The following is a 64,788-nucleotide window of genomic DNA, read 5'->3' on the forward strand; positions in this document are numbered from 1 at the left end:
CGGGCTCGAGCCCTGGTCTGGGAAGATCCCACATGCCGCGGAGCGACTAGCACCGTGAGCCACAACTACTGAGCCTGCGTGTCTGGAGCCTGTGCTCCGCAACAACAGAGGCCGCGATAGTGAGAGGCCCGCGCACCGCGATGAGGAGTGGCCCCCACTTGCCGCAACTAGAGAAAGCCCTCGCACAGAAACGAAGACCCAACACAGCCATAAGTAAATAAATAAATAAAATTTTTTTAAAAAAGTTTATTTTTAAAAAGTTGTATGTGATTTCACCAAAATAACACTTAAAAACAAACAAAAACAAAAACAAAGTAATCCAGATGGGAGGAAGTGGGAACCTGGGAGGAGATGAAACAAGACTGAGTTGATAACTGGTATTCATGTTATACAATCTACTTTTTTTTTTGTTGTGGAAAAATATACATCATATAAAATTTACCATTTGAAGTATTCTGAAGTGTACAGTTTAGTGGCATGAAGTACATTTTGCTACTATTTTTGGTTGAAAATTCTCCAAAATCAGTAGTTGTGGCCCAGGGGCTCAGTTGGGATCTTAGTGGGATCTTAGTTCCCTGACCAGGGATCAAACCCTCATCCCCTGCATTGTAAGGAGGACTCTTTACCACTGGACCACTAGGGAAGTCCCCAATTTTTTTTCCCACTATTTATTTATTTGGCTGTGCCGGGTTTTAGTTGTGGCATCAGGGATCTAGTTCCCTGACCAGGGATCCAACCCGGGCCCCCTGCACTGGGAGCGCAGGGTCTCACCCACTGGACCACCAGGGAAATCCCATGAATGTGCTAATTTTAAGAAAGTATTTTTGTAACAATAAGAAAAAGCTAGAAATTGCCTCTTTGTTTCCTTCCTTCCTCCCTCCCTCCCTCCTTTCTTTCTTTCTCTCTTTCCTTTCTCTTTCTTTCTTTCCCTCTCTCTCTTTCTCTTTCTCTCTCTCTTTCCTTCCTTCCTTCCTTCCTTCTCCTTCCTTTCTTTTAAAAATTTTCTGAAGAATAATTCTTACCCGAAGCGGCCCCCTGGTGGCGAATCAGAGAGCAGCTCACGCGCGTTCCTTTCCGCTGTCACGGGCACCCGGGAGGGAAGGAAAGTGCCCCTGGCTGCTGAGCGCCCCCTGTGCGCGACTCCTGAGGGCCGAGGGGCCCCCCAGAAGTGGCCTCGAGGGCTTGTCCTAGAAGATGAAGGATTCAAAGGAGGAGGCAAAGGGAGATGTGGAGGTGATGAGTAGCAACTTTCCTCTTACTCCCTCCTCCCCGCCCCCCACTTCCTCCTCCTTTCAGGCCATCTCTTTTACTTACCAGCAATTCATCCGTTCATCAATGAACTGAGCGCCTACTGTGTGCAAGGCCCCTTTTTAAGCACCGGGGACAAAGGCCTTGCCCTAATGGAGCTGGCACAATGGCTGTGTGAGAGAGACACAGTAAACAAATAAAGAAAATATATAGCATGTTTCATGGTGATAAGTACTAAAAAGAAAAATAAATCGAAGAAGGGAGATACGGAATGGGGGGATGCTGGCAATTTTAACTAGAGTGGTCAGGAACCGTCTCACTGGGTGTGTGAGTAGTGAGTGAAGGAGGTGAAGAGGTCAGTCAGGCAGATATCAGGAGGAAAGGCATTCTAGGAGGAGGGAACAGCCAGTGCAAAGGCCCTGAGGTTCCTGAGTCAGGAATGTTCCTGATGAGTTTGAAGAACACTAAGAAGTTCAGGTTGGTGGTGGGGGGCTGGGGGCGGAATCAGACAGAGAAAAAAATACGCAAATGTGGCAACAGGTTAGCATTTGGGGAATTGCTGTAAGGAAGACACACACACACATCTAGGTGTGTATATATAGAGAGAGGTATAGATATAGATACACATTTTTTTTCTGAACCTTTTTTGAGCCGGTTACAGACATGACTCTTATTCCTAAATAATTCAATTTATATTTCCTGAGAAAAAGGGCCTTCTCCTACGGAGGGTTTCTCTACCTTATTGACACCAAGGCTGGATAATTCTCTGCTGTGGAGGGCTGTCCTACACTGTAGGATTTTTAGCTTCCCTGGCCTCCACCTACTAGGTGTCAGTAGCACACACACCCTGGCTGTGACGGCCAAAAATGTCTTCAGACATTACGTAATGTCCCCTGGATGACAGACAGTGCCTCTCACCCCACCAGTGGAGAACCACTGCTTATATAACTACAGTATAATGATCACAATCAGGAAATTTAATACTGATCTAATCTTGCTACCTGAACTACAGATATTCAAATGTTATCAAAGGTTCAATAATGTCTATCTTAGTAATTTTTATTTTCTGGTCTCTGGTCCAATCCAGGATCACACATTGCAGACAGATGTCATGCCTGGAATGTCCTTTCTCCTTTCCTTGTCTTTCATGACATTGACTTTTTAAAAAAACTTTATTGAAGTATAGTTGATTTACAATGCTGTGTTAATTTCTGCTGCGCGGCAAAGTGATTCAGTGTTATATATATATATATATATATATATATATATATATATATATATATATATATATATATATTCTTTTTCATATTCTTTTCCATTGTGGTTTATCACAGAATATTGAATATAGTTCCCTGTGCTATACAGTAGGACCTTGTTGTTATCCATCCCGTATAAAATAGTTTGCATCTGCTAATCCCAAACTCCCAATCCTTCCTTCCCCCACCTCCCTCCCCCTTGGCGACCACAAGTCTGTTCTCTATGTCTGTGAGTCTGTTTCTGTTTCGTGGATAGGTTCGTTTGTGTGGTATTTTAGATTCCACATATAAGTGATACCATATGGTACTTGTCTTTCCCTTTGTGACTTACTGTGCTTACTTAGTATGATAAACTCTGGGTCCATCCATGCTGTTGCAAATGGCGTTATTTAATTATTTTTTATGGCTGAGTAGTATTCCATTATATTTATATATACCACATCTTCTTTATCCATTCATCTGTTGATGGACACTTATGTTGTTTCCATGTCTTGGCTATTGTAAATAGTGCTGCTATGAACATTGGGGTGAATGTATCTTTTTGAATTAGAGTTTTGTCTGGATATATGCCCAGTAGTGGGATTGTTGGATCATATGGTAGCTCTATTTTTAGTTTTTTGAGGATCCTCCATACTGTTCTCCATAGTGGCTGTATCAATTTACATTCCCACCAACAGCGTAGGAGGGTTCCCTTTCCTCCACACCCTCTCCAGCATTTGTTATTTGTAGACTTTTTGACATTGACATTTTTGAAGGTCATAGGCCAGTCGTTTTGTAGAATGTCCCTGTCTGGGACATTGCATTTGTCTGATTTTCCTCATGATTAGATTCAGGTTAAGCATCTTTGGAAGAAATACCACAGAAGTGATGGTGCGTCCTTCTCTATGCAGTATATTAGGATTTGATTTGTCCATTTGCCCCATTCCTGGTCATTTTAACTATGATCACTTGATGAAGGCATTATCTGTCTGTTTCTCCTCTGTGAAGTAACAGCTTTTTCCTCTGTCATGAATGTGTATTTTATGGGCGGTTACACTGAAACTGCACAAATATCCTGTTTCCTCATGAAACTTTCACTGATCTCATCCATTGAGGATTCTGGCCTGAATCAATTGTCCTGATTTTAATAATTGGTTTTTTCATATCTATTTTATTTATTTATTTATTTGGTTGTGCCGGGTCTTAGTTGTGGCATGCGAACTCTGTTGCACCATGCATGTGGCATATAGTTCCCTGACCGGGATCGAACCCAGGTCCCCTACATTGGGAGCGCAGAGTCTTAATCTCTGTGCCACCAGAGAAGTCCCTTAAGAGTTGCTTTAAATAAATACTGAACAGGCTGAAAAGGTTGCTTCTAACATATGTGTGAAGTGGGAAGAGTAACAATGAAATGCACATCCATGTAAATTTCAACCAGGCTCAGAAAGAGATACATCGGCATATGTGAAAACCCAGCACGTTCCTGCCTGGGGATAAATATGAATTGTTCAAAGCTGGGGACGGGTGTGGGGGGCAGGAGGGCAGCAGGGAGGCCTGGGATGGTGGGGTCTTTGAGTAACTAGATGGGGAGACAGGGATAAATTCCAGAACTACTCAGGTGGTGAAACTAATAGGATGTGGACGGACCAGTTAGATTTTGAGCCTGGGGAGGAGGGTGGAGGGCGAAGCGGGGGACTGGGCAGAAGGAGATGCTGCCCTTTGAGACCCTCAACTGGGGCTGATGAGTCCTCAGGGGTGGGGATGTGAGTTTTGAGGGGCAGACACAGACTCCCTGGGACAGCTGGGCATTCCAGACCAGGGCGGGGGCTGCTTCGGAGTTTCCAATAGGCCCTTGAACTGGCGAAGGAGCTGAAGGTGGCTCCCAAGAGGCTCACGTGCGTCATGGAGTGGCCAGGAGACTAGCTCTCCTCTCCTCTGGCTCAAGCCTTAGCCTGGTATAGGGTGGAACAGAGAAGGGTCACATGTTCTACCATCAATGGTCTTAGGAATCTGGAGAAAAAAAAAGATTATTTAAGAGATCTAATCCTCTTTTGAGACCCAGAACTCATTGTTCAGTATGAGTTTTCATACGGATAAAAGGAACATGATACCTAAAACAGATTCAAGTGACGGGGGTGTATTGATAAACATAAAGATTGCTTCCGGCACTACAGAGTTGATAATTTGAAAGCTTAAGATATGAGGGAAATTATCAGATACATTGATTTAGTGCTCTATTTTTATTTATTTTTTATTTTTTATTTTTTATTTTTTTGCGGTACACGGGCCTCTCACTGTTGTGGCTTCTCCCATTGCGGAGCGCAGGCTCAGCGGCCATGGCTCACGGGCCCAGCCATTCCGCGGCATGTGGGATCTTCCCGGACCGGGGCACGAACCCGTGTCGCCTCCATCGGCAGGCAGACTCTCAACCACTGCGCCACCAGGGAAGCCCCTAGTGCTCTATTTTTAATGTTGATATGAAATAACGATGGCTTTTTAAATTTTTTATTTATTTTGTTTATTTTTTTGGCTGCGTCAGGTCTTAATTGCGGCTCGCGGGGTCTTCATTGAGGCGTGCGGGAACTTTCTTTGCAGCGAAGGGCTCTTTTTGTTGTGGCACGTGGGCTTCTCTCTGGTTGTGGTGCATGGGCTTCTTCCCTAGTTGTGGTGAGCCGGCCCCAGGGCTCTGTAATTTGCTGCACACGGACTCTCTCTTTGAGGTGCGCGAGCTCGGTAGTTGTGGCCTGGAGGCTTAGTTGCCCCGCGGCATGTGGGATCTTAGTTCCCTGACCAGGGATCGAACCGGAGTCCCTGCATTGTAAGGTGGATTCTTTACCACTGGACCACCAGGGAAGTCCCTGAAATGGCTTTTTCTTTAAGGCCATTTTCTTTACCTTCAGAACACAGTGTCTGGACTTTAAAAAGTTATTGGCATATCCCAAAGATCTGTACTGTTCTAGGGTGTGATAGCTTAGAAGTGAGTATAATTTGAACATAATGCATGTTTAGAGTGTCAAATTCAGAACCAGGCAGATCCATCTCCTGACCCTAACCGTGGTCCTAAAGTAACTTGCTTGAGGAAATTGGATCCCAAAGATTACAGGTGGGGAATTTTGAAGTATGTCCATATTTCATTGGAGATCAAAGAAGCCCAACTAAAAGAATTGTGGACCAACTGACATGACAACTGTGGACTGAGCAAAACTTCTTTTTGAAAGGCCTGTCTTATCTTGAAGATTATGACTTTGGAGGCACTAAGGTGATTGGCAGTGGAAAGAATCAGAACATGTGAAATTCCTTAAAAATTTATTGACAAATAATTTTGCCTATGTTACACATTAAAAAAAAACCTTTACACTTTGTGCAAAAAAAAAAAAAAAAGGGAGAGAGAGAGAGAGATCAAAGATAATACATCTTTCCCCTTCACCCACCCAATCAAAGTGCCTTCTCCCTGTTACATACTTCCACACTAGCTGGAGAGGCTGGGACATTCTTCCAATGCTGCTCGGATATCCTTGGTCCACATGGAGTCCCAATTCACCTTTCGTTCCTTTCATTCAGCAAACAAGTATTTATAGAGCACCTTCTGTGTGCCAAGCATTGTTTGAAGCTCTGGGGACCAGGCAGTGTAGAAGACAGACTGAAAAGTTCTTGCTCATATGGGGCTGACATACCAGTGTGGAAGAGATAGACATGTATAAGAAGGTAATAAGTGCTAGGGAAAAAATTAGTGCAGGCCAAAGAGGTGTCTTGAGTGGAGAAAGCATGGGAAGGCGGCCAGAGGAGCCTCACTGTGACATTTGAACAGAGATCAAAAGAGGTGAGGCAGAAGCTGTGTGGACATCTATGGGAAGAGCGTTCCAGGAAGATGGAGCAGCAGGTGCAAAGGTCCTGAGGCAGAACTATTCCTAGTGGAGCAGAAGGAGTGAGCAGGAGAGTGAGTGGGAGGAGAAAGGAAGTCAAGAGGTGACAGAAGCAGGTCATGCAGGGCATTGTGGGCCACTCTAAGGATTTTAGTTCTTACATTCTGTGAGATGGGAGCCATGAGAGGGTTTGTACAGAGGAGGGATAATGCCTTTGCCCCCAGACTGGTCCCTCCATCTTTCGACCTGGTTATAGTTCCACCCAGGCTGAAGCCCTGTCTTTCTCACCTCCCAAGTCTCACCTCCATCTGGCTCCCCTTCCACCTCCAGCTCCATCTCTCTCTCACATCCCCATTTTTATCTCGTTCAGTGTTTCTAGGAAAGGTAGGACACAACAAATGAACACAAATACACAATACCAATAGCATTCCAATATGGTGAAAGCAGCCAATTAGGAAAAGATAAGAAACAGAGCTTCTGTCTACAAAAGCAGCCATCTTTGGTACTTCCCTGGTGGTCCAGTGGGAAGACTCCACACTCCCAATGCAGGGGGCCTGGGTTCGATCCCTGGTTGGGGAACTAGGTCCCACATGCATGCCACAACTAAGATTCCACATGCCACAACTAAAGACTCCATGTGCCGCAACTAAGACTCAGCGCAGCCTAAATAAATAAGTAAATAAACATTAAAAAGAAAAAAAGCAGCCATCTTTCTCCCCCAAAGAGAATAACCTTAAGGAGGAGGGTGTGGTCTGTTTCAAGAAAACTCTAAAACTTTACTAGGAGGTTAAAATAAGACTTGGATTAATTAACAGATATGTCATGTTTATGGATGAAATGACTGAATCTTATTTTATAATGTCAATTATATCTAAATTAATATACAGGTTTTGTTTTGTTTTGTGGTTGCATTGGGTTTTAGTTGCAGCACGTGTTGAGGCACGTGGGCTTCTCTCTAGTTGTGGCATGTGAGCTTTGTCTCTCTAGTTGTGGCGCGCAGGCTCCAGAGCACGTGGGCTCTGTATTTTGCGGCAGGCAGGCTCTCTCATTGAGGCGCGGGAGCTCAGTAGATGAGGCACGCAGCTTGCCCCTCGGCTGTGGGATCTTAGTTCCCCAACCAGGGATTGAACCCGCGTCCCCTGTATTGGAAGGCGGATTCTTAACCACTGGACAACCAGGGAAGTCTCTCTCATCAGACTTTTGAGAGCAATGCTTTATGCAAGAAGAAAATGGAGTGACATGTTTAAAGATATTCTAGCAAAGAAAATGGGAGCCAAGGATTTTATATCCAGCAAAATTGACTTTCACATATAAAGGATATAGACTGTTATCAACATGTTAGAGCTAAGGGAAGATGGTTTCCATGAGGTCTTGAGGATTCCAGTTCAGATAAACAAATGTCTAGAGAGACATGTGTTTATGACTGCAAAGAGTGTGAAATATAACATTACTTGTAAACCTAAGACCGAAGGGCACTAAACAAAGAAGGGTGATGTATGTAATGGATAACTGTTCTCTCAGTGTAGATGCAGTACAAATATATCTATATGATGGCAAAAGGGGAGAGTATATGCAAGAGATACTTTAAAACAGTTTTAGTAACATACTGATGGTAGTATTTGCATTGTTTTTTTGAGACCACCGTGTGAGCAGTGTTCATTAAAGCAAATGAATGATTCTGAGACATTCTAATTCTGTTTTCATCTGTGTTCTTAAGAACCAGGATTTTTATGGAAGAAAGAAGAAACAGATAGTATTAGTATCCTATTGCTGCTGTAACATATTACCACAAATTTAGTGGCTCAAAACATTAATTGATTATCTTACAGTCCTGGAGTTCAAAAGTCCAACATGGGTCTCACCAGGCTAAAAATCCAGGTGTCCTCAGGGTTGCATTCCTTCTGGAGTCTCTTGTGGGGGAGTCCATATCCCTGACTTTTCCAGCTTCTAGAGGCCTGCAATCCTCAGCTGCTGGCCCCCCTTCCAGCAATCACAACACTCTCATCTCTGCTTCTGTCTTCACATCTCCTTCTCTGACTCTGATCCTCCTGCCAACAATTATAAGGGCTTTTACGATGACACTGGGCCCACTGGAGAATCCAGGACAATCTCCCCATCTCAAGATCCTTAACATAATCACATCTGCAAGTCCCTTTTGCTAGGTAAGGTACCATTTTCATAGGTGGCAGAGATTAGTATATGGACATCTTTGGGGGGATGTTATTCTACCAACCAGAAAGAGGTTGAGTAAAAATCATGTAGTCCTGAAATTGAACTGGAAATATGAGAATGAATTCATAAAGTATTGTACATAATAGAATATGGACATATATATCATATGTATATGCATAAATGTACATTATAATATATTACATACATATTATAATATATTATATACAGATTATATCATGATATATAATTATGTGTTATAGGACAACATATTATATGTTCTCTCTATATTATATATATAGATATTATATAATATATATATTCCCCTCCTTTTAGCTCTTTTGACCAAGAAAGTCTAGACACATGGCCAACCCAATAGCAAATGAGCACTTCTAACACCCAAACGAATATAATTTCCCACCAAAAAAAGCCCCCAGAGTTTCTGGCAGATGCCAGGTCTGGGACAGGAAATGTCCAGGATGTGCCTGGAACATCTGGTCATAGGAGACAGCAAGAAAACTATCAGAGTTGCTCCAAAAAGTTCCGACCAGTAGAGGCTCCCACTGGCCAGGTGGGCCCACCAGTAAGGATAATGGATTGGAACACAACGTATTTAAATCCATAAGCTCATAACTACTTAAAGAAAGAGCCAGCCTATAATTATTAGAGAAATGTAAATCAAAACTACAATGAGGTGTCACCTCACACTGGTCAGAATGACCATCATCAAAAAGTCTAGAAATAGGGTTTCCCTGGTGGCTCAGTGGTTAAGAATCCGCCTGCCAATGCAGGGGACATGACTTTGAGCCCTGGTCCAGGAAGGTCCCACATGCCGCAGAGCAACCCTGCGCCACAGTTACTGAGCCTGGGCTCTAGAGCCTGAGAGTCACAACTACTGAAGCCCGTGCGCCTAGAGCCCATGCTCGGCAACAAGAGAAGCCATTGCCCACCGCAACGAAGAGTAGTCCCCCACTCACCGCAACTAGAGAAAGCCTGTGCGCAGCAATGAAGACAAAATGCAGCCAAAAAAAAAATCTACAAATAATAAACTCTGGAGAGGGCGTGAGGAAAAGGGAACCCTCCTACACTGCTGGTGGGAATGTAAATTGGTGCAGCCGCTATGGAGAACAGTATACAGTATGGAGGTTCCTAAAAAAACTAAAAATAGGTTTAGCTTGTGATCCAGCAGTCCTGGGAATATATCTGGAAAAGACGAAAACTCTAATTCAAAAAAAATACATGTGGGACTTCCCTGGTGGTCCAATGGTTAAGAATCTGTCTTGCAATGCAGGGGACACCCATTCGATCCCTGGTGGGGAACTAAGATCCCACCTGCCATGGGGCAACTAAGCCCGCACGCCACAACAACAGAACCTGCACACCGCAACTACTGAGCCTGCGCACCACAGGAAAGATCCCACATGCCACAACTAAGACCCAATGAAGCCAAAAAATAAAAAATAAATAAATATTAAAAGGAAAAAACCCCAAAAGATCCATGCACCCCTATGTTCATAGGAGTACTATTTACAGTAGCCAAGACATGGAAGCAAACTAAATGTCCATCAACAGATGAATGGATAAAGATGTGGTACATATATGCAATGGAATATTACTCAGCCATAAAAAAGAATGATATATTGCCATTTGCAGCAACATGGATGGACCTAGAGATTATCATACTAAGTGAAATAAATCAGACAGAGAAATACAAATATCATATGATATCATATGTGGAATCTAAAAAATAATACAAATGAACTTATTTACAAAACAGAAACAGACTCACAGACATAGAAAACAAACTTTTGGTTACCAAGGGGAAGGGGGGAGTAAATTAGGAGTTTGAGGTTAACAGATACACACTGCTATACATAAGATAAACAACAGGGACTTACTGTATAGCACAGGGAACTATATTCAGTGTCTTGTAAAAACCTGTAATGAAAAAGAATCTGGGGAATTCCCTGCTGGTCCAGTTGTTAGGACTCTGCACTTTCATTGCCGAAGATGTGGGTTCAATCCCTGGTCAGGGAACTGAGGTCCCACAAACCTTGCAGAGTGGTAAAAAAAAAAAAAAGACTGAGAAAGAATATATATATACTCTTCGTTGTGGTGCGTGTGGGTTTCTTATTTCAGTGGCTTGGCTTCTCTTGTTGCGGAGCACCGGCTCTAGGTGCCTGGGCTTCAGTAGTTGTGGCTTGCCGTCTCTAGAGAGCAGGCTCAGTAGTTGTGGCGCTCAGGCTTAGTTCTCCGCGGCATGTGGGATCTTCTAGGACCAGGGGTCGAACCCATGTCCCCTGCACTGGCAGGCAGATTCTTAACTACTGCTCCACCAGGGAAGTCCCAAGAATATATATATATCTGAATCACTGTGCTGTCCACCAGAAGCTAACACAATATTGTAAATCAACTATGCTTCAATCAAAAAAAAAAAAGAAAAAAGAAAAAAAGAACCAGCCTAATTTATCACTTTCAGAGGATTATGGGGAATTAATTCACTATTTAGGGAAGTGGTCTCTAAAGGGAAAGAATCAAGCACTCCTACATGAACGTGCCACTAGGTAACCAAATGGAACATAAGGGGAAACATCTGCAAGGGAAGAATTTTAGCTAATAAACAAGGAAGAAATTCGAGGAGGAGGACATCGCTATTTTGCATTCACCACCAAGTTAGTTCTCAATGGCTGCTGGCCTCATGCAAGGAGAGACAAAGAGTGTGATCCTGATGGTGAAGGGACGAACAGCACCCACAATCGGGCCAAAGGCATCAAACCCTAGTCTAATCCCAGTTCTGGAAACAACTGCAAATTTGCCTGGAAGATGAAGGACAGAGAACCATGCCAGCGTGCACCACGAGGATGGGATCAGCACCACCCAGACCGTGGGAAACAGCCTGAGTTGTGCAATCGATTTATTGCAAGGCAGGGAAGGGATAGAGGGGAACCCATGAATTAAGAGACTTAAAAGATATATTATTTTTTTTTGCATGTGCAAGACTAAACCACAGTGTCTAGAGATTCAAACTTCCATGATAAACTATTCAGAAATGCCAGGCAGTGATTATCACACAAGTCACAACAGTGGTTACTTTGCGGAGCGAGGAGGCACTGTGATTGGGATACAGCCTGTTGGAGGGGCTTCTGGGGTCGCTGGTGACATGCTCCCCTCCCGCCAACATCATGATTTAGTCAAAGTTCACCATATCTTCCTTTGCATGTGCATTTTCTCCTGTCTGGAGTACCTTTCCTTAAGTGTCATCCCTACAGGCTGTCTCCCCAGATCCTCTACGACAATGATGTGTCCCCTTTTCTCTTCCCATAGACTCCAGCTCCCATCCCTGTTACCCCCTTACCATAAACCATAGCTTGAAAATCTGTCTCCTCCTCTCAGCTTTGAGGCCCAGGATAGCAGGGATTATGTTCCCCTCAAGGACCTGCACAGTGCCTGGAACACCGTAGGTGCTCAATAAATGCTAACTTAATAGGGGAAAAATCTGTAGATTCACTTTTGATCATATTTTCCAAATGGGTTAAAGAGTTCAATGTAATTTCAAATCATCCTTTAAACAAATATTTTTTAAAAATTTTATTGAGGTAGTACTTCCCTGGTAACACAGTGGTTAAGAATCCGCCTGCCAATGCAGGGGACACGGGTTCGAGCCCTGATTCCGGAAGATCCCACATGCCATGGAGCAACAAAGCCCGTGCGCCACAACTACTGAGCCTGCGCTCTAGAGCCCGCGTGCCGCAACGACTAAAGCCCGCACGCCTAGAGCCTGTGCTCCGCAACAAGAGAAGCCACCGCAGTGAGAAGCCGGCACACCGCAATGAAGAGTAGCCCCCACTCGCCGCAACTAGAGAAAGCTCGCGTGCAGCAACAAAGACCCAACACAGCCAAAAATAAATACTAAATTTATAAAAAACAAAACAACTTATTGAGGTATAGTTGATTTACAATGCTGTGTTAATTTCTGCTGCACGGCAAAGTGATTCAGATATATATATATATATATATATATATTCTTTTTCAGATTCTTTTCCATTATGGTTTATCACAGGTTATTGAAATAGTTCCCTGTGCTATATAGTACGACCTTGTTGTTTACCCATTCTATATATAATAGTTTGCATCTGCTAATCCCAAACTCCCAATCCTTCCCTCCCCCACCCCTCCTCCCCCTTGGCAACCACAAGTCTATTCTCTATGTCTGTGAGTCTGTTTCTTCAACAAACATTTATTAAGTATCTACTGTGTGCTTGGGGCACTGGATGAAACAGTGGCCCAAATCAATCAGTTCCCTGTCCTTATGGGGAGACAGATGGCAAACAAAGAAACAAATAAATAATAGATTTTTTTCAGATATTGAAAGTATGTAGATATTAGATTCATAAAACAGAGTGACTGGAAAGATAGTGACTGGAGAAGGTCCACATTAGGCCTTTAGGGGACTGGAACACACAGGTTGAGCCCCCAAAGGTAGGAGAAGGTGGCCAAGTGAACAGGTGTAGGGAAGAACAGTTCAGGAAGATTGAGCAGCATGCGCAAAGGCGCTGCGGTGGGAAAGATCCAGGGTCCAGGTCCCTCACCCAGACACTGGAACAGGAGCGTCAGTCTTTCCAGCTTCCACCCAAGGTATCTTCCAAATACACAAATCCCACCGGGTAACTGTCCTGCTTAGAGTGTTCCCGAGGCTCCCTGTCCCCTGTGGATCATATCCAAGCCCTTTAGCGCTGAGCTGGGCACCACTCGGACAGCTCTCCCCACTACGGACCCGAACGCCCGCAAGGGCAGTCATTCCAGGCCCCACCCTAAGCCGCTCCCCACACTCTCAGCGCCGGGACAGTGCGGTCCACCCCGCCTCACCATTGGACAGTTTCGGAGAGCATGGAACGCTGGTTGGCTGACTTGGCCGTCAGTTAGGGTCAAGGCCTTGATAACCGGTCCCCGAGCTTCGAGGGGGCGGGCTCGGGTGCGGGCGCGGCTGCGGCTTCAGGTAAAGCGCCAGCTTTCGGGGCACCGATGGGGTCCTGGGGGGATCAGGGTACGCAGCGGGACGGGGCGCTGCGCTTCTGGCCCCTTTGAGGGCTCAGCGCGCTGCGACGGGGCGGGCGCTGTGTCCTCTGGCTGGGACCCCTCCCACACTGGGAGCCCCGGGTGGGCGGCGAACAGAGTCGGGGGGCTCTGGATTCTTGAGGTCTCCTACTTCCCGTCCTTCAGGAGCGAAGTGTGGGGGGGTTGTTCGCCCCCTGGCGCCGCAACCGACTTCGGGATGCTTTCACAGAGTCGCTCCTGGACAGCTTGGGGACCCGGGTCCATCCCCTCGCGCTGGACCTGAGTGCGTGTGTGTGTGTGTGTGTGTGTGTGTGTGTGTGGCGGGGGGTGATTCGGAAACGGTGTTTGGGGGAGGGACGGATGGCCCCCGGGCCGGCAGACAATGGACAACGGATGGAACCGCCCGGCAGCGTTTCCTGTAGGAAACTGCTCTGTCTCCGTGAGGCCGTCCTGAGGGGACAGGGGGGTGGGGGGTGCTGACCTCAGTACCTCCCCCTCCCCCCATCATCAGCCTCCACTCCCACTTCAGGGGTCTGAGAGTCCCGCCCCAAAGTTAGGGCGTGCCACCACCCAGAGCCTCAGTCCGGGAAGACGCCCCCTCCCCAAGACCGGGATCTGCACTGCCCGCCTCGTACCCCACCCCTCAGGTTTTGTGAGCACAACTCTGAGTCCCAAAATAGTCCCTGGGGCGGGAGTGGGGGCGTGTGGCGTCGGCTCTGACGGCCTAATAAGGGGGTCTCAGGCAGAGGATCCGGATCTAAGCTTGCCAGCTCGGGCAGGGAGCGAAGGAGAGGGGAGGGCAGTTGCACGCCTCCACTCCGGTGAGGCTGCAGCCCCTGGAGCCGCCACGGTCTGGGCCTGCTCTTCCCATCGGGGACACACGCAGGGGACAGGCAGGAGTGCAGGCTGGGAGGGCCGACCCCCTCTGCCTCTTTGCCCCTCCTGGGGAGGGGAGGGCTGTTTATAGAAAGCCGTCTAGTGGAGGGGTCAATGCAGAAACCCTGGCAAAGCTTCTGGATTCAAATCCTGTTTCTGCCCATGTCCGACTTTGGCTGGGTCACTTAATCACTGTGTCTCAGTTTCTCCATCTGCACAATGGGGGAAAGAATAACCTACCTCAAAGGGTTTACCTAGGATTTTTTTTTAGGTTAACTCCCATAAATTGCTTAGAATAGAGGCTAGCCCATCGTAAATGGCAAAAGTCATTGGCATATTTTTATTTACCATTCTTGGGGCATCCACCCATTTTTCAGGTCAGTCTCTGGGTCTGGCTGCTCCAGCTGGTTTGGGTCTTAGGAATGACTCACAGCTGTTTTTTTGAATTCCCAGGGTCTCAGATTTGGGTGTAACCAGGTCCCTGGGGGGGGGCGCTGACCCCACGGAGTCACACAGCCAGCTGTGTGTGAGGCAAGGCCAGACCCCTAAGCCCCAGCCCAGGTTTTTTCCATGACCCAGCTCTTCCCTGGCAGTTTCCTGAAAACAAGTCCTGAGAGGTACTGGCTGTCCTCCGTGTTGCCCTGCTGGCCGGCCCCTTACAGCCAGTGTAAGGGGACGGGAAACAGCTGCTTCAGGACTGGAAGTTCCCCGTCACTCTCCCTCCTTGGGGTGGGTTGGGGGAGGTGTCAGGGACCCAAGCTAGACAGAGTGGTGAGTGGGAGGGTTCTTCCAGCTGTGGAGCAGAATGAGTCAGGTAGACCAATGGGTGCTCAGTTGCTGGTGGGTATTAGGCACGCAGGTGGTCATCCGGAGTGCAAGAGACCAGAAGGGGTGACTGGGAAGGTTTTAGCACAGATGGGCAGTAGGTCAGGAAGAGTACAGATCGGGTCTGGCAGGCACCTGCTGGTGGAGGGCTGGGCAGACAAGAGGTCCCCCCCAGAAGATGAAAGCCCAGTCTGAGGGCATTTCCCATAGGCAATTGACTTAACTGCTTTATGCCTTCATTTCCCCTACCTGGAAAACGGGGAAACATCCTACCTTGCAGGGTTATACTTGTGGGGGTGAGGGTTACATCTAGTCAGGCCAGGCATAGAGTAGGCACTCGATACAAGCTGCTTTCCCTTCCCTGAGGGTTTTTCACGTGAGCTCTTCAAAGCCCCATCTTTCCTGCCCTATGCTCTCTGAATCAAATTTCTGGACTCAATATTTGTCCTTGTTAAATATCACATTATTAGATGTGGCCCAATCTCCCCAGTTTCTTAGAGCCTCCATCACATCACCTGAAGTGTCTCTATCCCTTTAGCCCTAAGCATAGCCACAGCTCTGGGTTTTTTGTTTGTTTGTTTGTTTTTGTAGTTTTGTTTTGTTTTCTTGTTTTTGGCCTCAACACATGGCACGGCTTGTGGGATCTTAGTTCCCTGACCAGGGATTGAACCCGAGCCCTCAGCGGTGAAAGCACCGAATCCTAACCACTGGACGACCAGGGAATTCCCTAGCCACAGCTCTGACAACCTGGGTGCCTGTGGTTCCACTACAATCTCTTACAAGCCAAGGGCAGAGCCCTGTGGCACTCCAGTAGAGACATCCCAGGAAGACTGGTATCCATTGATTTGCATCCTTGGTGCATCTGGCCCACAACTCTCCGTCATTCCTAAAGGATCTCACAAGTGACCCTGGTATAAATTCAGATGTACATGAGCCCTCGAAGGGCTTCCAACCCTCACCTTCAGCAGGTCTGGAATGCACCTCACCCTGTCCCCGCCCCAGCTGCTCTTGTTCTCTCTTTTTTTTTTTTTTTTGCAGTACACGGGCCTCTCACTGTTGTGGCCTCTCCCGTTGCGGAGCACAGGCTCCGGACGCACAGGCTCAGCAGCCATGGCTCACGGGCCCAGCTGCTCCACGGCATGTGGGACCCTCCCAGACCGGGGCACGAACCCGTGTCCCCTGCATCAGCAGGCGGACTCTCAACCACTGAGCCACCAGGGAAGCCCTGCTCTTGTTCTCTTGATCATCATCCTCTTTTTTTTTTTTTCTGCCACACCATGTGGCATGCAGGATCCTAGTTCTCCAACCAGGGATCGAACCCTTGCCCTTACCGTGGAAGCATGGATTCCTAACCACTGGACCACCAGGGAGTTCTCCTCTCTTCTCCTTTTGATGCCCTTCCTGCCTCCTCCTACCCAGTAGGCTGAGGCCTGGCATGTGAGGGTCCCCACAGTCATTCATTCCAAACTTTTTTTCAATATAAATTCATTTATTTAATTTATTTATCTTTGGCTGCGTTGGGTCTTCATTGCTGCACGTGGGCTCTCTCTAGTTGCGGTGAGCGGGGTCTACTCTTCGTTGCGGTGCACAGGCTTCTCATTGCGGTGGCTTCTCTTGTTTCAGAGCACGGGCTCTAGGTGCACAGGCTTCAGTAGTTGTGGCACGAGGGCTCAGTAGTTGTGGCTCACGGGCTCTAGAGCACAGGCTCAGTAGTTGTGGTGCATGGGCTTAATTGCTTCGCGGCATGTGGGATCTTCCTGGACCAGGGCTCGAACCTGTGTCCCCTGCATTGGCAGGCGGATTCTTAACCACTGCGCCACCAGGGAAGTCCCCATTCCAAACTTTCAAGGCCACTTGAGGGAGGAGGGAGGAGAGGGCCTGTGGGGGGGGTGTTGGGGTGGTGGTGGAGAGGACCTCTTGGGTCTGTTTACTCACTCAGAGTCCGGACTGACCCCAGAGGCACAGCCAGAGGGACAGGGCCCAGTCCCACTCTCACCCCCTCTGGGGGCTACTCCAGGAAACATGGCCAAGTTTGCCCTGAATCAGAACCTGCCTGGTAAGTGTGCAAAATGGGATTTGCATGTGTACAGATCCACACTTGGCACCCAGAGGCAGACACAGCCCCGCAGCTCCCTCCTTTGCAGAGTGGCCAGAGGGCCCTTTATAAAGGTGGATAATATCATGGCTTAAAATCTGCCTCTGGTGCCCTGTCACAGGTGGAATAAAACTCCATCTCCTCATGGTGGCCCAGAAGGTTCCCCACATCTTCTACTCCTCTCCCCACACTCCCTTCCTTCACTCTGCTCTGCATATCCTCACCTCCACCTGGCTCTTACTCAGGCCCACCCTGGTCATTCCACCCCAGGGCCTCTGCATGGGCTGTTTTCTTTTAGGAACCTCCTGTCTCAGCTGCTTCCTCCCCCTCATTCAGGGCTCAGCTTGTAAGTCCCCTCCTCAGGAAATCTGCCCTGACAGTCAGAGCCCAAGTCTGTCAGTTATTCTCTATTTCATCTTGGAATTATTATTATTGCCCTAAGCACCATTTGGTACGATTGTGTTTATCTGTCTCCTACAAGAGGGCAGGGATGCTTGTCTTGTTCACTGCTATGTCCGCAGCACCTAGAAAAGTGCTTGGTACATAGTAGGTGCTCAATTAACGCGTGAACCCTCGACTTTTGGGGAGCAGAGAGGCGTTTAAGCCTTGGGTGCGCAATCCAGGTGTGCAGGGTTTGGTGCAGGTGGAGTCGTGCAGGCGTGTCCTGGGGCAGTGGGGACGCCCTCTCTGGGTCTCTCCGGCTTGACGCCCCTCCACGCCCCTGTCATGCCCACAGACCTGGGCGGCCCTCGCCTGTACCCCAGCGTGACTGGGGGAGCTCGCAGCCCGAGTTCGCCCTACTCGGTGGAGACGCCCTATGGCTTCCACCTGGACCTGGACTTCCTCAAGTACGTGGAGGAGCTGGAGCGCGGCCCCGCCGCCCGCCGCGCCCCGGGCCCCCAGCCCGCGCGCCGCCCCCGCGCGCCACGGGCCGGCCTCGCAGGCGCGCGCAGCCCAGGCGCCTGGACATCCTGCGAGTCCCTGGCCAGTGACGATGGCGGAGCACCGGGCGCTCTCTCCCCGGGCGCGCCGTCGGGGCTGATGCTGCCGCCGCTGTCGCCGCGCGCACCCGTGCGCAATCCGCGCGTCGAGCACACGCTCCTGGAGACCAGCCGGCGGTTGGAGCTAGCGCAGGCGCACGAGTGCGTGCCCAGCCCCGGCCGCGCGATCCCGCGCAGCCCGCGCGGGTCCGGCCGCAGCAGTCCCGCCCCCAACCCGGCCCTGGCCTCGCCCGGCCCCGCGCAACTGCAGCTGGTGCGCGAGCAGATGGCAGCGGCGCTGCGGCGCCTGCGCGAGCTTGAGGAGCAGGCGCGCGCACTGCCCGAGCTGCAGGAGCAGGTGCGCGCGTTGCGCGCCGAGAAGGCGCGGTTGCTTGCTGGGCGCCGGCCGCCCGAGCCCGACGGGGAGGCCGAGGCGCGCCCGGACAAGCTTGCTCAGCTGCGGCGGCTCACCGAGCGCCTGGCCACCTCTGAGCGCGGCGTTCGCGCCAGGGCCAGCCCCGGGGCTGACGGCCCTGACGGGTCAGCTTCTAGCCTCAGCGAGGGTGCGCTGCAGGTCCTCGACGGGGCGCCCCAGACGCGGGGTACAGGCATCCAGACCGTGCTGGAGACTAAAGAGGCGGGAGCCCAGGCGGTGCCGGAGACCCAGGAGGCCGGCGTGGGGGCAGCCCCCGAGACCCTCGAGGAGGAAGCGTGGGTGACGGAGGCTCTGCTGGGGCTGCCCGCGGCCGCCGAGCGCGAGCTGGAGCTGCTTCGCGCCAGCCTGGAGCATCAGCGCGGGGTGAACGAGCTCCTGCGGGGTCGCCTGTGCGAGCTGGAGGAGGCCCGCGAGGCTGCCGAGGAGGCACAGGCAGCCGAGGAGGCACAGGCAGCGGTGGCGGCCCAGCCCCAGCCGTGCGAGGCTGCCACCCAGACCCCGTGGGGTTGTGCCGAGAGGGCCACGCAGACCGAGCCCGCTGTGGAGGCCCCTGCCCCGACGCAGGAGAACCTGCCCAGACCCACGGATGGGGACAGGGCAGTGGCACCCGCGGGTGAGTCCCCCTCCCCGTCCCTCGCTGAGCCCTGGTTTGCTGGCCACCGAATTCGAACTCAGTGTCTTCATCTTATCTCCGCCAGGCACCCTCAAATCCATTATGAAGAGGAGAGACGGTACACCTGGCGCCCAACCCAGCCCCGGAACCAAGAGCCTGCAGTTTGTTGGGGTCCTCAACGGAGAGTGAGCACTTTCCCCCTCCCCATGGCAGCGTCTTCTGGGACTGGAATGGGGTTTGAATCCCAGCTCTGCCCCTCGCTCGCGGCGTGGTCTTGGCAAGCCTCAGTGTCCTCATCTGTAAGATGGGAACAGCCACTCCCACCTCGCAGGACTCCAGAATGAGCCCCCAGGGGAGGCTCAGCAGATGCCTCCCACCCTGCCCCCAGGTACGAGAGCTCATCCAGCGAGGGCGACAGCGACAGTGAGGATGGCGCTGCTGAGCTCCCGAGGAGCAGTTCGTCGGGCTCAGGAGACGACAGCGGCGGGGGATCCGACTCCGGGACCCATGGCCCTCCCAGCGGCGGGGAGGCCCGGGACCCCGAGCCGGAGGCAGAGCCTCAGCTGGGTGCGCAGGGGAGGTGAGCAGCGCCGCGGACACGGAATAGGAACGGCTGCTCTCTTTCCCGTCTCCCCACTCCCCATCCCAACCCCTCCTTAGCCTCTCCCTGTCTCCGTCTCCCTGGCAGTAGGTGCGAGCTGAGCCCGCGTTTGAGGGAGGCATGTGCAGCGCTGCAACGGCAGCTGAGCCGACCCCGCGGAGTTGCCCGCGACAGTGTGAGTGCAGGGAGAGGCCTTCGCAGGAGTCATAGGCCCGGCAGGGACCTCCTCTGACGCCTACCTAGAGAAGAGCATCGGGTTCTTTAGAGTTAGGAGGGTCCCAAGTTCCATCACCTCGCGCCAGGGCCCTCCACAGATCCCAAGCTCTCCAAAGGGCTCTTCGCCCCAGGACAGGGCTGATCTCTCCCTGATTTCCCAAAAGGGGTCCGACCCAAGCCCCAGCCCCACTCCCGGACTCCCCAAAGACAAGCGCTCACCGCCTTCCGCCACTTCAGCTTCTTCCACAGGCTCTTCCTCAGAAGGGGAGCATCCCTGCCCCCTCGAGCCGGATACCCACACTAACTGTACTCCCTCCTCGAAAGGGTTGTGGCCCTAGGAGCGACCATCCTCCCCTGCCTGGGTTCCCAGTCCCGCCCCCACACCCTCCCTGCCACCCCGTCCTGGACCCTCGCCGATGTCTTTCCCCCATCCTGGCAGGGCGCGGCGCGCCTAGTGGCCCAGGAGTGGTTTCGAGTGTCGAGCCAGCGGCGCTCTCAAGCGGAGCCCGTGGCCGGGGTGCTGGGCGCGGTGGTGCGCCTGGGACGTGAGCTGCTGGAACACGTGGTGAACCTGACAGATGGCAACGGGAACACAGCCCTGCACTACAGCGTGTCCCATGGGAACCTGGCCATCGCGAGCTTGCTGCTGGATACAGGTCAGCATTGAGGAGGGGTGGGGAGGGCACCAGGGAATAGGGAGCCAGGGAAGGGAGAATCTGGGCAGGTCCTGGCTGGGAGGACCTGGAGAAGGATGCAGAGAAGGGCTGGCCAGGCAGAGGGCACCACTGGCCCTTCTCTGGAGGTTACATGACCCGTTATGGATAGATTGACCGCTCTGAGCTGTGAGCTCCACCCTGACCTGCCTCTCACTTTGCAGGGGGAGGGTATTCTGGGCTTTGGGATTGGGTAGACCTAAATGTAGAGGAATTACTTCATTTCACCAGCTTTAGCTTCCTCCTTTGTGAAACGGGGGATGCAGTGCCTCCCTCCCTGGGCAATTGTGATAACACACACGTATAACAGCGCCAGGCACGCACGTCAGTCACTGGTCCCCATGCCTTCTGTCCTTGAATCTCCAGCCTTGGCGTTCACCTTGTTTCTGAGCCCCAATATCCATCCACTGCGTCTTCAGCCTCCAGGGGAGGTACTGACTGGTCAGGGCTGTGACTGCCTCCCGGGCTGGGACACTGGGCCTGCAGTCCTCCACCACCAGGTCCTGCATTGGCCCCATCTCACACACATTTCTATCATCTGTCTCAACGTTTCCCCCTCTGGAGCAGAGATACACACATCCAGGTGTTGCTGAGCCCACAGACATATATTGAGAGCCTTCCAGGTACCAGTGCAGTGCCAGGATGGGGGTGGGTCACCCCCATGGGACTCACAGCACAGGGGACAGTGGACAGTAGACAAACTGTCCACCAAGAGCTCTCCTGGGTGTCCTCCTTCCGGTCCAGTATCCTCTGGGGCCTGCCCTGCCTCTCATTCTCGCTGCAGGCTGAGGCACGTCCTGCTGTCCCATCCTGCATGCCACCCCCCTATACACACAGATCCATCCCATTTCTGCAGGTCTTGGTGACTGGGGGGAAGGGCACAGCTGCTCTGGGCTGGACAGGGAGCTGGGGCTTGCGAGGAGGGGACAATGCATGAATTCAAAAGGTATTTCCTGGGACTTCCCCGGCGGCCCAGTGGTTAAGACTCCACACTTCCAATGCAGGGAATGCGGGTTTGATCCCTGGTCAGGGAACTAAGATCCCACATGCTGCGTGGTGCGGCCAAAAAAAAAAAAAAAGGTATTTCCTGGGCAGCTCCTGTCTTAAAGGGGGCTGAGGACTGGGGTGGAGGGTGGCAAAGCAGTCATCTTGGTTGCAAGGCCCGAGGCTCCTTGGATCCTCTTATTCCCTGCATTTGAACCTCCCCCACCTTCAGCTCCAACTTTCCAGACCTTGCCGTGGGCCTTCTGGTTCTCACATGGGTCAGCCCCTCTGGCCCTCCCTTCTCCCAGGACCCAGAGCCCTCAGTGCACCCTTCATGCAGGGGCTGTTTCCTCTCAGCTCCCTGGAATGAAGGGCCTGGACATGGCTGTGTCCTCCTTGTTCTTCATCTCCACTTCCAGACGGTTTCCCCTTCCTCCTTTAGTCCCATCTTGGAGCCTCTAATTGATCAGACCACTACTCCCTCCGCCCCTTCTGACTTCTCCCTCTCACCTCGTCACTCTTCATTTCTTGAATCTTAGCTCCTGGCTGGTTCTCCTCCTCTCCAGCCTAATCCTCACCAATATCAGTTTCCTGATGGATGATCCCTCCCACTTCCTGGCTTCTCAGTTCCTTTTTTTTTTTTCTGGCTATGCCACAAGGCATGTGGGATCTTAGTTCCCGGACCAGGGATCGAACCTGCACCCCCTGCAGTGGAAGCATGGAGTTTTAACCCCTGGACCGCCAGGGAAGTCCCTTCTCAGTTCCTTGACCTACTCCTCTCCCTTCACCCTGACATCAGCCTTACACTTGTAAGGTCACCACACCACCTTGATGTCATCAGTAACTATGCCCCCTCCATAATCTCACTTCCTAGCATTCTCTCCTGAACTCTCACCTTCCAACATCTCAGCTCACTGTCTTCTGTTGCCCAACTCCCACAATCCTTGAACCTCGTGGGACCAGTATCCATTGCTCCCACCACATTTCACTGTTCTGTCCCCTTGCCTCCTGGCCTATCATTAACTACTCCTTTATGTACCCTTTCAAACCCATCCCCATACCCCTCCTTCACCTCACCCTACTTGCCTGGCAGACCCCAGTGGGGCACACAGTAGACCCTCAAGTGTTTGTTGAATGAATGAATAAGCTTTCATGAGCAGGGCCTCTGGGTGTGTGTTGGGGGAGTGGAGATAATTATCAATTTTACTCAATAATTATCAAGTAAACATAATTTCCAATAGGGGTAAGGGCCATGACAAAATAAAACCAGGGGAGGGAATCAAGAAACAAGGTGATCCTTTAGCTTAGCAAGGCCTCAGGGAAGGGAAAGGGAAAATAGGTGGGTCCCCTGGCTAGCTGCAGAGACCCCACTTTGGTTATTTCTCTGAGCCCCCTTCTGCACCCAACACCCTCCACCAGGGTCACAGAAGCTTGTGGATGGAATGGACACCTAGAGAGTATGCCACACAACTAGGGAACGCCCTTAATCCTGACTTAACCCTTTTACTCGCCAGCCGGTTGTCTCAGATCCCCTCTCACTAGGGCACCCTCTCCATGACCCTGATCCACTCCTTTCCCCAAACCTCTCCCACCCATTCATCTCTGCAGACTGTCCCTAGACTTGTGGAGCTTTCAGAATGGTGGGGTACAGGAGTGTTAAACATTCTGGGGAATGAGGTCCAGAAGTAGGTGCGGTGCTGTGAGGAAGAGGGCCAGGATGGTAACAGAACTGACCCCAGAGAAAATGGAGCTGATGTCTGTGTTCAGTTCGGAAGGATGGGCAGCAGTAACCAGGCTGTCAGTTTCCTAGGGCTGCTGTAAAAAAGTGCCACCAAGTACCACAACGTGGGTGGTTGAAAAGAGAAATTCATTTTCTTGCAGTTCAGGAGTCCAGAAGTCCAAAATCAAGGTGTTGGCAGGGCTGTTTCCTTCTTAAGGGCTCAGAGGGAGAATCTGTTCTGTGCCTTTCTCCAAGCTTCTGGTGGTTGCCAGCAACCCGCAGCTTATGGCAGCTTGTCTTCTCTGCCTTCTGCATCATATAGCTCTTTATCTTTGCTTCTTCCGAGGATGCCAGTCATATGGAATTAGGGCCTATCATAACCTCATCTTAACTTGATTATGGTTTGCAAAGATCTTACTTCCAATTAAGGCCACATTCATACGTACTGGGTGTTAGGAGTTCAACATATCTTTTGGCGGGGCGAACACAACTCAATCTGTAACATAGGCTTGGGGGAGAAAGGACAACTCCAGAGGAAGGAACAGAAGTTGATAACAGAGCCTCAGAGGCGGTGGTGAACAACGGCCTGTATTCCAGGTGCAGTGGGGAGACACAGGAGGGCTCTAAATAGATGACGGGGCCAAATTTCTTTCTTTTTTTTTTTTTTTTACATTTGTAGCAAGTATTACTATCAAACTCCACTCATTGGGCCAGAGACCTTTGTGATGTTAGCGAAAAACTTGCCCCTCATGTAGCACACTACCTACACTTGTGAGTTCATCGGCCAGTGGCCTCAACTCCAAGCTCTAACAATGTGCAGCAAATTTCTTTTGATCTCTTTCTGGATGCTGCATGGAAACTGGAGCGGACTTGGACACCAGGGGGGCCCGGCTGGCATTTCTCTGGGGGAGCAACAGTGGTGGCTTGATGGGTAGTAAACGTGAAAATAGAAATGTCCATTTATCTCATTCATCGAGCAGCTACTAGGTGGCAGGTATTACTCTAGGTACTGGGGGATACAGCAGCAGACAGAACGAAGCCCCCAACACAATTTGAAATAGGAAGGTGAGGAAACTCTTCACTGAGATGAGATGCGAGCAGAACCCTGAAGATAAGGGAGGAGCCATGTAGATCTTGGGGGGAGAGCCTTGTAGGCAAAAGGAACAGTAAAATCACACATGACCCTCAGTGACCAACCTGACTGAACAAATGAACCTGAGGCTTGGAGGGAGGCGAGTGGACTAGGGGGTGTCGGCTTCTTGGTGGACTGACCCCTCTTCTCTCTCCCAGGGGTCTGCAAGATTGACCACCAGAATCGAGCTGGCTACTCCGCCCTCATGCTGGCCGCACTCACCTCTGTGGGGCGAGAGGAGGACATGGCCGTGGTCCAGAGACTCTTCCGCATGGGCAGTGTTAACGCCAAGGCCAGCCAGGTGCGTAGATATCTCCTCCCTGGCTCGGAGTCCAGGGGTCTTTTCCACTTGTGGAGCCAAATGTCTGTGACCCACCTCTTTCCCCCGGAGCTGACACCAGCCCTGTCCCCTTTCTTTCCCATTCCCCAGACGGGACAGACAGCCCTCATGCTGGCCATCAGCCACGGCCGCCAGGACACAGTAGCGGCCCTGCTGGCATGTGGGGCAGATGTGAACGTGCAGGATGCAGATGGGGCCACAGCGCTGATGTGCGCCAGCGAGTATGGGCGCCTGGACACTGTCCGGTTGCTCCTGGCCCAGCCAGGCTGCGACCCCGCCCTCCTGGACAACGTGAGCCACCATGGGGCTGGTGGGGTAGTCACACCTTGGTTCAGGGACCTGACTGTCCCTATCATCCCTCAGGAGGGCACCAGTGCCCTGGCCATCGCCCTGGAGGCTGAGCAGGATGAGGTGGCTGCCCTGCTGCACGCCCACCTGAGCTCAGGCCAGCCCGGTCCCCCGGTGAGTGCAGCCCTAGCCCCAGCCCCAAGAGAACAGTTTCCCAGCTGCACAGCTCAAGGATCCCAAGTCAGCCCCAGGAAGGTGGCTTCTCTTCATGCACCCCGGGGGAGTACCAGGGGTGGGGAACCTGTGTCTGAATTCTATGTGGCTGGGATTTGATGTTCAACCTGCAGAACACCCAAGGGCTAGACACACCTTCACTTTACAGGTCATGAACCTGAGGCCTCCAGAGGGGACATGCCGTAAGGTCAGAGTAGAGCTGTCAGACCTAGGTCAGACCATGTCGTGTCAGTGGACTCCTGTTACTGCCCCCCATGGAGGCTCACAGCAAAGGAATAAGGGGCCCTTTAGGTCGAGGGGGCAGGGGAGGGGGGTGCAGGCTCCCCACAAGTCAGAGCTTCAGGGTTGGAGACGATGAGTTTGCCCGCAGCAGGCAGGAAGGGCTGGTCTGGGGGCAGAGCACCGAGTCTGTCCCCAAGGGGGAGAGGCTTACGTTCAAAAGGCAAGTGCCGGGCTGTTCTCAGCACTTTCATAATTAAAAATCATCCTGGGAATTCCCTGGCAGACCAGTGGTTAGAACTCCACACTTCCACTGCAGGGGGCACGGGTTCAGTCCCTGGTCAGGGAACTAAGACCCCGCATGCCTCATGGCGCGGCCAAAGAACACAAAACGACGCAAAACACCAACTCATGCTGTGAGCCTAGCCATCCCACACTCTCCTGTAGAGATGGGGGAAAGGAGCCAGGGAGGCCAAGTGCCTCTTCCAGGTCACATGGGACAGAGGCGGGATTCAAACCCAGGTGCTCTGGCTCTGCTGTAAGAGGTGGGGTTCCTGCTTAGGCAAGGTCAGTGGACAAAGGCAAGACCTCCACTAGGCTAAGCAGCCCTGAGTCTAAGGGGGCTGAAAGCCAGTGTCCTGCCTACAGGAGACTGACAGGAGCCCCCCTCAACCTCTCTCACCAGCTGCCCTCTGACCACCTCACGGCCTAGCCAGGTGAAGGAGGCTGCAGTGATGGTGGAGAGGAGCCCCCACCTCAGTGACTGGCCTGACACACTGGACCTGGATTGGGGGAGAGCTTTCCCTCGCCCACCTCAACCTCGGGGCACAGCAAGGGTCAGGGTCCACAGGGAGGGGCTCTGCTTGAACTCTGCAGGGTGAGGTGGGACCTGAGGCACTCTGGTCCACTCACTCCTCCAACCTTCTTCCTTAATAAAACATTCCTAACTCAGCTTATCTTGTTTTGGAGATACACACAGACACGTGCTTCTCCCTCCTCAAACAGAGAACGCGTTGTTGGGGAAGACAACCCCTCCGCCCCCCTTCCAGAGTGCAGTGGGTCAGTGCAGACCATCTGGGGGTCCCATGGGAGGGTTTTATAAGGTTAGTGGCAACCGAGACAAAACCCCAAGTTTACACAGAATATAAACGCTTTATTAACAGCAGGTCATCCTCGTGGGCCAGGTAGTCGACCCAGACACCCAGGACCCTGTAAACAAACCCAAGTATGAGATGCTGACAGGTCCCCCTCAGCAAGTGGCAAACTCCCTCCCCTGTCTTGCCAATCTCAGCAAACCCCTTCTTCACACCCTGCCACCAAGAGCCCCTCATCCGTACGCTTGGCGAAACCTCCCTACCACCAGCCAAAGGTCTAACAGGGACCTACCTACTCTGTTTCCCACTCCAGTTGTGCACTCACCAGTCCCAAGTTCAGCGCAGCCTCCGAGCCTCTCGCTCTGACTCCAATAGGGTGAGCACGTCGCCCTCGCGCACGGGGCCTTTCACGTTTCGGATGATGGAGCGGCTCGTGTCGTCCATGAATTCTACGCGCACCTATGAGGTTGACGGGGGTGGGGGGGTACCGGGAAGAAGTCAGGGTCGGCCACAAACTCGCACTGTGGGATAGACAGCTGGTTTAGATTCAGAGCACGTGTCTGCTTAGACACACTTAAAAAGGGGACTGAGCCTAGGAAGTAGGTCTGGGCCGGGAGACGAGCCGGAGAGGGGCCGAAGCGTGGAGAACAAAGCTCTTGAGCGCCAGAAAAAGCCACTGGTGGGGGACAGCTGCCGCTCTGCGCCCGTCGGGGACGGGAGCACAATCGTGAGGGCGTGGAGCTACACAGTGGTCGTTGGGATTGGCTGAGCCAAGAGAACGAGGTATGTCAGGGCTTGAGGAATGAGGTCGACCGAGCCCAGACCCGGTGGGCAAGGCCTCAGCAAAGGCTCGGACCCTCCATGAGTTTTCCGAAAAAGGGTACCTATCGGTTCTCAGATACCAGGGCACAGAAGTCATCATCGGAGACTCAAGACCCCAGACCCCCCCCCCCAGACCCCGCCTCCTCGTCTCTCCAGCTCACCTGCGTGCACTGTCCCTGCGAACCGGTCCTGCCCAGCACCTTGGTGACCTGCGGTAAAGAAGTTGGGATCAGATCTGGACCACCCGGTTCCCCTACTCCTTCCTCCCTCATCCGGGCCCTCAAACCCGGGCTTCCGCCTCACCCTGGCAAGCTTGATGGGCTGCACACGGCTCGTATCCATGATGGCGGCGCGGCGGCTGTCGGGCGGAGAGGAGTCACGTGTCTCGGAGAGAACATTTATAAGGCGTCCTAGCCCCGCCCACTCCCGCTCTCGCGAGACCATACTCCATGTTCCCAGCAGCCCTCGCGGTAGAGACGTCACCGGCGCCCTTCAGCGCAGGGGAAAGATGGCATCTGCTACTCGTTTCATCCAGCGGCTGCGGAACTGGGCATCCGGGGTGCGCGGGGCGGGAAGGGCTCCACTGGCGAGGGTGGGGCTGTGGGCTCCGTGCGCCCCGGACACGCTCCTGTTACTCACCCCCCTCCTGCACCTCTCGGGCTGAGGCCAGTGGTGCTGAGAGTCCCCTAATAAGCCGGGACCCCGCGCTCAGCCCGGAACCTCCAACTCTTGACCCTTCCAGCCCAGGGCACGCCCACCTCCACCCCCAGCCCTTGGCCCTCTCTTGGCTGGGGTCCCACTCAGGCCTGGGATTTACCTAGTCCTTCTTAGCTTTGGATCTTGTGGCCCCGACCTCCAGCTTTCCTGTTCACCTCCAGGGCCCATATCCTTGTCGCCAAATGCCCATCTTCCGCCTTCCCTTCATTTGTCCAGCCCCGGACTGCCCCACGTTCGCTGGCCTTCTCTTCTGGGGTACCCTGCGGGCTGACCTTCTTCCTCTCTCTCCCACAGCAAGACTTGCAGGCGAAGCTGCAGCTGCGTTACCAGGAGATCTCCAAGCGGTGAGCAAGCCCCGCTCGCTGCCCGGACTGCAATCCTGTCCTTCCATCAAAATCAAAACCCCTGCTCTTTTAGACCCCTGAAACACTGGGCCGAAATCCTGCCTCTAGCCGCCTAGCTTGCTACGGAGGCAGAGGTTTGCCTTTAATCTTGCTGGACTATGTCGGAGAGTGGTGCTCGTGGTACAACCAGATGGGGCTTGAATTATGAGTGGGAATCCTCAGTGTGATTTGCAGTCCTAAGTGTGGCCCTGCTAGTTAGTGTTATCATCCCCAAGCTACGCATGAAAATATTTGAGGCTCGGAGAGACTAAATCATTTGCTTAAAATCACTCAGAAGCCAGCAAGTAACAGCTGGGATTTGAACCCATAAGTGTATTGATTTCAAACTCATTTGAGTCCAAAAATTTCTTGACATTTACAAACCCCTGCTGTGTCCTCAACCCTCTGGGATACCAGTGCGAACAAGAAAAATTCTTCTCATTGCTTTCATGGAGTTCATATCCTGGGGAGGAGGGAGAAACATAACATAGGGAAATAAACACAGCAAGTAAAAAACATTGTTCTAGAATGCTCTGAAGACAAAGTGAATAAGCTGGAGGGTGCCTACCTCAGATCAGGTAATCAGGAAAAGGTCTCAGGGATTGACGTTTGAGTGACCTGAAATGCCAAAGGATAGTTATTAAAACATTCCGGGCAGAGGGAGCAGTAAGTGCCAAGGCCGTGTAGCCCGACAGAGCCAGAAGTAGGAAGCAGGCTAGTGTGGCTAAAACACTATGAGAAATGGGGAATAACGATATATATATGAGTGGCAGGCAAAGGTAAGGCAGCCATGGAGGGTTAGCATGAAAAGAAGAACAATAACATTAAAATAACCAAATCTATGTGAATGCCTGCATGTTGTGACTGATTCCAAATATCAAAAGTTTTAAATTGCTTTTCCATCCAGGGTAGTTGATACAGTTGAGGAAACAGTTTTGTAAAATTTTCAACTTTTTTTTAAAAAGGATAATGGCGCCCCCTAGTGATTCATTTAGGCCTTTCCGTTGGGCGCTGGTTCTTTTTATACTTTGTGTGCTCGTTTTCTGTTGGTCCCTACCCAACAGAGGGTCATCTCTGCACTCCAGGGGTTAAGCAGATTCTAACTTCAACACAGGATATTGCCTTTATTTATTTTATTTTATTTATTTATTTTTAATTTATTTATTTTTGGCTGCGTTGGATCTTCATTGCTGTGCGCGGGCTTTCTCTAGTTGCGGCGAGCGGGGGCTACTCTTCGTTGCAGTGCGTGGGCTTCTCATTGCGGTGGCTTCTCTTGTTGCGGAGCATGGGCTCTAGGCACGCGGGCTTCAGTAGCTGTGGCTCACGGGCTCTAGAGCTCAGGCTCAGTAGTTGCAGCGCATGGGCTTCGTTGCTCCGTAGCATGTGGGATCCTCCCAGACAAGGGCTCGAACCCGTGTTCCCTGCATGGGCAGGTGGATTCTTAACCATTGCGCTACCAGGGAAGTCCCTAATTTATTTTTTATTTATTAAAAAAAGGTTTTTTGGCCGTGCTGCATGGCTTGGGGGATCTTAGTTCCCTGACCAGGATCGAACCCGGGCCATAGCAGTGAAAGCACCAAATCCTAACCACTGGACTGCCAGGGAATTAGGATACTGCTTTTAATATTAAGTTTTTAAACTTTGTTTTTATCTGTATTTCTTCTTTTCCCCTTGGTACAATGACTGTCACTTGTTTTAAGAAAAACTTGAGTCCTGGCAAAATGATTATCAGTAAAGTTGGTTAAAAAGCCAGATGAGGGACTTCCCTGGTGGCGCAGTAGTTAAGAATCCGCCTACCAATGCAGGGGACACGGGTTCGAGCTCTGTTCCGGGAAGATCCCACATGCTGTGGAGCAACTAAGCCCATGCACCACAACTACTGAGCCTGTGCTCTAGAGCCCGCGAGCCACACCTACTGAAGCCCGCGTGCCTAGAGCCCGTGCTCCGCAACAAGAGAAGCCCCCGCTTGCCGCAACTAGAAAAAGCCCGTGCACAGCAAACAAGACCCAACACAGACAAAAAAAAAAAAGATGAATGAGAACCCGATCTGTTTATGATTTTTCTATCTTTTCTGCCCTCCCTCTCTGCAGTGGTTTCCAGGGAAGCTCATCTTTTGTTAGCAATTTTGTTTGTTTGTTTTCTGTTAGCGTCTTTTGTTAGCGAGGTTAGTGATTACTTTTCAGGCCTCTAACTTTGTATATTGACCCCAGGGTTTAGTCAAGCGAGGACAGAGCTCTGTTCACTCCCCCTCTGGTGGCAGCGACCACGAGGTGGCAGCAGAGACCTCACAGGACAAAATGCTCTGAGTAATAAGGCTCGATCCCAGTAGAGTTCTTCAAGAGAGTTCCTGAGAGAACTGGAAACTCAGAGGTTCTGCAGCCTGGCCTTTGGGGACAAAGCCCCTCAGAATGAGCCAAGTCTGGGGTTGTTTCCCAAGCGTTTGCTGACCATCATTACTTGGTAGGTGATGGGCAGAGCCCCAGGCCCCAGCCTCTTCATTTCTCGAGGACCTGTGGTGGAAATGAGACCAGCTGCCAAGCTCTGGGCCATGGAGAGGTGGGAACAGGCCTCCCTCATGAAAGGGTCCTCCATATCCGCCACTTTTGGGGCAGGTCGGGGACCTGTGGTGGGGCAGACCCAGGCCTGGCCTTCCAGCATCTTCACATCCAATACAGGGGCTCCCACCTGCTTCTGGGCATTGGACCCTCCCCAGGCATATGGACATGGCAGTGTATCAAGGGATACTCCTGGCCTGCAGCACATCCCAGGGGCTGCCGACCCCAAGCCTCGTGACTGAGATGGTGGGCCCATGTTCCAGCACAGCCACGCAGTGAGAACGACTTGTCATTTTTGTTTCAGTGCCCATGTTCTTTTTCCTCAGAACTCAGCCTCCTCCCAAGCTCCCCGTGGGCCCCAGCCACAAACTCTCCAACAATTACTACTGTACACGTGATGGCCGCCGGGAAGCCACGCCGCCCTCGATCGTCATGTCCTCGCAGAAGGTGCTGGTGTCAGGGAAGCCAGCAGAGAGGTGAGGATGCCTCAACACCCCTCCTGCGACCAGCCCTCTCTCCTGCTTGTGCTTTTCAAGATCCCAAGTCTGTTGAGCATCAACTGTGGCAGGAAATGTACTGCCGGGGGCTTTTCATCTGAGAGCTCTGAATCCCCAGCTACCCTGGTTGGGTTTCCTGCAAAAAGCAGAGGAAGCTCCAAGGGCCCTTCAAGGGCCTTGGAAGAAGCCCAGGCATTGTTGTTTTTGTAATTTTATATTCTTCTTAAAGAGAGAATTGTATAAACCTCAGGCCCCTCAAAACCTACTTTGGTCCCTGGCCTCAGGCATTGTCTCTTAATTAAACAGGAACAATAATGTTATTTACTTTAGAGAGTTCTACTGGGACAGAATCCCACAGACTGGGTGGCTTATAAACAACAGAAAATTGTTTCTCGTGGTTCTGGAAGCTGGGAAGTCCAAGTTCAAGGTCCCTGCAGATTCAGTGTCTGGCACTTTCTTTGTTTATAGATGGTATCCTTTTTTTTGCCACACCATGCAGTATGTGGGGTCTTAGTTCCCCAACCAGGGATGGAACCCATGCCCCTTGCAGTGGCAGCGCTGAGTCCTAACACTGGACCGCCAGGGAAGTCCCCACAGATGGTATCTTTTTGCCATGTCTTCACATGTTAGAAGGGGCAAAGGATCTCTAGGGTCTCTTATAAGGGCACTAACCCCATTCATGAGGGCTTCACCTTCATGATCTAGTCACCTCCCAGAGGCTCCTCCCCATAACATCATCACGTTGGGGCGTAGGATTTCAACATATGGATTTTGTGGGGACACATTCTGTCTATAGCAGAGTCATTGTGAGGATTAATCCTCATAATTAAAAATCTGTAAGCTCAAGAATGGAGTCAGTGCCATATCTGCCTCCTGATAACTCCATGAGTTAGGCAGTGATGGCCCCTGCTGCAAAAGAAGAAATTGAGTCACAGAGAGGCCAAGTGCCCTGCCTGGGTCACACAGCTGGCAGGTAGTAGAAGCATGATTTCAGAGCAGTTTGCCCAGACCCCCAGTGGTGGTCCTTGGCCCTTCTGCCAGTGTCCTGTTCTGGGGCAGCGGGAGTGGGGTGCGAGTGGGAAGGGGTGCTGGAGGAGGAGCCCAGCTATTCATGCTGGTTCTGGGACCAGGAGCCGAGGCACGCCGACCAAGGGTTCATGCGGGGCTCGGGGCCGAAAGGGGGCTTGTCAGCTCACCCTTTGGGGGACCCCATTGGAGGGCTCTGGGCATTCTGAAACACTGCACTCTGGCCTCCAGATCCATGGTGTCAGCAGATGTGTTCCTGCCGGGGCAGGGGGGTCTCCCTCAGCTTCCTCCACACTGTTCTCTGGAAACCTGGGCCTAACTCAAGTCTGTTTTCATCTTCCAGCTCGGCTGTAGTAGCCACTGAGAAGAAGGCTGTGACGCCAGCTCCTCCCATAAAGAGGTGGGAGTTGTCCAAGGATCAGCCTTACCTGTGACACTGTGCCCCAGGACGCCTGGCTAAGCCCTCAGGGCCACTGGAGTGCTTCCTCTTCCTTGGACTTTGGATTCCCTCTGGGGAGAACGTGACCTAATTTATAAAAAATATATATTGAGCTCTCCAGAATGGCTTCTGTTTTTACTTTTGAAAGGACACACAGGCTTACTTGAACTTCAGGGTGAAGTTGGTGCCGAATCTCTTAATCCCATGAACGCTCCAGGAGCAGGGGAGGATAGTGGTTCTCGAGCTCCAGGGTGACGGTGCTGTCACTGGGTACAGAGATGTCACTGTCCCTTTCTCGAGGGCCTGGCTCTAACTCTGAGAGTGTCAGAGCGGGTTCCAGGACCTCTGGGTGTTTGGGGGCACTGACTATAAAGGACAGTGGGGCGGAACAAAAACGGCTCGCTTCCTCCTCTCCCGAGAGCTCTCCTAGCCATTGCTTGTGCGGACATTCACCAGCAGGCTCCCACTACGGCCCCTGCCTGACCTTGACCACCCTGCCGCTCAGCAGGGACGGCAGAGGACAGTGAGGTGGCTCACAGGGAAGGCTCACCTAGGCCAGTGGGGAAAGGCCTCCCTGAGCCAGAAACGTTTCTGTGTGGGCCTGGGGGACGTGAGGCAGAGTCAGCCCAGGAAAGGAAGGGGCTTCTTTCTGTGGAGGAATAAGCAGGGAGTGAAAGCTGAAAAGGAAATGGCCTTGATTTGGTTGTAGGAGCGAAGGGGAGCCATGCAGTGACCTTAGGTGGGGGAGTGTTGTGGCTGCCCTGTGGAAGAACCCCAAAACCCATCAGTAGGTGAAGATCAGCTGTATGCCAGGAGAGTGTTGAGGCTGGCCCGCCTTTGGAAGCTTGGAGCAAGGCAGGAAAAGAGTCCCAGGAGGAGATATAAGTGCTCCAAGAGTGGGTGGTACAAATGCTAAATGCTTATGAGAAGAAAAGGCTGGGAAGTCTTCCTGGAGGAGGTGGGATTCTGGTTGGAACAAAGGATGAATTAGATACAGAAAGATCAGGAGAGCTGGGCAGGGTGTGCAGAGGCCACAAGGAGGATAACGCTGGAGGGCTTCTAAAGACCCCAGGCAAGATGTGCCATTGAAAGTTTCTGAATAAAGTTTTATGACCCAGCCCCCTTCTGCCAAGTGAGGTAGCAGTGAAAAGATGGCTGTCAATGAGGATGCGGGCCCTCACTAGACCGCGAATCTGCTGGCACCAGGGTCTTGGACTTCCCAGTTTCCAGAACCGTGAGAAAATAAATTGTTGTTTACTGTATAAGCCAAAAAAAAGAAAAAAAGTTATGACCCAGACTTGAAGTTTGGCGAGGGAGTGCCGTAAGAAAGAGGTCTGACACCTCTTGAGCACTTCCTCTATGCCAGGTACCATTCTAAATGCGTTATATCTGTGATCTTGGTTCCTTCCCAGAGCAAGCCTGTGAGGTTATAGCTGTTGTTAAACCCTTTTACCCTCAACAGAAGAACAGGCGTGGAGAGACAAAGAACTCTCAGGCTCATCAAGAGATGGCCCTGAACCTAGCCGCTGATGAGCCTGCACTCAGCCGCTACATATTGTCAGCTGGGTGAATCCACAACTTCTTCGGTTTTTCTCCCTGGACCCCAGATGCCAACCTCACCAAGAAGCCAAGCCTCACAGGTGGTGTGGGACGCTCCCCTCCCCTCCCTTCCCCTCCTGCAGGCAGTCCTATTTGCTGCCCTTTCCAACTGCCTCTGCACCAGTGCACCTTTGCCTCTTACCCCATGTCTCCTGAGCATTGGAGATTATTATGGAAAAAAAAATGTATATATATACATACACTCCAAATGCAGCTATAATCTCTAACACTTCTGAATAAGCATGCCATCAACCTGCAAATAGAGGTCCTTCTGTGAAAATCTGGCCGCTTTAGTATTGCTTCACGGGACATTTGCACAGCTGTTACAACGCTGAGGACAGTGACTTGTCTGGGGGGCCTGCTGGCAGTAGCGCTGCTTCTCCTAGGGGCAGAGCTGTAGATAAAACACAGCAGCCAATTGGATAGAAAACCTGCAGACGGTTTGTGTTTTATGTGCCTAGTGAGCGTGAGAAGAGAAAGCCCAGGCTGCTTTCGCCTGTCTTGTTCCCAGAGTAAAGTATAAGACCCGGCTGCCTCTGAGGAGCCTACACGGATTATGAGGTAGTGAGCGTCGGTGAGAACATCCAGGTGCAAGGGACAGAGGACCCAGGATGAAAACCAAGAACCAACATTTCCTTCATTTATTCACCAAATATTTAAAAGCCTGCTATGTGTCAGGCTCAGTTCCAGGCACTGGGGATACAATGAGCAACACAGCATTCCTGTCTTCCTGGGCCTGACATTCTAGTGGGGAATCAGACAATAAACCAAAGTAAGTCGGGCGCTCGAGAGAAGCAGGAGGAGGGCGTGCCTGAGGGAAGTGGCTGCCATATTAAATAGGATAATTAGGCAGGAGTATTTGGTGCATGTGGAATGTTAAATATTGTAAGTAGACAAGACTTGTCGGTACTAGTTCGTTTGCACCTCCAGAAGTTTCTAATTTCAAATAGGACCAATACCTTTCGATATATCTTGTCAGGGAAAAGTGGGAAAGAGACTCAAATAGTGGGTCCCCTCGCATTCGGACATTTACGGTACCCATAACGCGGGGCCGCCGCGGGACCCGCCCCGGGCGTGGGCCCCGCCCCCCGGATCTTTGCGCACGCGCGTACGTGGATCAGAGCGAGGCAGGGACTGGTCTGTGTTGGCAGGAGCCGGCGCCAGGCGGGGTTGGCGCGATGAGCGGTTGGATGGCGCGGAGCCGAGCGCAGCGGGCTGCGGCCCTGGGCCTATCGCTGCGGGTCCTGCTCAGCTTCTGGCTGGGCCTGGAGGCCGCCCCGACCTCGATCCCGACCTGGTCCTTGACCCAGACCCCAGGTGAGTGTTCTCCGTGCAGCCCTGGCGCCCTCCAAGCCTGCAGCTTAGCTCCGCCCCTGCCCGCCAACAGCGCCTCACCGTTGGCTGCGCCGCACGTCCGTCCCGGACACTCCCCCCTGCACGTGGCTCTAGGGGACCCAGGCCCTTGAATGAGCCTTCCCCAGTGGGGGAACCCTCCGCCTGGGTTGCTCTGCCTGCCTTTAACTACCCTGCTTCGGCCCTGGTTACACTCTCTCTGCTTTGTCGTGCCTCGCTGTCACCTCTAAGCTGCCCTTCCTCCAACGTGGGGCAGGAAAGTTCTTTACAGGTTCTGCTTGTCCGACTTCCAACCTTACGGAGCTGGTCACCTGGCGCCTCCTGCAGCAGCTGCGGCTTCCATACCCTGGCGCCCGAGCCCGGGGCCATGTGGCCATGTGGTTGCTCGGCGACCGTTTCCCGCCCTCCCAATCTCTGCACCTTCCTTCTCCGGCCTTAGAGAAAAAAAGGTCTTCCCTGTGACCCCAGGCCCTTGGACACGTTTGCCTTGGCCTAAATGATGTTGGTGGCCCTCTCAGAGGTACCCAGAGGCAGCTGGGCAGGTTAGAGTGACCTCTTTGTGCTCACAGGTGCCCCTGACTTTCAGCTGTGACTCAGGTTCACACACCGTCTTATCTGGTTCCCCATCTCACCCCAAAGCCCCTGCCTTTTCAGGCTTAATGTTCCTGGTTCCTTCAAGGATCAGGACTCACATTAACCAAGTACCACACTCTACACACAGTCTCTTCTCTTCAGCACACTGTGGTAGGGACTCCTAGCGTGCCCTTTTTACAGGTGGGGAAACTGAGACTGGGAGGTGCAATCACTGGTTGCTCCAAACCAAAGCCCTATGAAGCCAGGTCCGCTCTGCTCTGCTGCCTACCCATTTTACAGAAGGACACACACTCCAGCAGTCCGGGGAAGGAGGTCAGAGGTTGCTAGGGAGAGTGGCAAGTCCTGGGGAGGAAGTTTTATGCTGCCAGACCCCCATGGGGTCTGTGTGGCCCACAGGTACAGTTGGGCCTGGAGGCCAGCCTGCGGAGGGGCTGGCTGTGGGGAGTGGGGGCTTGGAGGCACAGGCCCCTGTGAGTAAAGGTGGAAGGGGCAAGAGGACCAGGATTGTATGGAGGGGGACTAGGCTGGGGCCAAGCCAGGTATCTGCCACCCTCCCTGCTGCACCCAGGAGGAAACCATAAAGTCCACTCCCTTCCTCTGTCCCTCGGACTCCCGCCTGATGGCCCAGCTTCCAGGCCCTTCTGTGTTCATCCTGCTCTGGGTCCAGGAAGGCTCACATCTCAGCTGGACTCAGCCCGGACCATTGTGTGACCTGTGTCCACTTATCACTAGGCGCTGCCCCGGGTTTACAGTCAAAAGGTCACTGCCCTGACCACCACTAAGTGTCCAGTCTACGCGGGTGCCAGTTCAAGGGCCATTGTTCTAAGTGGGAGGCTGAGCTTCAGGGGTCTCTGAGAGGGGCCTGAGACCCCTCCCAGGAAATAAGCTGAGACGTGAAGTCTGAGGAGGAAATCACGAGGTGCAGAGAGGAGGGAGGAGAGGGCAAACTAGGCCAAGGAACAGCATGGGCAAAAGCCCTGAGGGGGAAAACGAGCCCAGGCCTCTTGCAGAAGCAGCAACGTGGCCGGGTCAGAGGGAGCTTGATGAAGAGGGGGAAAGTGGGAGGTCCAGGAAGCGTTCAGGGCTGGTCAGGACTTGCGGGCCACATGGAGGTTGTAGAATTTGGTTGTGAGAGGGTCACGGGACCAAGGGCTGGGTTTCTGGGTTTTTTTGAATCTTTGAATTTTATTTTATTTTTTTATACAGCAGGTTTTTGTTAGTTATCTTTTATACATATTAGTGTATATATGTCAATCCCAATTCATCGCCCCCCCACCGCCACTTTCCCGCCTTGGTGTCCATACGTTTGTTCTCTACATCTGTGTCTCTATTTCTGACCAAGGGCTGGTTTTGAGCAAAGGGGGGCAAGGGTGGGTGACCAAACGGTGTGGCTCTGAGAGGTCTCTGATGTCTGAGTGGAGATGGGGGTGGGGAATCTGGAGAGGTGGTGGCACATTCAGGATGGGGAAAGTGGTCAGATCTGGGAGGAGTTTAGTGGGTGAGTCGACAAGCCACGGTGACTAAGCAGGTCCTCTACCCAAGGCCTCAGTTTCCCCTTTGCTGAGCAGCTGGGACATAATGGGCCCTGCTGACCCTGACAGGTGGGCCTGAGCCAGGTTCAGAGATGGCTCCTCTCCAAGTCTGTTTAACCACGGAACTTGGAGAGACTCCTGGGGAGACCATCTGGCCATTTGGAGCCGGGTAAAGACCCCGGGATCAGTAAGACCTGGGTTCGAACCCCGACTCTGCCACTAGCTTGTAGCCTCAGGCCTTACCTCTCCTAAGTGTCTTGTGTAGAATGAGCATGGGAGTAGAATCGGCCCAGTAGGGCTCTTGGTGAGGCTGTGAATTGCTCAGCTCCAAGGCCCACATATAGTGCATCCTTAGCAAAGGGTGACCACCAATGTAGTTCCTGGGACCTGGTCTGTCTCCTGGTGGTCGCAGCCTGTGACACTGTGCTTCCAAAGGAGGGTCCAGACCTCCCAGGCCTCGCTTGTGTGCATCTCTCAGGCCCCAGCGCAGCCTCGTGCCCGCCCACCAACTTCCAGTGCAGGAGTGATGGCCGCTGCGTGCCCCTCACCTGGCGCTGCGACGTTGACCAGGACTGCCTTGATGGCAGTGACGAGGAGGAGTGCAGTGAGTGGCCATGCCCTGGGGGCGGGGCTTTCAAGGGGCGGGGCCACAGGGAGGAGGTGCTTGTGGAAGGGATGTGGCTTTCAGGCAGGGCACTCTGGGGTGGGCGGGGCCTGAAAGGAGGGAGGTCTGGGAGAGGTGGGTTTGCAGGGGGCGGAGTTAGTGGGGTCGGGAGGGAGGGCTTGCAGGGAGGCGAGTCCTTGGAAGGTGGAGCTAACAGAAGCAGGGGGAGGAGCCTTTGGGATGGGCGAATCATATAGGGTCGATTGTTCTCGGAAGGCGGGGCTTGCAGGAGGTTGGGCTGTGGGGAGTGCCTGGGCCCTCTTGGCTGGGTGTTTGGGACCTGACTCACCCTGTACCCCAGGTATTGAGCCGTGTGCCCAGGACGGGCAGTGCAAGCCACCCACTGGCAGCCCCTGCTCTTGTGACAGCATCGATGACTGCCCTGATGGCATCAACAAAAATGTTCTCAACTGCGGGCACCAGCCCTGCCCGGAGGGAGAGCTGCGCTGCCCGCTGGGTGGTTCCTGTATCCCACGCACGTGGCTCTGTGATGGCCACCCGGACTGTTCCGACTCCAGCGATGAGCTTGCCTGTGGTGTGTGCCTGTGGGGGTGGGGAGGGTGGGTCGGTAGACAAGGACGCCTGACACCTTCCAGTGTATGACAAGGCTGGGAGCGTGGACACGTGTGTCTGCCTGTGCCCGTATTCCCGTGGCGGATGCACGAGGGCACTCGGGCAGCAGGGCTCACCAACCTCACTGAATTTGGGATGGAGGGTGAGCCCTAAGGTCCCCCCTGGGCACCAGAAACATCTGTTCATCCTCCCATGCCCCAGGTGCCCCCTCCCCAGCTACTGAATTCCTGGACTTACTGCAGGAACCAAGACCCTCCAAGAAGGGAGTGCCACATCCATGGGGACCCCTGTGACCCTGGAGAGTGTCACTTATCTCAGGAATGCCACAGTCACCTCTGTCGGGGACCAGGACTCAGTTCAGTCTGGAAACCGAAGTGCCTATGGGATCATTGCAGCTGCTGGTAAGATAAACAGGTCCTCCCACCCCTGGGGCTTGGAGCAGCTGCTCCTGGGAGCCGGCAGGCTGCAGAACCCCCTTTCCAGTGTGTTAGGAGCTTGGTGGGTGTGAGCCTCCTGCCACCCCCTCCCCTCACCCACTCCTGTCTTTCTGTCCCCCACAGTGGTGCTAAGTGTAGGTCTGGCCGCCGCCATCCTCTTCATGTTGTCACGGCTCTGTGCTCAGGGACGCCTGTCCCCGCTGGGGCTGCTGGTGTCTGTGAAGGGGTCTCTGCAGTCAGAGAGGACGGCCTCAGTTCTCTGAGGATGATTTCTTGCTGCCACATCACATGGTCCCGAGTATGGCAGGTATGGGGACCCGCGCGTGGCTGTTGGCACAGCAGCCTCCAGACCTGGGTTCTTCTGGCCACATGGCGCCAAGTACCTGAGCTCCTGCAGATGTGATCGTGGAGGCTGGGAGTGTCCAGACCCTCCCCTGGACTCGAGGAGCCTGGATGGGGAACATGCCACAGCCAGAACTGAGGGGCTGGCCCTAGGTCATTCCCGGGGTGGCCCCCCTGCTCAGATACTACTGTTGCCCCCTCCTGAGGGTGGTGATTAAAGTTACTTCACATCCTCTGCCTGCCTCTGGGCCTCTGTCTCCCTCTGCCTGGGCAGCCTGGGGGCTCTGCTGCAGCCCCTCCTCTGTGGTGGAGCACCCAAGCCCAGAGAGGGTGGGAGTTGGGGACCCTGCCTCTGGCTTCCTGGAATCCAGAGCAGGGGACAGTGGGGCTGGGGGCAGCAGGACAGTTTGCATTCCCCAAACGGAGCAGACCTTGGGCAGTGCCTCCCAGAGTCCTGGGCTGGGGGACCTCCATCCATGATGGCTTCTTCTCTTTGAGATGGAAGCTGGGTGTCCCCAGGTTGGTCTCCACGCTGTTTCCAAATGTAGGTCTTATTATTATGCAACTATGGCAAGGCCAACAGATCAGGAGACGACTGTCACTGAAAAGACGCTTTGTTACTCACCGATCCCAAGAGGAAGGGCATAACAGGCCAAGTGGAGCCACACGGGGAAGCACCAGGGTCCACCAGGAGGTAGAGGGAGAGGGAACAACACGGACAGGAGCTTTTGTTATGGTTTCCACTGGAAGGAATGGGGGAGGCAGGGTAAACAGGCTTGGAACTGGCTAGATTGAGTAATTTCCATGGGCTCTGGGGTGTTGGCACTGAGTATCGTGTACATCTCAGCCTATCAATAGCAAGGCTTTCAGAGAGCAGCACCTGAGTACACCTGGGTCCCTACTACTTACAGCAAGGCCCTCACAGACGTTACCCCAGCTAGAGGCAGCACTGTGGCTAGACCGGCCCTCGTGGCTCTTATCATGATCACAGGACGTACTTCAGGAAAAACCATCAGGGAACTTCGCAGAACAAGATTTGTTACTCCCAGGTTCTGGAGGGTACACAGCAGGCACCCCCTCTGAGGGCCACGCAGCAAGATCATGGGGAGAGAGAGAGGGAGGGAATGCTGACCTGGGTCTCTGCCTTTATTAGGGTCCGGGGATTGGAGTCTCGGATTCACTCTTTATTGAATATAAAGCATAAGAGCTGGAATTAGGGTGCCAAAAGGGAAAGCGGGGTCGTTCAAGGCGTCACTTGTCAAGGTTACCTAGGGTTTCTGAAAAGGGGACCTTCGTAGGCTGGGGTAGCTAATAACCAGGTATGTTGTGTTGCTAGTAGCTGTGTCATGCAGCTATCTGTGTGTTTGTTCATGCTGGATGTTGACAATCAAAAGCTTAATGTCAGGGACTTCCCTGGCAGTCCAGTGGTTAGGACTCCATGCTTCCCTTGCAGGGGGCGCGGGTTCAATCCCTGGTCGGGGAACTAAGATCCTGCTTAACGTCAGGCACTCACACTACACTGGCCCTGGGGTGATCAGGGCAGGGGCACAGTGGCTCTGGATTGGCTGGTATGCGTAGGAGAGGTACACTCGCTGGAGACTTGTTTGTCATCTCCAGGAACTCGCTAACCCCTCAAGGGACAGTCCCTTCCTTGTCAGTGAGGCCTCAGCTGACAGGGCGTCAAGAATACAGAAACTGGGAATTCCCTGGTGGTCCAGTGGGTAGGACTCTGCGCTTTCACTGCCGAGGGCCTGGGTTCAATCCCTGGTTGGGGAACTAAGATCCTGCGAGCCATGTGGTGTGGCCACAAAAAAAGAATAAAGAAAGTGTAGTTAATGCACACCGTAACTGCTGGGTGATGAGGACAGGACTCTTCTTTGACCTTCATTTTCTTCATCTCCAAATGCGGTGGCCGGGGCCCTGGTAGCCCGGGGGAGCACCCAGGATCCCACACAGGGTCTTGTGGCTTTGACATCCAGCAAGCAGGGAGCTGGTCCCTGATGACAACATGCTGGGAGAAGATAGATCTTCCTGGGGGTGGGAAGGGTGGGAAAGTTCAGCATTGGGGCTCCGCCCCCCCATGGGAGGTTTGTTTGTTTGTTTGTTTGTTTGTTTTGGTTCATGCAGTGTGTCTTGTGGGATCTGGAATTCCCAATGGGGTTTGGAGTCTGGGCCTCAGGAAGCCTGTTAGGGGCCCGAGTTCTCTGTCGGGCAGCCGTGGGGGCTTGGGAGGTGGGCTGCAGCCGGGATTGGGGGACTTTGACGGTGGACCAGAGAGTGCCCAGCTGCCTGGGGTACAAGGCCTTCCCCTGGCGCCCGCTGGATACCTCCCAGCCCCCGAGCTGGGCCGAGGTTTCCTGCTGCAGAACTGGAACCCTGGTGGGCTTCTTCTAGTTGGCAGGAAGGAGTTATGCCAGAGAGTAGAATTTTCTTGTTTTTAGATTTTTTTCCCCCTTCATTTTTGTTCAGGTGTGGACAGCTGCAGTGGGCCAACAGGGCATGTTAGGGGGGTAAGGCCGGTGTCACACGCCACCTGAGCTGAGGTCTAGGGTCTGGATCTTCCTGGGTGTCAGCTGGATTCTCAGTGATCAGTGGCACAAACCACCCTGCACTGACGGGCTCCAAACAACCACCGGCATATTCTCTGTTGTGGTTCCAGGTTGACTGGCCTGGCTGGTGGCTCTTTGTTTCCCCGTGAATGGTGGCTGCTGGCATCTGGGGGCTGGAGTAGCTGGATGTTACCATGTCATTGGACGGTGCCAATGTCATGTCTGGTGCATGGGTGGATGGGGACGCCTCTCCCTCTCTACGTGGCCTCTCTGGATGGCCCTTCCATGTGGGCACCCAAGCAGGATGGCCACATCCCTTTCCTGGTGACTCGGGTTTCCCCAAAGCGCAGAGCCAAAACCCTTCTAATGCTTCTAATGCTCAGGTCCAGAACGGGGCCAGCATTGCTTCTGCTGCTTTCTGCTGATTCAGCAGGGTCTCAGGTCAGCCCAGATGTGTGTCGGGGGCACAGGTGGGGGCCACACAAGGGCACGAACACCAGGGAGGCCTAGTTCATTGGGGCCACCACGGGGGCAGAGGGCACGAGCTGGGAATGGGCAGGCTGGGGTGGGTGACTCCTGTTCACTGGAGCCAGCTGACTGGCTGTGGGCAGGTGGCTTTGCTTTCTCAGGGCCAGCTTTGTCATCTGCACATTGGGGCAGCCACAGGTGCAAATGCCCATCATGCATGAGCAGGCTGGGTTTCAGCTGCCTTTGTTCTCTCAAGCAGGGTCACCCTGTGCTGCCAGCTGCCCATCCCATCCTACAGGCAGCAAGCCCAGTGACTGGCTTCCAGGAAACTCCAGGGAGGGTCCAGGTTGAAAAGGGAGGGAAGTTTGGGGAGCCCACAAGGAGGGGGACATGGTCAAGTGGGCACGGGTCCCAGTACCTGGGGAAATTCTGATGGGCCTGAGAAGGGAGGAGATGGAGTGGCGGGGATGTGTGTGGGCTGCAGTGGTGAAGATGGGGAGGGGGGATCCAGGTAGGGGTGTGTGTGTGTGTGTGTGTGTGTGTGTGTGTGTCTTTATCCAGCTCTCACCATTTCTCTTTTTCTTTTAATTGGAAAACTCACATAACATGAAATTAACCATTAACTTAACTGTTTTAAAGCCTACAATGCATTTAGTACACTTGCAGTGTTGTGTAACCCTCACCTCTGTGTAGTTGCAAGACATTTTTATCCCCCCGAAAGGAAACCCCTTCCCCGTTAGCGGTCACTCCTCTCCCCTACCCCCATCCCGGCAACCACAAAAACCACAGATCCACATTCTGTCTCTCTGGACTTCTGGACATTTTGTATAAATGGAATCATACCATAGGTGGCCTTTGGTGTCTGGCTTCTTTCACTGGGCATCATGTTTGCCAGGTTCTTCCCCCAAAAGTCTCCTTGTGCCCCTTTTTTTTTACCGCTCCCACCCCTACCACCACATTACCCAGGCAACCACCAACTGGCTCTGACACTATAGATTAGCTGCATTTCTAGAATCATAGAGTATATACCTTTTTTTTTTTTTTTTTTGGTCTGGCAGTTTTTACCTGACACAATTATTTTATGATCTAGACATACCATTGCATGTATGAAAAGTGAGCTCGCTTTTATGGCGGAGCTGTACTCGACTGTACGGCTGTTCCACATCCATTTACCTAATTCCTCTGTTGATGGATATCTAGGTGGTTTCCAGTTTTTTATGATTGCAAATAAAGCTGCTGAGAACATTTATGTGTAAGCGCGTTCATCTGCTTTTAGTTCTTTCGGGTAAAATACCCAGGAGTGGAGTGGTTGCATCATATGGTAGGTGTATATTTAAATTCTAAAGAAATCGCCAACATGTTTTCCGAAGTGGATGTACCCTTACTTTCCTTCCCCCACCCCCAGCAATGTATATATTTTCGTCTCCTTGCAGCCTTGGCATGACCTGATGTGGGCAGTCTTTTTGATTTTAGCCATTCTCACAGGTGTGCGATGGTATTACACTTACTTTATTATTATTATTGAAGTGAAATTCACATAACAGAAATGTAATCTTTTTTTTTAAACATCTTTATTGGAGTATAATTGCTTTACAATGGTGTGTTAGTTTCTGCTGTATAATAAAGTGAGTCAGCTATACGTATACATATATCCCCATATCCTCTCCCTCGTGCATCTCCCTCCCACCCTCCCTATCCCACCCCTCTAGGTGGTCACAAGGCACCGAGCTGATCTCCGTGTGCTATGCGGCTGCTTCCCACTAGCTATCTGGTAGTGTTTATATGGCCATGCCACTCTCTCACTTCGTCCCGGAAACGCAATCATTTTATTTATTTATTTTTATTTTATTTCTTTATTTTCTTGGCCGCACTGGGCGGCTTGTGGGATGTTAGTTCCCCAACCAGTGATTGAACCCGTGCCCCTGCAGTGGAAGGGCAGAGTCCTAACCACTAGACCACCAGGGAATTTCCCGAAATGTAATCATTTTAAAGTGAACAATCCAGCAGCATTTAGCACATTCATAATATAGTACATCACCTGTAGCTAGTAGTACATGAACCTTTTCCTGAGCTTGTTTGCACCTGGTAAAAGATCTAGTTGGGACTTTGGGATCGCATCGCATTTGTAGGTTAATTTTTGCAGGAGGACAAACATTCATTGAGCACCTACCGGGCGCCAGGCATTGTTACAGGTACCTGGAGACTTGGCCTTGAACAGAACAAAGCCCCATCCCCCATGACGTGGAGGTTGGGGGGAGGGGACAGAGGATCAACCAACAAACCCGTACATGATGTCAGACGGTTCTGTTCTGGGGACTAAATGCCAGAGTAGGAGGGATGGACATGCCAGGTTGGGGGAAAGAAGGGTCACTATTTTTTTTTTTTTTTTTTTTTTTTTTTTGCGGTATGCGGGCCTCTCACTGTTGTGGCCTCTCCCGTTGCGGAGCACAGGCTCCGGATGCGCAGGCCCAGCGGCCATGGCTCACGGGCCCAGCCGCTCCGCGGCATATGGGATCCTCCCAGACCGGGGCACGAACCCGTATCCCCTGCATCGGCAGGCGGACTCTCAACCACTGCGCCACCAGGGAGGCCCAGGGGTCACTATTTTTATATTAGATGGTCAAGAGAGGCCTCTCGAATACGGAGACCCTTGAGTAGAGCCCTGAAGGAAGTAAGAGGATGGGTGAGTTGTGCTGGTGTATAGGTGAAGAACATTCTCGGAAGTGGGAACAGCCCGTGCAAAGGCCCTGAGACAGCAATAGGTTCCAGAAACAGTAGGTCTGCAGGGAGTGAGGGTGGTGGTGGTCTTAAGATTTGATGGCAGAGAATGGGGGGTGGGGGGTGGGAGGCACAGAGGGTATGTAGTGAGATGGGGATCCTTTGGGAGGTTTTGAGCAGAGGTGACCATTCTCTGATCTAGTTTTTTTTTTTTAATTGAAGTACAGTTGATTTATAATTGATTTAGATTTTAAAGGGTGTTTTGGCAATAAGACGATCCCTCTGTTTTTATTTTTTTTAATTGAAGTATGGTTGGTTTACAGTGTTTCAGGTGTACAACAAAGTGATTTAGTAATATATATATTTTTCTTCAGATTCTTTTTTAAAATATATTTATTTATTTATTTTGGGCTGCGTTGGGTCTTCGTTGCCTAGTTGCAGTGAGCGGGCGCTACTCTTTGTTGCAGTGCGCAGGCTTCTCATTGCAGTGGCTTGAGGAGCATGGGCTCTAGCCGCATGGACTTCAGTAGTTGTGGCACGCAGGCCCGGTAGCTCTGGCTCTTGGGCTTTAGAGCACAGGCTCAGTAGTTGTGGCACATGGGCTTAGTTGCTCTGCAGCATGTGGGATCTTCCTGGACCAGGGATCGAACCTGTGTCCCCTGCATGACAGACGGATTCTTAACCACTGCGCCACCAGGGAAGTCCCCAGATTCTTTTCCATTATAGGTCAGTACAAGATATTGAATACAGTTCCCTGTGCTCTACAGTAGGTCCTTGTTGTTTAAGAAGATCCCTCTTGGGAGTTCCCTGGTGGCCTAGTGGTTAGGATTTCAGGCTTTCACTGCTGGGCCCGAGTTCAATCTTGAAAGCTTCTGGCTTAAGTTAGACTATGCTTTTTGGTTTTGATTTTTACCAAATTGGTTTAGTAACAACAACGTGTAGGTCCAGTTTGTTCTGAAACAACACTTATGTTAATTTGTATTATTACTGATTCATTCTCCCTCAAAAAAAAAAAAACTAGGGAAAAAAAGGATCTTTCTGATACTTTCTTCTGTCTTGTCACAGTCTGAAGTTTCTACTTTTATGCAGTTCTTTGGGTTAGATTATGAAAGATTCTTCATTTATTCAGGAGATACTTGTTGTACATAGATGTTTGTAGTGGTCCAATCCTGACAGCCAAAAGGTGGAATCAACCCATATGTCCATCAGCAGATGATGAGTAAACAAAATGTGGTAGGACCATAACATGAGCTGTAATTGATCCATAAAAGGAATATAGTTCTGACACATGCTACAACGTGGACGAATCTTGAAAACATTATGCTAAGTCAAAGAAGCTAAGAGCAAAACGTTACATAGTGTATGATTCCATTTATATGAAATATCCAGAACAGGTAAGTTCATAGAGGCATAAAGGAGATTAGTGGTTGCATAGGGCTGGGGGATAGCGGGGAGAAAGGGGGTGATAGCTAAAAGGATATGGGGTTTCTTTTTGTGGTCATGCAAATGCTCTCAGATTGACTCTGGTGATGGCTTCACATTATCTGTGAATATACTAAAAAGCATTGAATTGTACATTTTAAGTGGGTAAATTTTATGATATGTGTGTACATTTTTATGGGTACTGAATTTTGTCCCCTCCAGATTTATATGTCAAAGCCCTAATCATCGATACCTCAAAAAGTGACTATAGTAGGAGACAGGGCCTTTAGAGAGGTGATTAAATTGAAACAAAGCCATTTGGGTGGGCCCTGATCCAATCTGACTGGTGTCCTTATAAGCAGGGGAAATTTGCGCACTCTGACACCAGGGATGCAGGCCCAGAGGCCAGACCATATGAGGACTCAGGGCAAGCCAAGGAGAGAGGCCTCAAAAGAAACCAGCCCTGCGGACACCTTGATCTTGGACTTCCAGGCTGCAGAACTGTGAGGAAAAAAAGTTTCTGTTGTTTAAGCCCCCTCCTGCCCGCTCCCCCCATTCTGTATTATTTTGGTAGGGCAACCTTAACCGACTAAAACGTGTATTATATCTCACGTTTAAAAAGACATTTGTTTGGGGCTTCCCTGGTGGCGCAGTGGTTGAGAGTCCACCTGCTGATGCACGGGACACGGGTTCGTGCCTCGGTCCGGGAAGATCCCACATGCCGCGGAGCGGCTGGGCCCGTGAGCCATGGCTGCTGAGCCTGCGCGTCCGGAGCCTGTGCTCCACAACGGGAGAGGCCACAACAGTGAGAGGCCCGCGTACCGCAAAAAAAAAAAAAGACGTTTGTTTGTAAAATAGATACCTAGTGGGAAGCAGCTGCATGACACAGGGAGATCAGCTCGGTGAATTGCGACCACCTAGAGGGGTGGGATAAGGAGGGTGGGAGGGAGACGCAAGAGGGAGGGGATATGTGGATATACATATGCATATAGCTGATTCACTTTGTTATACAGCAGGAACTAACACAACATTTTCAAGCAATTATACTCCAACAAAGATGTTAAAAAAAAAAAAAAGACATTTGTTGGGGAATTCCCTGGTGGTCCAGTGGTTAGGACTCTGCCCCTCCACTGCAGAGGGCCCAGGTTCCATCCTTGGTGGGGGAACTAAGATCCCAAAAGCAGGGCACGTGGGAAAAAGAAATTGTGGAATAGTGCTAGGTATTAGGCACTGTTCTAGGCACTCAGGATATAGCAATAAATAAAAAAGGGTTCCCCAAAGTGGGGGCTGTGTTTCTGATTATAGTGGGGGGGGAATGTCTACGGTGGGAAGCCACAGAGATGGGAGCCTGAGGGTGGCTAAAGAGAGGAGGCGACCACCCTGGTCCAGGGAGGGCATGATGGGGCTGGCGCGGGGTAGGGCCGTGCAGGTGGTGAGAAGTGGTCGGATGCTTTATCTGTTTCGAAGGAAAAGCCAACGGAGCTGCAGGATTGGGTGGCGCATCCGATGTGGCCCTGAGAAAGAGGAAGCAAGCGCGCCTCCCAGGTATCCGGACTGAGCTGCGGAAGGATGGAGCCAACCGTGATGGGGAGGACGGTGGGGGCCGGGCGAGGGTGGGGGGGACCCCTGGGAGCTAAGTTTGGACCTGCGAGGCCCCCACGTGGAGAGACCGGGAAGGCGCCTGGCCCTACTGTCTGGGTTGGAGAGATGAATTTCAGAGTTGTCCCAGTGGGTGGCCGTGGTTTGGAAAGGAGGGAGTGTCGCTGATATCTAGAGGTTTCTGGCGGGTGAGGAAGAATCAGGAAAGAAGGAGCGAGCATAGAGGTGCCAAGAGAAACCAGGAGAGTTCAGAACAGAGCGAATCAAGCAAAAGTCCGCCATCCCGTCACAGGCTGCGATGCGTTAGGTAAAGCCGGACGTAGAGGGAGACCGTGGGGTTTAATAACGTGGAGGTCATTGGTGACGACGGCAAAAACAGTTCCACCGGTTGAAGATAAAATGGGAAGGAGAAAGGGTGTATGGATGACTTTTTCTACAGTTTTGCTTGGGGGGGGGCGGTTGGGTGGAGGCAGAGACTTAGGGCAGAGGCCAGACGGGGAGGGTGCTCAGAGAGTCTTTTTTTCCCTTTAAAGTGGAAGATGCCCATGAGAATGGCTATAATTAGAGAGAGAGAGAGAGAGAGAGAGAGAGAGAAAGCAAAAACAGAAAATAAGTGATGGTGAGGGTGCAGTGAAATTGGAACCCTCATACATTGCTGGTGGGAATGTAAAATGATGTAGCCGCTGTGGAAAAGAGTTTGGCGCGTCCTCAAAAGTTAAACACAGAATTACCATATGGCCCAGAATTCCACTCCTAGGAATGTACCCAAAAGAACTGAAAGCAGGTATTCAGAGAAATACTTGTACATGCATGTTCATAGCAGTGTTATTCACACTACCCCAAACCTAGGAACAGCCCACGTGTCCATCCATGGATGAATGGATACACAAAATGTGGTCCAACCAGACAATGGAATATTATCCAGTCATAAGAACGAAGGAATTTCTGACACACACTACAACGTGGTTGAGCCTTGAATACATATGCCAAGTGAAAGAAGCCAGACACAAAAAGTCAGAGCGTATGAGTCCCTTTAGTGTGTGAAATGTCCAGAATAGATAAATCCATAGAGACAGAAAGTAGATCAATGGTTGCCAGGGGCTGGGGGAGCAGGCAAATGGGAAGCAACAGCTTAATGAGTAAGTGGTGATGAAAAAAACTAAAAAGAAAAAACTTTATATTTTGGATCAGTTTTAGGTTCACAGAAAAATGAAGAGGAAGGTACAGAGACTTCCCCTATATTCCCTGCCCCCATACATGCATAGCCTCCCTCATTATAAATATAACATCCCCCACCAGAGCGGTACCTTCGTTAAAACTGATGAACCTACAATGACGTCATTATCACCCGAAGTCCATAGTTTACCTTCAAGTCCACTCTTGTTGTTGTATGTTCTATGGGTTTGGACAAACGTATAATGACATGTATCTGCCATTATAGTATCATACAGAGCATTTTCACTGCCCTAAAAATCCTCTATGCTCTGCATCTTTATCCCTCCCTCCCCTCTGATCTCTGGAAACCACTGATCTTGTTACCCTCTCCAAATGTTTGCTTTTTCCAGAATGTCATAGCGATGGAATCATGCAGCATGGAGTCTTCAGATTGGCTTCTTTCTTTTCTTTAAATATTTATTATTTATTTATTTGTTTGTTTGTTTTGGCTACAGACTTCTTAGTTGCGGCATGCGGACTCTTAGGTGCAGCATGCGGGATCTAGTTCACCGAGCAGGGATTGAACCTGGACCCCCTTCATTGGGACCATGGAATCTTAACCACTGGACCACGAGGGAAGTCCCAGATTGGCTTCTTTCACTTAGTCATGTGCATTTAAGGTTCCTCCATGTCTTTTCATGGCTTGATAGCTTGTTTCTTTTTAGCAGTGAATAACATTCCATCGTTTGGATGTACCACAGTTTGTCCACTCACCTGCTGAAGGACATCTTGGTTGCTTTCAAGTTTTGGCAATTATGAATAAGGCTACTATAAACATCCATATGCAGGTTTTCGTGTGGACATAAGTTTTCAACCCCTTTGGGTAAGGACCAAGGAGTGCTATTGCTGGATCATATGGTGAGAGTATGTTTATTTATTTATTTATTTATTTGCGGTACATGGGCCTCTCACTGTTGTGGCCTCTCCCGTCGCGGAGCACAGGCTCCGGACGCGCAGGCTTAGCGGCCATGGCTCACGGGCCCAGCCGCTCCGTGGCATGTGGGATCCTCCGGGACCGGGGCACGAACCCGTGTCCCCTGCATTGGCAGGCGGACTCTCAACCACTGCGCCACCATGGAAGCCCTGTTTAGTTTTTTAAGAAGCCGCCAAACTGCCTTCCATAGTGGCTGGACCGTTTTGCATTCCCACCAGCAATGAACGAGAGTTCCTGTTGCTCCACATCCTGGCCAGCAATTGGTGTCATCGGTTTTCTCGGTTTTGGCCATTCTCATAGGTGTGTACTGGTTTCTCACGGTTGTTTTAATTTGCAGTTCCCCGATGATATATGTGGAGCCTTTTTTCATGTGCTTATTTGCACTATGAATATGTTTTGGAACTAGATATTAGCAGTGGTTGCACAGCTTTATGAATGTACTAAATGCACTGAAATTTTATTTTTTAAAGGTATTTATTTATTTACTTGGCTGCATCAGGTGTTAGTTGCAGCATGTGGGATCTTTGTTGCGGCATCTGGGATCTTTCTTTGCGGTGTGTGGCCTCCTCTCTAGTTGTGGCATGCGGGCTCCAGAGTGTGTGGGCTCAGTAGTTGCAGCGCACTGGCTCTCTAGTTGTGGTGCTCTAGAGCACGCAGGTTTAGTTGCCCCACGGCATGTGGGATCTTAGTTCCCCGACCAAGGATCAAACCTGCATCCCCTGCATTGGAAGGTGGATTCTTAACCACATTTATGTTATGTCGATTTCATCTCAATAATAAAATAAAACAAAAAGGTGGAAAATGAGTCAGCATATTTGTATGTCTGTGGGTATAATCTAGTTCAGAGGGAAGACTGTTCAGGTGGCTCCTTAAATAGGCAGGTAGGGTGGGAGCTGGTGGAGGTGGCCTAGGTTTGCCCGGGATCAGGGCAAATTGTTTACTCACAGCAGCAGGAAGGAGAGCTGGGCAGGCGCATGGATCTGGATGCAGGTCTGCAGGTTGGAAGGAGGTGGTGGCTTTGGAAGTTATTTTTCTCCTTCTGGTTTCAACTGTCTCAGTGATGCTGTCTCTTCTGACAAAATTGTTGGTAAACAGGGGAGTGATGTCAGTATAAGGAGGAAATAGCAGTGGATTCTGAGCATGTTTTTTCAGCCCCTTGACGAACACAGGAAGCAACCAGTAGGTGGCGCAGTCTCCATGCGCTTGATGCTGATCCAGCCATGGGTTTCCTTTTTTTTTTTAACTATTAAAAAAAAATAAATTTATGTATTTATTTATTTATTTTTGGTTGGGTCTTTGTTGCTGCGCGCGGGCTTTCTCTAGTTCTGACGAGCAGTGGCTACTCTTCGTTGCGGTGCGCGGGCTTCTCGTTGTGGTGGATTCTCTTGCTGCGGAGCATGGGCTTTAGGCGCGAGGGCTTCAGTAGTTGTGGTACGTAGGCTCACTAGTTGTGGCTCCCAGGATCTAGAGCGCAGGCTCAGTAGTTGTGGCGCACGGGCTTAGTTGCTCCGCGGCATGTGGGATCTTCCCGGACCAGGGCTCGAACCCGTGTCCCCTGCACTGGCAGGCGGATTCTTGACCACTGCGCCACCGGGGAAGTCCCAAGGGTTTCCTTTTGACCACGTGCTTATTTTGGCTTATTTTTCTCTTTTTCCCAGCCTTTATGCATTCGCTTTTGCCTCGACCCTTCCTCACTCTCTTTTCCATTAAGCAACCTTCTCCTTCTCCTTTGTACGTTTTTAATTGTAAAATATACATAACACAAAATTTACCATTTTGACCATTTTTAAGTGCACAATTCAGTGGTATTAAGTACATTCATCTCGTGCAACCATCACCATCAACCATCTTCCGAACTCCTTTCATCTTGCAAAACTGAAACTCTGTCCCCGTTAAGCTCTAACTCCCCATCTCCCTCCCCCAGCCCCTGGCACCCCTCATTCTATGTTCTGTCTCTATGGATTTGACTACTCTGGGGACCTCACATAAATGGAGTCATACAGTATTTGTCATTTTGTGACTGGCTTCTTTCATTCAGCATAATGTCCTCAGGGTTCATCCATGTTGTAGCACATGTCAGAATTTCTGAATTTTTTTAAAAGGCGAATTTCTATATTCCTTGATGCTTATTAGAAATGTAACAGATAAAATTGTAACTCTTAAACCCTGCAAGTGTTTTTCTTAAGCTCCTTTCTGCTTTTGTTAATGCTCTGCTTCCAGGATTGCAAGGAGGTTGAGCGGGTTGTCCCAGCCCTGTGCCTGCATGAGCCCTAGCGCTCTCAGGTCTGAGTTCCTAGGACACACGTATGACGCTGCAGCAAAAACAAGCGCCTATGTCAGAAGCAAGTCCATCTGCTGACAGAGATCAGTTACCTTGGTTTTCTGAGGCTGACTCATCTATGCTCTTCTGGCCAGATTGTCCTTGGTCATGATGTAATTTTCTCCCAACACTGCAAGATTTGAGTCGGAGTATTTTTTTTTAATTTTTATTGAAGTATAACATTGATTTACAATGTGTTAGTTTCACACTTGCTGTACAGCAAAGTGATTCATATATATATATATTTCCCCTTCTTAACCATAAGTTTGTTTTCTATGTCTGTGAGTCTATTTCTGTTTTATAAATAAATTCATTTGTATCTTTTTATTTTTGGTTAACATGTGGAGCTTCCCATGACCAGGGATCAAACCTGTGTCCCCTTCAGTGGAAGCCTGGGGTCTTAACCGTTGGACCACCAGAGAAGTCCTGTATCATTTTTTTAGATTCCACATATACGTGATATCATATGATATTTGTCTTTGTCTGACTTACTTCACTTAGTGTGATAATCCCTACGTCCATCCATGTTGCTGCAAACGGCATTATTTCATTCTTTTTATGGCTGAGTAATATTCCATTGCATATATGTACCACATCTTCCTTATCCATTCATCTGTTGATGGACATTTAGGTTGCTTCCATGTCTTGTGGGTAGCAGTATTTTATTTAGGATTTTTGCTTCTATGGTCATCATTGAAAATTGGTCAGAATTTTCCTACCTTGTTCCATATTCTTATCTATTTTTGTTTTCACTGAGGTGAAATTCACATCAACAAAATTAACCTTTTGAAAGCAAACAATTCAGGGGCATTTAGTGCACTCACAATGTTGTGTACTCACAACCACCACCTCTGTCTAGTTCCAAAACATTTCCGTGGTCCCAAAAGGAAACCCGGTACTCAGACATACGCTCCCATTCCTTCTCCTCCCCCTCTGCCTGGTAACCACCAATCTGCTTTCTGTCTCTGTAGATTTACCTATTCTGGATATTTCATATAAACAGAATCATACAATATGTAACCGTTTCTGAGGTTCATCCATGTTGTAGCCCTATCTGGTTTTGGTTTGTAGCCTATATCATCCTCTTAAGAGAAGTTGGTATTCTGCCCTACCCCCCACCTTTTGTTTTTTAACTTCTTGGTATCAATCTGAATAAGATGGGAATTATCCGCTACTTGTAATGGTGATAAAACTTGATTGTAAAATCCTCTAGGTTTTGTGTGTTAGGTAGAGGGAGTTTTTTTTCCCCCATTATTTCCAGCTCATTAACATTTATGGGTCTAGTCAAGTTTTCTGATTCTTCTTAGTACAATTTTTGCATTTTATATTTCCCCATAAATGAATTCATTTCATCTTGATTTTCGAATTTATCAGCCTATAGTTCATATATAGTTTTTTAAAATCGCCTTCACCCATTTTTCCTGCCCCATGCCCTGCCCTGCCTCTGGCACCCACCAATCTCTTCTTTCTATCTATGAGTTTGGTTTTTTTTAGATTCCACATGTAAGTGAGATCATACAGTACTTGTCTTTCTCTGTCTGACTTACCTCACTTAGCATAATGCCCTTAAGGTCCATCCATGTTGTTGTAAATGGCAGGATTTCCTTTTTATGGCTGAGTAATATTCCATTGTATATATACCACATCTTATTCTTTTTTTTTTTTTTTTTTTTTTTTTGCGGTACCGCGGGCCTCTCACCGTTGTGGCCTCTCCCGTTGCGGAGCACAGGCTCCGGACGCGCAGGCTCAGCAGCCATGGCTCATGGGCCCAGCTGCTCCGCAGCATGTGGGATCTTCCCGGACCGGGGCACGAACCCGCATCCCCTGCATCGGCAGGTGGACTCTCAACCACTGTGCCACCAGGGAAGCCCATCTTCTTCGTTTTTTAAATTAATTTATTTGGTTACTCTGGGTCTTAGTTGCAGCAGGCAGGATCCTTAGTTGTGGCTTGTGGGCTCCTTAGTTGTGGCACATGGGCTCCTTAGTTGTGGCATGCAAACTCCTAGTTGTGGCATACATGTGGGATCTAGTTCTCTGACCAGGGATCTAACCCGGGCCCCCTGCATTGGGAGTGCAGAGTCTTAACCACCGCACCACCAGGGAAGTCCCCTATACCACGTCTTCTTTATCCATTCGTCTGTCAGTGGACATTTAGATTGTTTCCATATCTTGGCTATCGTAAATAATGCTGCTGTGAACATGAGGGGTGCCTATATCTTTTCAAGATAGTGATTTTGTTTCCTTCAGATAAAAACCCAGAAGTGGAATTGCTGGATCATACAGTAGTCATATTTTTAATTTTGGGGGGAACCTCTGTACTGTTTTCCATAGTAGCTGCAACAATTTACATTCCCACCAACTACGGTTCCATTTTCTCTACATCCTCACCGACACTTGTTATCTCTTGTCTTTTTGACGTATAGTTATTCTTAACCTTCCCATATAGATTTTTAAAACTCCTCATTTCCTCCTTGCTCATTCTCTTCAGGGGTTTATCTTATTAATGTTCCCAAGGAGCCAGAATTTGGTTTTATTCTTGCCATTTTTGTTCCTTTACCCTCTGTTTTGTTGATTTCCTTAATCTGTGTTACTTCCTTACTTTCTTGTGTCATTGGGTTTTCTCTATTGTGCACTTCCTAGGACTTCCCTGGCAGTCCAGTGTTAAGACTCTGCGCTCTCAATGCAGGGGGTACTGGTTCGATCCCTGGTTGGGGAACTAAGATCTCGCATGCCGCACGAACTAGCCAAAAAAAAAAAAATTCTATTGTGCACTTCCTGATCTGGTGCCAGGTCACCTCTCCTGCTGAGCGCAGCCTCCCTCCGTGGACTGCCTGGCTGGGTGCCTATTGTCTGGTCAGTAGGTCCTGGCCAGGCTGATGGACTCTCAGTCCTGGATTGTGAATCTAGTAGGGTCTGCACAGGTGAAGCCAGGTTTTGCAGGGCCAGCTGATGGGGAAGGGCTGGGGGCTTGAAGACATAGGCAATGGATGTTGCATCCCATAGTTGAAGAGGAGGTGGGGGCAATCTGAGAAGGCTTCCTAGAGGAGTAACCTTGCCTTGGTTGGGAGATTGAGTGGGTGTGGGTCTTGAATGGAGAACTTTCAGCACCTTGGAGAAGGCTCGTGGGCCCTCCATATAGGCCCCCAATAAAGATGTGCACAAACTTTCTATATAGAATAAAACATATCCTCTATAGAGGAAGCACACAAACACACACGTGATAATATGCATGAGCCCACAGGACACATGAGGACACACAGGACAGCATGCCTAAGTCACTAGAATGTGGAGAAAAACATATGAAGACACACGCTGGGGAACAAACATGAGCACTTGCAGGATGTAACCAGCGTGGGCCTCAGTGAATGGAAATTACCAAAATTCCTGTGTCAGACTGAGGGACTAGTGGTCTAAGAGCACCTGGCACTAGATGGACAGGACACCTTCAGGTCAGGCAAGATCCAGGAGTGCTGTGTCAGAGGTGGGTGAACAGAGAAAAGACCAGATGCCCTAACCTTGTTTCTCTCTGGGAGGGTGGCTGGAATTTCACCATCATGTTTCAGGAAGCAGAGGTGCTCACCGCCTTGGGCGGTGGTGGGCGAGGCTGAAGGTGCTGAGGATGTCTGCATGTCTTAGAGAAAGGGGGAGCCCACTGGCACAGGAAGGAGAACTGGGGGGGACAGCACTAGAAGGAATATTCCTTGTGAGGGGACACAGGACTGTCTGAATCTGTGAGAAGCCCTGGATCCCTGTTCACCAGCTTGTCCTAGGGGAGTCCAGGCTGGTCCTTCCCCTCTGTTCCTGTAGCTGCAACACTACTTCCATGCTTCCGTTTCCCCTTGGATGTACCTGGGTTCCTCTTAGTTATCTGAGGGCTTTGAGCTTCCATTGGAGGCTCTCAGAGACCTCAGCTCCACCCAGCAGGCTCCACACAGCCCTGGCCTCCACTGATGAGCCAAAACCTCTCCTGGGACACAGGTGGCCAGATCGAGTCCCCTGGTGGGACATTGCGTATTCACCTAGGATGTGACAAGAGTGTGTGTCCGAAGAGGGTTGACTTCTGTTGATCAGGATGCAAAGTCACACAAGACGTAGAGCCTGAGGAATTGTTCCAGATTAAATGAAACTGAAGAGACATTTGATGAGACAAATTATAACTAAATGCACCATGTGACCCTGGGTTGCATCCTATACAGCATATGAGTGGGACAATGGAAAAATCTGATGGTCTGCAAATTGGATAATAGTATTGTAACAGTGCTAACTTTCCTTCTTTGGTATCTCTGCTGTAGTTATGTAAGGAAATTTCCTTTTTTTCAGGAAACACACACTAACTGTTTAGGGGTAAAGGAGCATCATGTCTGTAAGTTACTCTCTCAGAAAAAAGTATGTGTGTATGTGTATATATATATATATGAATGGGACGGGAGGAGCAGGAGAGCAGGAGGAGGAAGAGGAGGAGATGATGGAGGAGATGGAGATGATGATGACGGAGATGGAGATGATAGAGATGGAGATGATGGAGATGGAGATAGTGGAGATGATGGGGATAATGGAAATGTGGTGAGATGTTAACCTTAGAGAAATTTGAATGAAGAGTATGTGGGACTTTTTCTTTTTTTAATTGGGGTATAGTTGTTTTACAATGTTGTATTAGTTTCTACTGTACAGCGAAGAGAAGTAGAGTTCCCTGTGCTATACAGCAGGTTCTCATTAGTTATCTATTTTATACATATTAGTGTATATATGTCAATCCCAATCTCCCAGTTCATCCCACCCACCCCTCCCCGCTGGGACTTTTTTTAATTTTATCATCACAACTTTTCTGTGTCTGAAATTATTTCAAAATAAAAAGTAAAAACAATTAAACAAAAACAGGTAAAGTTGCACAGAGCCTATGTGTCCAACCCAGAGCTCTGGGAGCTGATGCCTGGGTACTGGACAGTGGAGAGGGCTTAAGGAATATGAAGACTTTTTAAGGGGAGAACATGAGAGATCTTGTTTGTCTGAAAATGTCATTATTGCACCCTTATTCTAACGTGGTAATTTAGCTGGGTATGGAATTTTCAGTTCTGAGATATTTATCCTGTGGGCTCTGAGGATTCGCTTCTATTGTCAGGCATCTGTTGTACAGATTAAAAATTGTGCTCTCCAACTGCTCATCTCCTGTAGAAAAGCTGTCTTTTTCCTCTGGTGGATTTGGGGTTTTGTTCTTTATCCTTAATGGCTTGGAACTTCATTTCAGTAAGTTTCAGTGTGGAATTTTTAAGGAATTCACTTCGTTTGGCTCACAGTGGGCTCTTTCAATCTGGGGGCTCATGAATTTCTTCAGTTTTGGGAATGTTCCAGCCTTCCTTCCTTCCTTTCTTTCAAATAATCCTTTCTATTTCAGTTTCTTAATTCTTTTTACTACTTTTAGACAGATGTTGGTCTGTAGGGATCTATATTCCATGTGGTTTAAAGAAGAAGAGAATTTCTTCTTTATGCTGCTTTGAGAGAGAAGTTCTCTCTTTACTCTGCTTTGAGAGAGATACTCCTTAGCTATCTTCCATCCCGGAAGATAAAATTCTTATTTTTCCTCTACTTTTTTTTTTTTTTTTTTGCAGTACGCAGGCCTCTCACTGTTGTGGCCTCTCCTGTTGTGGAGCACAGGCTCCGGACGCACAGGCTCAGCGGCCATGGCTCACGGGCCTAGCCGCTCCGCGGCATGTGGGATCTTCCCGGACTGGGGCACGAACCCGTGTCCCCTGCATCGGCAGGCGGACTCTCAACCACTGCGCCACCAGGGAAGCCCGGTAGCTCATTTCTTTTTAGCACTGAATAATATTCCATTCCACAGTTTATTTACCCATTCACCTACTGAAGAGCGTCTTGGTTGTTTCCAAGTTTTGAAAATTATGAATGAAGCTGCTATTGACATCTCTGTGCAGGTTTTTGTGTAGATATAAGTTTTTAACTACTCTGGGTAGATACCAGGGAGTGCAATTGCTGGATCATTTGGTAAGAGTGTGTTTAGCTTTGTAAGAACTAAAATGGCTGGACCACTTTGCATTCCCACCAGCAATGAACAAGAGTTCTGTTGCTCCAGATCCTCGCCAGTATCTGATGTTGTCATTGTTCCAGATTTTGGGGCATTCTAATAGGTGTGTAGTGGTATCTCATTGTTTTTTGTTTTTTGTTTTTCTTCCAGTTTTATTGAGAAATAATTAACATACAGTACTGTATAAGTTTAAGGTGTACAGCATGATTTGACTTCCATACATCATGAAATGATTATCACAGTAAGTTTAGTGAACATCCATCATCACATATAGATAAAAAATTAAGGAAAGGGCCTCCCTGGTGGCGCAGTGGTTGAGAGTCTGCCTGCCGATACAGGGGACACGGGTTCGTGCCCCGGTCCGGGAAGATCCCACATGCCGCAGAGCGGCTATGCCCGTGAGCCGTGGCCGCTGAGCCTGCGTGTCCGGAGCCTGTGCTCCGCAATGGGAGAGGCCACAGCAGTGAGAGGCCCGCGTACCACAAAAAAAAAAAAAAAAAAAAAATTAAGGAAAGAGAAACTTTTTTTTCTTATAATAAGAATGCTTAGGATTTACTCAACAACTTTCATGTATAACATACAGCAGTGTTAATTATATTTATCATGTTGTATATTACATCCCTAGTACTTATTTATCATAACTGAAAGTCCATTGTTTTAATTTGCATTTATTTCTTTGATGACATATGTGTTCTCATATGCGTATTTGCCATCTGTATATCTTATTTAGTGAGGTGTCTGGTAAGATTTTTGGATCATTCTCTAATTGGGTTGTTTGTTTTCTTATTGTTATTTAAGAGTTTTTTGTGTATTTTAGATAACAGTCCTTTATCAGGTATGTCTAATGCATTTTTTTTTCTTTTTTGGCCTCACCGCGCAGCTTGTGGGATCTTAGTTCCCTGACTAGGGATCGAACCTGCACCCTTGGCAGTGAAAGCGCAGAGTCCTAACCACTGGACCACCCCACTGGACCACCAGGGAATTCCCACATCATCTCTTGATAGTGTCTCTCACAGAGCAGAAATTTTTAGTTTCAGTGAAGTCTAGCTTATCAATCCTTTCTTGCATGGATCATGCCTTTGGTGCTATGTCAAAAAGTCATCACCAAACCCAAGGTCGTTTAGATTTTCTCTTATGTTATCTTCTAGGAGTTTTATAATAAACTCTTGTATTTTACATTTAGGTCTGTGATCCATTTTGGGTTAATTTGTGAACTGTGCAAGGTCTGTGTTTGGATTCATTTTTTACCTGTGGATGTTTAGTTTTTCCAGCACCATTTGTTGAAAAGGCTCTCTTTGCTCCATTGTATTGCCTTTGCTCCTTTGCCAAAGATCAGTTAACTATATTTATGTAGGTATGTATCCGGGCTGTCTCTTCTGTTCCACTGATCTATTATTTTGTCTCTTCTTTCACCAACACTATCCTGTCTTGATTATTGTACATTCATAGAAAATCATGAAGTCGGGTAGTGTCAGTCCTCCAACTTCTTTTTTTAATTAATTTTTATTGGAGTATAGTTGATTTACAATGTTGTGTTAGTTTCTACTGTACAGCAAAGTGAATCAGTTATACATATACATATATCCACTTTTTTTTAGATTCCATTCCTGTATAGATCATTACAGAGTATTGAGTAGAGTTCCCTGTGCTATACAGTAGGTTCTTATTGGTTATCTATTTTATATATAGTAGTGTGTATATGGCAATCCCAATCTACCAACTTATCTCTCCCCCACTTCCCCCTTGGTAACCATAAGTTTGTTTTCTACATCTGTGACTCTATTTCTAGTCCTCCAATTTTGTTCTCCTTCAATATTGTGCTGACTAGTCTGGGTCTTTTGCCTCTCCATTTAACTTGAGACTCAGTGTGTTAATATACACAAAATAAGTTGCTGGGGTTTCGATTGGAATTGCATTGGATCTATAGACCATATTGGGAAGAACTGACATCTTGACAATATTGAGTCTTTCTATCCCATGAACATGGAATATTTTTCTGTTTATTTAGTTCTTTGATTTCTTTCATCAGATTCTGAAGTTTTCCTCATATAGAACTTGTCCATATTTTGTTAGATTTATACCAAAGTATTTAATTTTGGGGGGTTCTAATGTAAATAGCATTATGTTTTTTGTTTGTTTTATTTTGTTGGGGGGTGAAGTAGAAAAGAATAGCTTTATTGCTTTGCCAGGCAAAGGGGGCCACAGTGGGCTAATGCCCTCAAAACTGTGTGTCCCCACATTATGTTTTTCATTTCAAATTCCACTTTTGAATTGCTGGTACATAGGAAAGTGATTGACTTTTGAATATTAACCTGGTATCCTGCAATGTTGCTATAATGGCTTATCAGTTCCAGGAGGGTTTTTTTGTTGTTGTTGATTATTTTAAATTTTCTACATAGCTGATCATATCATCTATGAACAAAGACAGCTTAATTTCTTTCTCCTTAATCTGTATCCCTTCTATTTCCTTTCCTTGTCTTATTGCATTAGCTGAAACTTCCAGTATGATGTTGAAAGGCAGAGGGGATGTGCTTGCCTTGTTCCTTCCTCATCTTAGTGGGAAAGCTTTGAGTTTCTCACCAGTAAGTATGATGCTAGCTGTAGTTTTTGTTTGTGTGTTTGTTTTGTTTTGTTTTGTTAGATATGTTTTTTTGTTTGTTTAATAAATTTATTTATTTATTTTTGGCTGCGTTGGGTCTTCATTGCTGCACATGGGCTTTCTCTAGTTGTGGTGAGCAGGGGCTACTCTTCATTGCGGTGCGCGGGCTTCTCATTGAGGTGGCTTCTCTTGTTGCAGAGCACGGGCTCTAGGCGGGTGGGCTTCAGTAGTTGTGGCACGCGGGCTCAGTAGTTGTGGCTTGCAGGCTCTAGAGCACAGGCTCAGTAGTTGTGGCGCACAGGCTTAGTTGCTCCGTGGCATGTGGGATCTTCCCAGGCCAGGACTCAAACCCATGTCACCTGCATTGGCAGGCGGATTCTTAACCACTGCGCCAGCAGGGAAGCCCCTCTATTTTTATTTCTTTAAAAATTTTTTTACTTATATTGGAGTATATTTGATTTACAGTGTTGTGTTAGTTTCAGGGGTACAACAAAGTGATTCAGTTATACATATATTCAATACATATATCTATTTTCAAATTCTTTTTGTACTATTTTATAGGTTTAGGTATTCTGGACATTTCATATAAAAGCAGTCATAAAATGTGTGACCTTTTGTCTGTCTGCTTTCACTTAGCATAATGTTCCTGAGGTTCATCCACATTGTAGCATGTATCAGTATTTCCTTTTATGGTTGAATAATATTCTGTTTTGGGATATATCACATTTTGTTTATCCATTCACCTATCGATGGACATTTGTGTTGTTTTGATCTTTTGGCTATTGTGAACAGTGCTGCTATGAACAATCATATACAAGTATTTGTTTGGGTCCCTGTTTTCAAGCCTTTGGGTATATACCTAGGAGTAGAATTGCTAGGTCAGATGATAAATCTGTTTAACTTTCTGACAAACTACCAAACGATGTTCCATGGTAATTAACCATTTTACATTCCAACCAACAACATACAAGAATTGTTCTAATTTTTCCACAACCTCACCAACAGTGATTATTTTATATTTTGCTATATTTATGGTTATGGGTGTGAAGTAGTATCTTGTGGTTTTGATTTAGATTTCCTTAAGACACCTTTTCATGTGCTTATTGGCTGTATATCTGCTTTGGAGGAATGTCAATTGAAGTCCTTTGCCCATCTTTAAAATTTTTTGTTGTTGTTGAGTTTTAAGTGTTTATATATTCTGAGTGCTAGACCCTTTTCAGATATATGGTTTGCAAATAGTGTCTCCCATTCTGCTGCGTGTATTTTTGCATATCCCTTTTAAGTTGTATTTATTTATTTTAAATTTACTTCATTTATTTATTTTTGGCTGTGTTGGGTCTTCGTTGCCGCACGGGCTTTCTCTAGTTGCGGCGAGTGGGGGCTACTCTTCATTGTGGTGCGCGGGCTTCTCATTGCTTTGGCTTCTCTTGTTGTGGAGCACAGGCTCTAGGCGCGCGGGCTTCAGTAGTTGTGGCACGTGGGCTCAGTAGTTGTGGCTCGCGGGCTCTAGAGCGCAGGCTCAGTAGTTGTGGTGCACGGGCTTAGTTGCTGCGCGGCATGTGGGATCTTCCCAGACCAGGGATTGAACCCGTGTCCCCTGCATTGGCAGGCGGATTCCCAACTACTGCGCCATGAAGGAAGGCCCTTAAGTTGTATTTATTAACAATAAAATGAGTATCTGTCACTATACCTCACAACCTCAAAAGTTAGAACAGTGACAGTTATTTATATCTACCTGAGTGCTTTCCCCTCCCCAAATCAAAGGTAACTTTGATAAGTTCTGAATTTTGTGTTTATGTTTTCTATTTATTAAAGAAATAATTATTCTAGATAGATGTGTATGCCTAAACAATACATCATCTTGTTTGAGTTGCTTTTGAACTTCATAGAACGGTCAACAATTTGACATGATGGTGAGTGATTTTCCAAAATGATTGTACCAATTTATACCACCCCCTCCCCAGTAATATATGTGAGGTTATTGATTCCCATCTTCTCCAATACTTGCTTTGGCCAATTTATTATTTTTTAAAAATTATTATTATTGGGCTTCCCTGGTGGCGCAGTGGTTGAGAGTCCGCCTGCCGATGCAGGGGACACGGGTTCGTGCCCCGGTCCGGGAGGATCCCACATGCTGCAGAGCGGCTGGGCCCGTGAGCCATGGCAACTGAGCCTGCGCGTCTGGAGCCTGTGCTCCGCAACGGGAGAGGCCACAGCAGTGAGAGGCCTGCGTACCAAAAAAAAAAAAAAAAAAATTATTATTTTTTGGCCGCCCCATGTGGCATGCGGGGTTCCTCGACCAGCGATCAAACCCATGCCCCCTGCAGTGGAAGCGTGGAGTCCTAACCAGTGGACCTCCAGGGAATTCCCTGGCCAGTTTATTTTTGCCAGTTGAATGGGCTTAAAATGGTGTCTCACCATCTTACTTTGCATTTTCCTGATTATCACTGAGATT

At 49.9% G+C, this 64,788-nt stretch overlaps 4 protein-coding genes across 11 annotated transcripts; 3 read left to right on the forward strand and 1 right to left on the reverse strand.

Annotated features, from left to right (window-relative positions):
• Positions 1–13,481: 13,481 nt before the first annotated feature.
• KANK3 (KN motif and ankyrin repeat domains 3) lies at positions 13,482–26,793 on the forward strand. 8 transcript variants are annotated; one of them, XM_081232109.1, is made up of 10 exons: positions 13,482–13,511; positions 16,562–17,327; positions 18,103–19,395; positions 19,481–19,580; positions 19,784–19,975; positions 20,087–20,171; positions 20,652–20,868; positions 24,920–25,392; positions 25,465–25,563; positions 26,528–26,793. In XM_081232109.1, exons 2-10 carry the CDS (start codon positions 16,994–16,996, stop codon positions 26,552–26,554), a joined length of 2,820 nt encoding a protein of 939 aa, XP_081088235.1. In that variant the 5' UTR covers positions 13,482–13,511; positions 16,562–16,993; the 3' UTR covers positions 26,555–26,793. The 8 variants fall into 8 exon arrangements, with proteins under 8 accessions (XP_081088235.1, XP_081088242.1, XP_081088238.1 ...); XM_081232112.1 differs by lacking the exon at positions 13,482–13,511 and having other exon boundaries at positions 13,547–16,708; positions 17,211–17,327; XM_081232113.1 differs by lacking the exon at positions 13,482–13,511 and having other exon boundaries at positions 13,547–16,689; positions 17,211–17,327.
• Positions 26,794–26,980: 187 nt separating this feature from the next.
• Positions 26,981–28,153, reverse strand: RPS28 (ribosomal protein S28). The gene is made up of 4 exons (XM_081232267.1): positions 28,062–28,153; positions 27,920–27,967; positions 27,262–27,395; positions 26,981–27,051 (listed from the first exon to the last, which is right to left on the reverse strand). The coding sequence occupies exons 1-3, from the start codon at positions 28,098–28,100 to the stop codon at positions 27,273–27,275; spliced, it is 210 nt and encodes a 69-aa protein (XP_081088393.1). The 5' UTR covers positions 28,101–28,153; the 3' UTR covers positions 26,981–27,051; positions 27,262–27,272.
• Positions 28,154–28,190: 37 nt separating this feature from the next.
• NDUFA7 (NADH:ubiquinone oxidoreductase subunit A7) lies at positions 28,191–33,498 on the forward strand. Its single transcript, XM_081232264.1, has 4 exons — positions 28,191–28,317; positions 28,770–28,819; positions 31,740–31,889; positions 33,280–33,498. Exons 1-4 carry the CDS (start codon positions 28,267–28,269, stop codon positions 33,368–33,370), a joined length of 342 nt encoding a protein of 113 aa, XP_081088390.1. The 5' UTR covers positions 28,191–28,266; the 3' UTR covers positions 33,371–33,498.
• Positions 33,499–36,074: 2,576 nt separating this feature from the next.
• On the forward strand, positions 36,075–40,716 carry CD320 (CD320 molecule). The gene is made up of 5 exons (XM_081232805.1): positions 36,075–36,291; positions 38,932–39,057; positions 39,419–39,652; positions 39,933–40,091; positions 40,251–40,716. Exons 1-5 carry the CDS (start codon positions 36,153–36,155, stop codon positions 40,388–40,390), a joined length of 798 nt encoding a protein of 265 aa, XP_081088931.1. The 5' UTR covers positions 36,075–36,152; the 3' UTR covers positions 40,391–40,716.
• Positions 40,717–64,788: the final 24,072 nt, after the last annotated feature.

Source organism: Mesoplodon bidens (genome assembly GCF_964165515.1).
Source record: "Mesoplodon bidens genome assembly, chromosome: 4".
Classification (NCBI taxonomy): domain Eukaryota; kingdom Metazoa; phylum Chordata; class Mammalia; order Artiodactyla; family Ziphiidae; genus Mesoplodon; species Mesoplodon bidens.

Bases quoted from the DNA above. Each gene is read 5' to 3' on its own strand.
- KANK3 (XM_081232109.1), top strand. From the start codon at position 16,994: ATGGGCTTAATTGCTTCGCGGCATGTGGGATCTTCCTGGACCAGGGCT. The intron at 17,328-18,102 runs GTAAGTGTGCAA...TCATGCCCACAG, and splicing joins CCTGAATCAGAACCTGCCTG to ACCTGGGCGGCCCTCGCCTG. The intron at 20,172-20,651 runs GTGAGTGCAGGG...CCATCCTGGCAG, and splicing joins GCGGAGTTGCCCGCGACAGT to GGCGCGGCGCGCCTAGTGGC.
- RPS28 (XM_081232267.1), bottom strand. From the start codon at position 28,100: ATGGATACGAGCCGTGTGCAGCCCATCAAGCTTGCCAGG. The intron at 27,968-28,061 runs GTGAGGCGGAAG...TCTTTACCGCAG, and splicing joins AGCCCATCAAGCTTGCCAGG to GTCACCAAGGTGCTGGGCAG. The intron at 27,396-27,919 runs GTGAGCTGGAGA...TCAACCTCATAG, and splicing joins CGCAGGGACAGTGCACGCAG to GTGCGCGTAGAATTCATGGA.
- NDUFA7 (XM_081232264.1), top strand. From the start codon at position 28,267: ATGGCATCTGCTACTCGTTTCATCCAGCGGCTGCGGAACTGGGCATCC. The intron at 28,318-28,769 runs GTGCGCGGGGCG...TCTCTCCCACAG, and splicing joins TGCGGAACTGGGCATCCGGG to CAAGACTTGCAGGCGAAGCT. The intron at 28,820-31,739 runs GTGAGCAAGCCC...CTTTTTCCTCAG, and splicing joins TACCAGGAGATCTCCAAGCG to AACTCAGCCTCCTCCCAAGC.
- CD320 (XM_081232805.1), top strand. From the start codon at position 36,153: ATGAGCGGTTGGATGGCGCGGAGCCGAGCGCAGCGGGCTGCGGCCCTG. The intron at 36,292-38,931 runs GTGAGTGTTCTC...TGCATCTCTCAG, and splicing joins GTCCTTGACCCAGACCCCAG to GCCCCAGCGCAGCCTCGTGC. The intron at 39,653-39,932 runs GTGTGTGCCTGT...GACTTACTGCAG, and splicing joins CAGCGATGAGCTTGCCTGTG to GAACCAAGACCCTCCAAGAA.